Below are 72,089 nucleotides of genomic sequence, written 5' to 3'. Positions count from 1 at the left end.
ACTAAAAGGCAAGGCTATTTAGAGGCATCTTGTGTAAGAGTTAAAGAAAGAGGAAAGAAACATGCGAAGTGGCTCAACAGTCAAAGACAGGTTTATTTTTGAGAGGGGCTTCTGGCCACTTTCCGTCAGGAGCGCTCTCTCAGGAGAAGTTGATGGTGGGGTTGGAATGCCTGTGGCTGGAGGGGAGATTCTCTTGAGGCTGACATCTCTCGGGTAGGGGAGGGGTTTATCTTATGGTTGGAATGTTTCTGGTCGGAAATGTCATTTGTGGTTTATGGCCATGCTGACCTTAGCCATTAGGCTGATGCCCTTTGGATTTAGGCAGTTTTTGATCAAGGTGAACTTTAAAATGATGGTGCTTGTCCAAGTTGGCAATGCTCCTGCTGTCATGCTGGAGGCTGGCTAACTCCGTCCTCCTGTATAGAAACTGGAACTGCTCTGATAGCTGTGAGATGAGCAGGATGCTGCCCCCTGGGGACTTGTGGAAATAATGTTGGGAGTGGAAGGGGCTGGTGGAGAACAGCCTAAGATTTTGCAGTTCTGCAGGAGCCATCCAAGAAGTCATGGTGGCTTGGACATTAGTGTTAATGTGATGTCATTTGTGCCCCAAAGCTGGAGAGGCCTGGGACAGTCTATTTCCTTGATTTACAAGTCGGCCTCCTCTGAAGACCATGAGGTCCTCAGACAAATAACTCATGTTGTTTATCTTCAAATTCCTACTACAGAGCACGTGGTCTGGAACGTGGAATGTGATTCCCAAATGTTTGTTAAGTGAATAAAATGAGTGAGTTAATGGATTCCTCTGTAGGCAAATTTTACAATAACTCTTATTAGAGGCCTCTTAGAAAGATGGAGGTGGAACTGGGGCGGGAGATGAAGGAACACAACCCCAGATCACACAGACTCAGGAGTGGTGCTGCCTGGAGCAAGGATGGGAACCCCCTGGGCCTGCCTGCGGAGGCTGTCCCCCACCAGCCATCTGGGGAAGCAAGTGATCCCTCATGGCCACCTCTGGAGGCCTTCACATTTGCTCAGGACTTTGCCATACTGGGACGTGAAGAGACAGGTAAGAGACGGCACCTGGGTAACCTCTGGGGGCCATCACGCCTAAGCCTTGACAGCTGAGGTGCGCCTCGCCCTGCTCCTGTGGCTGCCGTCCTTATCCAGCCACCTGCAAGGGAACTGCAGCCATGTGGAAATCACCTACAGCTGGAGAGGAGCCTGTCCGGGGGGCTTCTGGGATAAGCAGCAGCAGGAAGGGAGATAAGCCATCAAAACAGAACTGTGTACCTCCAACTGAGGATGAAAAAGCTTAACTTTAAAAAAAAATTACCTAATAGCAGAAGAAAGCATGAAGAAGCCTGTGCGCAATGAGTACAGGAGGGTTAGAAGAGCAGTCATCCAGCTTTAGTGCTTGGCAAGCTGTCCATTTTCCAGACCCCTGAATGACCTGAGCAGCTCTGTGGGCCCCACATGTGCAGCCAGTAACAGGATCTCACTCACCCCAACCCAAGGACCCTGAGCACCTGTCTGCAATCCCCACATCCCTGCTGTAGAGAGGCAGACAGAACACATATGCTGTCCATTTGCGGAGCCTATTGATTTATAGGAGGGACTAGTTCTGAGGCAGGCACTGGCTGTGCTACAAATTAATTCACTAACCAATTCCTCTCACATCCTCGGTCTGCGGGATATTTCTGTGGGATGGATTCCTTCAGCCCCACTGAGCCACGGCTTTGGTTTTTATAAGATGGTGGCGCCCTAGCGCAATAAAGAACAGTGCTGGTCAAGAGTGTCTTGAATGTCTGGAAACAAATCCAGGTGTGCTGGGACCTTACTGCCCCTGCTGTGGCTGGGGAGTCTATGAGAGGAAATCTCAGTGAGTCACCTGGCTTGGGTGAGGACAGGGCAAGCAGGGACAGAGAGCAAAGTGCAATGCCATCCTGACCCTGACATGTTCCCCTCCATCCTCAGGCCTAGCTTCCCAGGGAACTGGCACAGAGTGCTGTGCACCCCCAGACTGGGCACGGGAGGCTCCCCTGTGCACCCCCAGGCTGGGCACGGGAGGCTCCCCCAGTGGGACTCTCATTCTCTGGGATGCAGAGAATTCTACCAGCCCCATGTGTGTCCCATGGTCAGTTTCAACAAAGAGCTCAGATCCAGTTCTCCAAAACAATTAGTCTTGACCTGATGAAACTGAATTCCTAAGCTCAGGGGTGAGATTGGCTGTGGTCCTGCCTGTGCTGGGAGCACCTGGTACCAACCCAGCAGGGTCACTGTGGCCCTTGTCCACTTTTGCAGCCACATGCTGGCTTTTCTTTACCTAGCGAATGGACAGGAACAGAATGGTCCCCAAGGGGCCGGAGATCCATTCTCGTCCTGGGAGTCGTGGGTGTGCACAGGATGCAGTTGCCTACTGGAGCTGCCTGTGGGGTCTCCACCCTGGCAGAGGTGGCCGCATTGTGCTCCCAGAAGCAGCTTCCTGGCCCCATGTCTTTGGCCTGATTCCCCATTTGTGGTTATTTAAAGCTTACTACAGACAGACGACAGATACACCCAAATTTCTTAAAAGTATGTCCCTTTAGGAAGGCTATCCCCTCCCCCTGCTTCTGAGCCTCACCCCCAGCCACCAAAACAGCCAGCCAAGTCCATACTTGCCTCCACTCCCAGAGGGGGCTGCAGAGTGTCTGGAGAAGAGAGCCTTTGGGTGGTTGTGGGCAAGTCCATGCACAGCTCTGCCCTGGTCCACGCTTCCAGGACCTGGGCTCAAGCCTCCTCATCAAGGCACTGGACTGCCTGCTCAGGGCCTCCATGGCCTGAGATTCTAGGAACTCTGAATTCCTATGTTTATATCCATTGATCTTCCTGGCCCTCTCTTTAGGCTGGACAGCTGCCTAGTCCTGAGGGTTAGGGGAGATCCAAATTCTGTAGGACCTGAAGCTTATATAATTTGAAAGAGTCTTTAAGAAAAATATAAAAATAAGAATACAAAATTAACGGCCGGGCACGGTGGCTCACACCTGTAATCCCAGCACTTTGGGAGGCTGAGGTGGGTGGATCACGAGGTCAAGAGATCGGAGACCATCCTGGCCAACATGGTGAAACCCCGTCTCTACTAAAAATAATTAGCTGGGCATGGTGGCATGTGCCTGTAGTCTCAGCTACTCGGGAGGCTGAGGCAGGAGAATCACTTGAACCAGCGAGGCAGAGATTGCGCCACTGTACTCCAGCCTGGCGACAGAGCGAGACTCTGTCTCAAAAAAAAAAAAAAAAAAAAATTAGGTATAAAGTGCATCTTTATGTGGCAGGAGAAAAAAAATCACAGCACTCAAAAATTTTAAAAAGTTAACAAGTACCATAAATTTCACAACATCTAGAAAAAAATTTAGTTTACTCCCTGTTATAATTTTATTTTTATATTTCTTGAGACAGTGTCTCTGTCACTCAGGCCAGAGTGCAGTAGTGCAATTATGGCTCACTGCAGCCTTGAACCCCTGTGCTCAAGCAGTCCTCCTGCTCCACATTCCTGCATGGCAGTGACAACAGGCACATGCTACCATGCCCAGCTAACTTTTTAATTTCTTTGTAGAGATGGGGTCTTGTTATGTTGCCCAGGCTGGTCTTGAATTGCTTGCTGGGCTCAAGCAATCTGCCTGCCTCAGCTTCCCAAAGTGCTGGGGTTACAGGTGTGAGCCACTGTGCCCAGTCTGTAACTTTGTAACAATTTCCCTTATATTCTAGGGTTTCATACTCTTTGATCTTCTTTTTATATGACAATGATTTTATACTATTTTTCTATAAAGAGAATAGATCGTCAAGTCTTCTGTAGCATGATCGGTCAAAATTTTTCTATTATTGACAATTTAGAAAAGCTCCTTTTGACCTGATAGCTTATTATGGGTAATGCTATGTCAAATTTTGTCAAATTTGGGGAAACTTCTATCATGTTTATTTTGTACATAAAATGTAAGATTTCAGGACATTTCAAGTTTTCTTACGTAGTGGCTAACAACAAACATATTTTAAATTATCAATGTTTATTAACCAGTTTGTCACTGATGTTCTCATTGTAATGGCATATTACAAATTTTGTTATTATCAATGATATCAGTGTTTTAATAAATCAGCCAGAAATCTAAATCAATCTCTTCTGGCTTGCAGGGCTTCAGTTGAGAGGTCTGCTGTTAGTCTGAGACAATGAATCAACCTGAATGCCCATCAATGATAGACTGGATAAATAAAATGTGGTACATACACCATGGAATACTATGCAGCCATAAAAAAATGAGATCATGTCCTTTGCAGGGACATGGATGGAGCTGGAAGACATTACCCTTGGCAAACTAACGCAAGAACAGAAAACCAAATACCACGTTCTCACTTATAAGCAGGAGCTAAATAATGAGAACACATGGACATAGAAAGGGGAACAACACACAGTGGGGCATACTGGAGGGTGAAGGGTGGGAGGAGGGAGAGGATCAGGAAAAATAACGAATAATAGGCTTAATACCTGGTGATGAAATAATCTGTACAACAAACTCCCAGGACGCCAGTTTCCCTGTGTAACAAACCTGCACATGTACCCCTAAATTTAAAATAAAAATTAAAAAAAGAACCTCAATCATCATCTATCATGTTGGTGTGCTTCACCCCCCTTAATTCACAGCTGCCTCTCAGTTAGCTCCTGGCCTGCTTCCAGCGCACCCTCCCCTAAGCCTCCTATGCACAGATCTCCATCTCCAAGTCAGTTTCCAGACAACTGACCTGTGCTGGGTTGAACAGTGTCCCTCCCAACTTCATGTACATCTGGAACCTCAGAATGTGGCCTCATTTGGAAATAGTATCCTTGTGGCTATGACTGGTTAAAGTGAAGTCATACTGAATTAGGGTGGGGCCTAAACCTAATGACCTGGAATCCTTATAAGAAGAGGAGAGAGAGCACAGAGACAAGAGGGAAGGAGCCAAGTGAAGACAGAGGTGGAGACTGGAGCCATGAAGCTGCAAGCCCAGGAGCTCCAAGGACTGCCAGCCACCACCAGAAGCCAGAAGAGGCCGGCCCGAGAGGGTCCTCCCCGAGAGGTCTCCCCCGAAAGGCTTCCTAAGGAGCATAGCCCTTCTCACGCTTGGCCACCAGCTTCCTATGGCATTGTCACAGCTGCCCTAATACATGACTCCAGACACTCCCCTCAGCTGGACACCAACATTCTGCCTCAGGCCATATACTTCACACAAGGGGATCTGAGATGGGAAGAGAGGTTGGCTTACAGTAGAACATTTTACACAACCATATATGAACACGCTGTTGGGGCTTCTTCTCAGTCCTAGAAGTTGCCAACGCACGGCTGCTTGAGGGGACAGGCTGGGGTCCGCCTCCACAGAACCAAGCGTCCGTCGCTGAAGACATCCGGGTGAGCTGCAGAGCACAGCCCAGGCATTTGTGTTGCCAGAACTCACAGGACCATTTTTGAAATGTGATCCTCCACAAACAGATGCTCAGAATGAATGAATGGATGGATGGATGGATGGACAGATGGATGGATGAAAAGCAAGCTTGATGTAAAATGTAGTCCTTATCCCTAAATCTTAATAACTGACAGTGCAGAAGAGATGCTGGCTGTATCATACAGCACAGCAGAATGAGACAGATGCCATTGAGTGCCCATTAGCGCAGGCTCTGGGAGCTGAGAGGGGAGCCTGGGCAGCAGCTGCTGGAGCCTCCCAAGACTGGGCGGCAGAAGACCAAAATCCTAAAGGATAGGAATGTTCTTCTTCTTCTTTTTTAAATTAATTTTTTTTAAGACAGTCTTACTCTGTCACCCAAGCTGGAGTGCAGTGGTACAATCTCGGCTCACTGCAACCTCTGCCTCCCAGGTTCAAGCGATTCTCCTGCCTCAGCCTCCTGAGTAGCTGGGACTACAGGCACCTGCCACCACACCCAGCTAATTTTTGTATGTTTTCGTAGAGACGGGGTTTTGCCATGCTGCCCAGGCTGGCCTTGAACTTCTGGTCTCAGGCAATCTACCCGCCTCAGCCTCCTAAAGTGCTGGGATTACAGGCATAGCCACCACACCCAGCCAAGGAAAGGAAAGTTCTAACAAGCAAGAGGCACTGTCCCTCCCGCGAGGCTGAGAGTAGAGTGTGCTCTGATGCCCCAGGGGAGCTGAGTCCTCACTCAGATGACTTGTCTCTACAGGAGAAGGCTGTGTTCCCTTTTTGCACAATGGATTTTATTATTTATTTATTTAATCTATTTATTTATTTATTTTTGAGATGGAGTCTTGCTCTGTCGCCCAGGCTGGAGTGCAATGGCATTATCTTGGCTCATTGCAACCTCTGCCTCCCGGGTTCATGCAATTATCCTGCCTCAGCCTCCCAAGCAGCTGGGACTACAGGCACCTGCCACCACGCCTGGCTATTTTTTGTATTTTTAATAGAGACTGGGTTTCGCCATGTTGGCAGGGCTGGTCTCGAACTTCTGACCCCAGGTGATCTGCCCCACCTTGGCCTCCCAAAGTGCTGGGATTACAGGTGTAAGCCACCGCATCTGGCCTAGTGCAATGGATTTTAGAGCAGACTTGATGTAGCCATCAACGTTGTGAAGCCTCGCTTCAGGCCTAATGCCAATTTCCATTTTCCCATAGCAAGGTTTATAGGTACAGGAAATGTGTATGAGTCCTAAGATAATGAATTTTTATACCTGTGAAAGGGGAGAAAATACAAGTTTAAAACAACCTGCAGGCAAAGAGGTAATTAAGTAATTTTTCATAAATACTGAGTCTTCCATTCTTTAGAGACCTTGAAGTGCACCTGGTCCCAGCCCCCTCATCACAGAAAAGTGAAATGCAGAGGGGTTGAAAACCCTGCTCATGTCATAGCAGGGCCCAGTGGGTCCTCATGCCTGACCCCCAGGCCATCACTTTCCTGTCATGCCAGGAGAAGTCCCTGCATGCCAAGTAATTGCTTTCAGAGATTAACCAGAGGAGAAGGTGTAAACCTAGGATCTACTTTACCCTTATATGAAACAGCTTTAGGGATGACATGTAAGCCAGAGCTCCACAGTTAAGCAGCATGGCAGCTGAATCCTCACAAGGACCTTTTTGGAAAAAAAAAAAAAAAAAAAAAAAAAAAAGGTAGAGGCCAGGCACAGTGGTTTATGCTTTTAATCCCAGCACTTTGGGAGGCCGAGGCAGGAAGACTGGTTGAGGCCAGTTCACGACCAGCCTAGGTAACATAGTGACACTTCATCTCTACAAACATTTTTTTTTTTTTTAATTAGCCACACATGGGGGTGCTCACCTGTAGTCCCAGTTACTCGGGAGGCTGAGGCAGGAGGATTGTTTTGAGCCCAGGAGGTGGAGGCTGCAGTGAGCCATGATCAGTGATCAGGCCACTGCGTTCCAGTCTGGGGAACAGAGCAAGATGCTGTCTCAAAAAAAAAAAGAAAGAAAAAGAAAGAAAAGAAACCCCTCAGCCCAGGCAAACAAACCAAGATGCAAGATGGCTGGTCACTCTAACTCTTCAGAGAATTTCCACAGTATTTGTGGTTTTTCCCTCACTTTCTTTTCCTTTGTCTGGTGGATTGGTAAACTCTTTCTCAATGATATATTAGATTAAATATGTAAATCCAATGAAACCTATGAGAACAGTTGTAAATTACCCAATCTCCTGGATCAAAGTACAATTGGCTAAGTAATGGAAATTGTAATGGTAATAAGCCTTAAATCTTTACCCAGGAAAGTCAATGAAGTTGTGTTTATGCCCTGTCTGAAGGCAGTCCTGCTCTTCCATGACTTAGACATGAAAAGTGTTCCTTATGTTTTGGGAGTCAGAATATGGATCGAGGTGAGTCAAAGGTAACCAATGAATGAGTAATGAACTGCTTAACAGGTTATTGTGCCTTAGTTTCCTCATTTACCAATCAAATGTAGTAATAGTATGTACTTCGTAAGATCCTTACAAAGGTTAAATGAGTTAATACCTGCAAAAGCACTTTGGGGAGTGCCTAGCACACAGGAAGGACTCTAGACATGTTCATAAAAGAAAGAAATAAAAACTGCGTGGGACAACTTTTGTTTTTGTTGTCTTTCTGATGCAGCTAGGAGCCATGTATACCTGTGCTTATACACAGTCACACACAAACTCATGTGAAGAACATGCTCACAGCAGTGAATATGAGAAGATTTGAAAATATATTTGAACCTCACTTTAATGTAAGGCCAAGATTTAAACCAAAGACAAATGAAGTTGACTCTTCTCTTCATGAATAATTTCTTTAAAGAGTGAAACTCCCTCATTTACAGAACTTTTGGCTCACATAGCTGTGTTCACACCACTTTCAGCCAGCTATCCAGACCGTGGGAAGTGGGATGCGTGGGCAGCCTTGCTTCTGAGCTTCCACCTGCACTGCTTGCCTGAGAACATCAGGGAATCTGCCTACTTCCCTTTGTTCAGCCAATAGCAGATGTCTGAGCTCACTTTATTAGAAGGGGTTTGCTGGGTCAAAAGGGGTTAGAACTTAGGAGGGGAGTTAATACAAGCACCTGAAACAAGCACAGTCCAGACAAAAGTGACAGGCAGATGGGTCCCTGTTTCTGGGGGTCACGGTGGTTAAAATGACAGAGATGGGTCTCTGTTTCCAGGGGTCATGGTGGTTAAAGTGACAGACAGATGGGTCCCTGTTTCCAGGGGTCGCAGTGGGCTTGGCACCCAGTGAGCAGGGTGGAATGAACTGGAGATGACATGGCAGGAGGGGCTGGAGGGGGCACTCAAACCTGACCTTCCAGTGGGAGGGCTGGGGTGTGTGGACATGAGGGGCGGGGCAGACGGAGCCAGGCAGATGCACAGCTAGGGTGCTGTGGGGCCAAGGGGAGGGAGTGGTTTGAGAAAAGCACACGGAGTAATGTAAAGAGATGCAAGACAGCAGGCACTGGCATGAGAGCCCAGACTCAGGGCCTCCTCACCGACAGCCACATCCTTCTGGCCACGAGGCTGGATTTCAGCAGGGTGTCTTGTTCCAAAAAAAAAAGTGTATTGATGTGCTCAATTCATATCAGTCAAGCCTATGGTAACCAAGATAAAAATGATATTTTCACAATGACAGAGATGGTAAGAACAATCAAGATTTGATCATTGGAACAAGCAAGGATCGGAAGAACCAGACATAACGTGAAGGGAATTAAGTAGGAGGTAGAGGAATGGGAGGAGGGAGTTGGGTTCATGGAGCTTCACGTCAATGAGATAATAGACAACTGGGTGGGGCTGAAATTTTAGAAGAGTCATGGCTGAAGATAGGGATTGAAAAAGCACTGACCCAGAGTTGAAAAATTAAAGCCATGAAAAACTGGTGCTAAAAGCAGGTGTAGGGAGAACCAGAGCCTGGGAGCTAGGGTCCCTTGAAAGACAGGTGGGTCAGGGCCCCTGGAATTGAGGTCCAGGTCTCTGATGACCATCAAGTCAATGCCAGTCCCTCCAGCCCCCAGACTGTAGCCCCTGATGGTGAACTATGAACATCTCGTATCCCACTTCCCACCCCCTGGGGTGCACCCTGGGGGTCGATGACAGTGTCAGGCAGCCCTGTGCTTGCCATGGGCCAGCACCCCTGGGTGGGTGGAGATGGGCTGAGAGCCAGGCTGCTGTGGAGAAAACACCTGAAAGAAGGTGTCTCCCCATCCCCCTTCAGTGCTGCCCCCAAGACCTGAGCCGTCTGTGTTGTGGTCACCCCCAAAGTGGGTGAAGGGAGGATAGAGTTTCCCAGGTAAGATGGAGCCTGCGAGAGCCCAGGGACCCTGTACCCTGGCCTGGCGTGACTTGGGAGGTGGATCTGATGCAGAGGCTGAAATTCAAGAATCATCAGAAAAATTACCCACAGGAAGCACTGTGTCCACAAAGAGAGAAAAGAAAGAGAAAGGGGGAGCCCCAACCCCGATTTAAAAAGTCTGGAAGAGGAGAAGGGGCCCCCCAAAAAAGGGATGAGGTGAGCCAGGCTGGGACCGATACCTTTGGGAGGGTGAGCAGACACCCCCTGCTCTGCTCTGCTCTGCTCTGTGAGCCCTGCCCTGATAGATCCTGTGTCTACGCTAAGCACAGGCCAGCTGGGCCTCACAGGAGAGCACAGGTCTTCCTTCCTGGCGGTGGAAATGCAATCACGGCCTGAGGCCCAGAGCCAGGGCCCAGGGCAGGGCACACCACACAGAGGCTTGGACCAAGCATAGAAAAGGGGTGGATTTCACCTTCAGGGATGCTGAGCTGAGCCCAGCAAGCACATGGCAGTTTCTGGGCTGAGGACAGGTCTGCTGAGTCAGAGGCAGTGCAGTCGGACTTCAGATTTGCATTCTTGCCACCGTCACCTGGGATAAATGCCAGCCATTTCACCTTCATTGGTTCCTTTGAGAGACCAGATGTTTTCCTTTGGAAATTCGGAATTTGAAACATAAAACTGAAAGAGCAGTGCCAGCCTGTCCATAAACTGGGTCCCTGCCGTCCAGAAGCTGCCAAGCCACCACCCAGCCTCAGCCTGGCGAATGGACTTGACCACGTCAGGGTTGTTGGGTTCACCTTCTACATCCTTCCGAGAAAGGCCCTTCTAAAGTGCCTTCCCAAACGTGTGCCAGGCATCATTCTAAGTGGCTTGCATATGTTTCCTCATTCAATTCTCCAACAACTCAGCTGTGAGGACTCCAAAGAACCCCATGTACAGGTGGAGAAACAGAGGCCCAGAGACGGAAAGTCACTTGCCCAAGGTCATGTGGCCCGGGACGCTGGCACTGACCCCCGCAGGGTGGCTCCAGAGTCCTCTCCAGTAACCACTGGACTACGCTGCCTGTCAAGGGTGGATCAGCTCATTTGGAGTCCTCAAGCTCCTTGAAGCATAAATCGTGTTCCATTCTCTTCCATCTTGGCACATCCTGACAACCATGCTAAGCAGGAATGATCACCGAAGAGGAAGCTAAGTGTAGAGGGGTTTATAAGTTTTCCGATATCACACCTAGAATTGGAATCCTTGTCTATTAATTCCAAGTCCTGGGCCTTAACAACAGCAACAGAAGTAGACTTTTACCCTAGGTCTAGGGAGAACTACAGCATGTGGCTGGAAGAAGCCCCTGGCAGCAAACGCGACCCTGGATCACAGCTTGGTAGAGAAAAGCACCAGGGACTTAGAAGCAAAAGATTTCATTGTGAATTTCTACTCCACCAACTCAATGATTTAGGGTAAATTAGTTAAATTTGTGGAAACGATCCTATCCTGATAATGGTCTTCCTATTGCCCAGGGTTGTTCGGCATTGAAAACTAACGATGCCCTCTGTACAGTGCTGTGTGGCTGCCGGTGAGGTTGTGGTTGCCAATGATAATAAGATACCTTTTCTCACTAGGGCTGTGAGGGTTATGAAATGGCTATTTCTCAGCATGGTAAAAATTCCTTCTCTCAGGCAGGCAAGAGCTCAGTGCTGCTGTGCAGCAGAAGTTTGAGCTCAGAAATCCTTCACATCACTGCCTTTGAGGTGTGGGGTGGACAACCTGCAGGTAGTACATCATGGTTGTGTATTCCTGGGATTTCGTCCACAGAGTGTGAGTGGATGTTTTCTGAGAGGTCACTATAGTCCAGTGTTACAGACGTGCTGAGTCACACAATATTCAAGGGCTTTCTTGTCTATAGCACTTCTCAAAACCTTTAATAGGCTGTGGCATGTAGTTCCAGAAAATATTACATAGAGTTTCTTAAACATTTTCAGCTGGGTTTTTTTTCTTTGGAATTTTTTTCAAGCAGCATCTCTTTAGAATAATGATCTGTGACTCACTCTGAGAAATGCCGCATGCTGGAAAGTTAAGAAACAAACAGTTGAGATGAAAAAAGTACTGGGTGGGCCCTCGATTCTTCAGGAGGCTCGTATCTTCACCCGTGGAGCTTCTAGTGCAAATCCATCTCCCCCTCTCTCTCTTTCTCTGCCCACTAATCGCTTACATATCATTGTTACTGGGAGCAGCAAAGCCTGTCTGGGCTGGGTGGTGGATATCCTGAAGCCAACTCCCACGGTGTTTTACTGATGAATGTTCATGCCCCCCTGCTTCCAAGCACTTACTGCCTAATGATCTCTGTGTAACTCAGCCCGTCTTCTCTGGCAGGGTAGGGGGTATTTCTTTTTCTTTTTGAGACGGAGTCTGGCTCTGTCATCCAGGCTAGAGTGCAGTGGCGTGATCTCAGCTCACTGCAAGTTCCGCCTCCTGGGTTCACGCCATTCTCCTGCCTCAGCCTCCTGAGTAGCTGGGACTACAGGCGCCCGCCACCATGCCTGGCTAATTTTTTTGTATTTTTAGTAGAGACAGGGTTTCACTGTGTTAGCCAGGATGGTCTCGATCCGCTGACCTCGTGATCTGCCCACTTCAGCCTTCCAAAGTGCTGGGATTACAGGTGTGAGCCACCGCGCCCGGCCAGTAGCGGGTATTTCTATCAAACTTTTGAATGTCTCTGGGATGCTAAACTAGGAAAACCTTCCTCTACTCCAATAATCTAGTTGGAAAGGGAAGAAAGAGCCAAGGACTTTGTCTTTCGGTGACCTTGTGAACTTTCAAGGAGAGAATAAATCCAGTGAGTCAGACAAAAAAGATGACAGGTTGCTTGGGGGCCCAGACAATATGCACCCTGATGTAGGCCTGTGTAGGATTCCAGGACTCAGATAGAGGCAGGCAAATGAGGGGTGACCGGTAAGAGCTGCTTCCAGAGCTTCAGAGCAGACCTCCATCCTGCATGACCTGTGGGGGGAAGGGGGGTCCTCTAGCTGCTGCAGCTGCTAAATTGCCAGGGTTGGTTTGTCAGACACTCCTGCACTGGATCCTCTAATGCAGGGTTCTGTGGCTTGGGGCTAAAACAGTGCTTAGATGTGCCTCAAAAGAATATTCCAGACCAGGACTATCCAATAGAACTTTCTGCAGTGATAGAGATGCCTTCTGTGTGTGCACTGTCCAAAATGATAGCCAGTAGCCACATGGGGCTATTGAGCATTTGAAATGTGGCTAGTGTGACCAAAGAAGGGAACTGTATTTTATTTTTCATTTTAATTAATTGAAATCCTAACAGCTGCCTATCCCATAGGACAGCACAGATCCATGATGGTGTTTGCAGACATTTCCTAAGTGTTTAGGGCAGATGGGTGAAAAAGAGGGATCTTGTATTTTCAAATCTGTCTGTGCTTCCCAGGAGGGGACAATACCCCAACCCAGGGTGCAGCCCCTGCACACGTGTGAGGACATTTTTGGCTTATCATGGTTCTTGGGGGATGCCATGAGTATTTCCTGGGCAGGGCCAGGGATGCTCAATGACGGCAGTGAAAGAACAGACCACACAGAGAACCACCCTAGAGAAAGCACTGCCCAGGACAGAGCCTCAGCCACACTCAGAACAGCTGTTATCCACCATGTCATTTTGTCATGGCTCAGGGCCAGGAAAGGGACAAGGAGTGAACAGAATAAGCATTTGCACGCCAAGTGTCTGTGTGCATGCAAGTGTACTTCAGAGAAGAACACACCCTGGCTGCAAGTTTTCATCTGATCGGTAAGCGCAAATCCTACGCACCAATTCGATAATTTATCCTCACTCTCTGTCGGTAGGGTAGTAAGCTTGGGATTGGTCCGTGTAAAGTCTTGGTCGCAGTGGGCCCTGGTGCTTTAGTCAGGATCAGCTTTCTCCCTGCTCTGGAATCTGTAAGCTTGCTCTGCAGCGCCACCTGGTGGTTAGAAAAATTCTGACCCTAGACTCTCCTTGATAAACCTGAATTTTCTTACGCCAAAAACAGAGGGAAGGCAGGGAATAAACTGCAAATAAACATGCTCGTTCCATTCCAAAAACGTTTGCTAGTGGAAGTCAGCAGGAGGTGGTTATGAGCTCCGACGCTAGGGAAGCGCTCTGGAGAAGACCCTGACAACCTGAGAGCTCACCAGGCACAAGCACCTCCCAGGGGACACCCTGGCTCAGCTCCCTGCCAGGAAGGCCCCCTCAGGGCTTCGGGACAGACCTAACTTCGTCCCACCATCTTCCCTCCCTCCCTGCCTGTTTCCCACGTGGGCTGCTCGCTTCCCTCCATCTCACCTTCCCTCACTCTCTGCTTCCCTTCTGTTCTCTGATCTACTCATGTCGCACCCCTTGTGGCTCCTCCAGACTTGCAATGTGCCCTCTCTGCCCTGTTTCCTTCATTCCATCTGTAAGAGCGGGGCTCATGGCTGCTGCTGGGCACACAGCCTAGGCTGGGGCGGGGCAGGGTTAGGGGGCATTTCAAGAGGGCAACCTGGACAGCCTGTGGCATCGTCACCAAGCCAAACATGCCCTGTATTTTAGAGAGCAAGGGCTGAACAACAAAGCCTGTGGACACAGGCACGCCAGGTCACAGCTGCTCAGAGGTGAGTGAGGGATGTATGGATGAACTCGGGCTCTAACTTCAGCAGTCTTTCCTGTGCACTCTTATGGGGTCTCAGGGTTTGCTACTGCAGCCTGAGAACATCCTGGGCTTCCTTAAGCCTCCCCATGCTCCCCAGGATGGTGTCCTCCCCTCACTCCCAGGGGGTATTTCTGAGCTTAATAATTCAAGCACGCTCGACTGTGACAAGGGACCCGTGTCAGCATGGGAAATGTTATCTGCCTCTGTTGACTCCTCAGTAAAGAACCTCAAAGGCCTCAGCAAATGACTGCATGGCCTGTGAGAACCCTTGCCACCCTCCCAGGGTGGACCTTGGATCTAAGATCCTCACAGCCCATGGCAAACTCCTAAGGGATGGAATAAAACCTAGGGTCAGGGGTGAAAGGGGCTCCCAGGTGCACATCCAGACATGGAAGCTGCACGCCAGAGGGGGCCATTCATGCCTCACCTGAAGCCCCTGCCACCCGGCTTCCACATGCTGAAGTTTGGCTCAGACAACTTGTGCTGGAGTCCCAGCAGCTCCACAGGCAGGTGGCCAGTGCAAATGTACAAGGCCCACACTCTGAAGGCCCTGCACGTGGGAATGTCTTGAAGTTCTCAACAACTATCTTAGAATTTACGTTTTGTAAGCTAAGTTTGATGGGACAGTGGAGGCTGCATCCTCCTGCAGGGTCCACCCAACAATGGGCCATTGGCAGCCCATTCCCCGACCCTGCCCAGAAAGTGCAGCTGCCCTCCCTATCAGAGATGGGCACAGGGAGGGTTGGGCTGGATGCACACCTTGTGCCACGTCACAAGGCACGGGTCCACGCACCCATGCGGGTCTGTTGCTGAAGCAAGACATGGAATAGCAAACGAAAAACACCATGGCAGGTCAACAGTGACTGCAGAGGGAGGTCTCTGCATTTCCTGCATTTTCATTTTGCACTGGGCCCTGCAAATCATGTAGCCAGCCTGGCTGGAGAGCACCCCTTAACTCCAGGGTCACTGTTGGCTGGTGTCACCCGGACCAGGATGGATTACCAGCAGCTTCTGGAAACTTTTGGTACCCCTATCATTCCGGCTCATTTGGGGAACATGTACATGCATTTCCTGGACCAGGTGGCTGTGCAGCTCAGAGATGCCAGGGAACTCCCTCCAGATGCCTGGACCACTCTGACTTCCACTTGTCAAGTAACTTTTGTCATCCTGTCCCTATTCTCACTAGAATTTCTGGTGACCATCAGAGCAATCTGTGCCTGTGAATTTTCTGTCTCTCCTGTAGCTGTCTACAAGGCACATGGAGGAGGTAAGGAGCTGAGAGGATGGGGACAGAGCCAGGGCCTGGTGGACAGTGAGTCCCTGTGGGCCAGAGGTCACAGCTCGCCACTCTGTCCATATGGTGACTCTCAGCCCATGCTCGCCGCAAGAACAAGGACTGAGGTGTGAGGAGCCTCATGTATCTCGGTGGGACTATGCTAACACCTTTGCTCCACTCACTTCCTCTTCTTGTACTGTCCACTCTCTTCTCTGATAACAGGGATACATTAACTCACTCTTTTTGTCAAGAGAATCAATCAGTTAGGATCATAGCATTACATTATTTAAGATGATGCTCAGCTCTGAAAATAGGAATCGTGGTGTGGGCGCACTCAGTCCTTCAGTACTAACAAGTGCTCTTTCATCATAAACCAAAACTTTGTTGGTGTCACTTCTAATTTCATCCTCTCATTTAGGTCAATGATAGAAACATACAAGCACTCAGAAAAAAAGGCCAGATGCTTGGAGAATTCTGGTCTTTCTCCTGTACAGATCCTGGAGGAGAGGCATTCGGGCTGGCTGGGGGATTTGCTTCCCATTCTGGAGAATGAAGCCTCCAGAGACATGAACAAGAGAATGAGATGTTCCAAATAGGTTTGTTCTCAATTAATCTATGACCAAAAGCATCCCAAAGACTGACAGGGTCACGACACTAGGGCACAAGACCGTCCTTCACTTATGGGCCTGAATCATAGGCACAATGGTGGTTTTGTGCTTCTTCAGCTAAGGACACTTGGCTTTGTTATTGCAGAACTAAGCATATATCATTGTTTTATTTAGGACTGAACCTAAATCACACTTAAAAAATGAAACACGAGTTCAATTTTTAACACAACCCTTTCAAAGATAGGATTCAACAAGTGTTCTATGCGATAAACCATTGAAGTGTTGACTGTCCCCATCAAGGTCTTCAGTGCAAATCATGTAAGCTGTAGATTGTTCCACTTCTTGAACTGTGAAGCCCAACCTCTAGAAAGGGCTATAGAAGTACTTTCAGTAAAGAGGAGAAGCAAGATTTCTGTGTACAGGCTCAAATATTTGAACAGGGCAGTTCAGACCAATTTTGTTTCTAATTTCTTCTTTCCCAATCACTGCCCACCTCACGTATCATTCCTGTGAAATCACTGCCAAATCTCATCTTAGCTTCAGGCAATAAAAGCTTTTGGTTTGGCTCTGAGATTTGGAAAAGTTGGCACCCAAGAATCATGGAAGAGATCCATGCTGGGCCCTGAGAGGCAGGTAGCTGAAAGCATTTCCATGTGCTTACGTATTTCTCAAAGCACATGTTGAAATCTTGAATGTGCCTTGGCCTACTATCTAGTATGGTGCGTTCAGTCTCTAAATTAGGCATGGAGGGCTGGGGAAAACAAAGAATCCCGTAAGTTAAATAAAATTCTTCATGAACTGAGTAGCATGGAATCTATTTGTTTTTAAAAGTGTTGGGTAAGTATTGGTGAGTAGAAATGAGTGGGAACCACATTACTAAAGGCCTGCCAATTTCAATCAAAACAGAATAGCATTTGCTGAGTGCTTTTGTTCATGTAGTTATTAACAGTTATTGAGAGTCCAATATGTGCCAAGCACTGTTCTAGGAAGAGTGAGGAAAGGTACCATGGCTCTCGTGGAGCACATTTTAATGGGGGAGACACACAACGAACACATCAACACATAGCACAACTTCCAGAGCTGGGGAGTGCTATAAAGTCAAATCAAACAAGAGCCAGAGCAATTTGGGGTGGAGGGAGGCGATTACAGGTAGAGTAGCTGAGGACAGTGTTAATGTTTATTGTCTACTTTTTTTTTTTTTTTTTTTTTTTTTTGGTGAGACATAGTCTTGCACTGTCGCCTGGGCTGGAGTGCAATGGCACGGTCTTGGTTCACTGCAACCTCCACCTCCCGGTTCAAGTGATTCTCCTGTCTCAGCCTCCCGAGTAGCTGGGATTACAGGCACCTGCCACCACGCCCAGCTAATTTTTTGTATTTTTAGCAGAGATGGGGTTTCACTATGTTGGCCAGGCTGGTCTTGAACTCCTGACCTTGTGATCCGCCCACCTCAGCCTCCGAAAGTGCTGGGATTACAGGTGTGAGCTACCACACCTGGCCATTGTCTACTGTTTTTCAATCGCTCTTTACAAGAGCTTTGCACCTGTGAACTCTAACCCCACAACTGCCCTGTCAGCAGGTACTGTTGTCCCCAGGTTATCCGGTGAGGAAGCCAGCCTGCCTGGACCCCACAGCCCACTGCGCAGTCGCAGTCAGGAATCCAAGGCAGGCAGACTTGTTCAGAGCCACACTCACCAGCACCACACAACACCACTGCCACTGGCTTCAAAGAATCCCAACAGGAAAGCCAAACGTGCTTTTTAAGAGTTATTAGAATACTTTATAACAAAAGGTGCCTTAACCCAGGTTCATATTCTTAAACATGGGGAAAAGGAAGAATTTTCTTTAGTAAGAGTCAAGTGATGTCCAAATCCTGGGCTGTTCTTTACATGCTCAGGCCCTGAACCTTCACTTACCGATGCTGCTTCTGCAAGGATGCTCCCCAGCCAGCCAGGCACTGCATCTGATGTTCTCCACAATATGGTCTACTACTTGGATCAGGATTAAGAGAAATGTTGAGATCTGATGGACAAATTTTAAGTATGAGACATGAAAAAGCAAAGAGAGAAAGAAATCTCTATGACAGAGACCCTGATTTCAATCTTCCTGGATGTTCCAACTCCTTACTGCAGGAAAATCTGAGACCTGAGATTACCACAGGATGAAAGCCATAGCATCGGAGCTAGGAAACCAGTCAGTCTGAACCACGCTGCTTAGTTTTTAACAACCAACTGCTCACATTCCTATTTAAAAATCAAATTAAAAGCTCAAACTCCAAGTTGGCCTACTGTAGTTTTTCATTTCACATAATTGACAGAAAACCAAGAAGCCAGTTCAAACAGTATCTCCTACTGGGAATATTAACATCAGAAACATTCAGAGTAAATTAATTCCTCTGAGTTTGTTTACTCACCTGAAAAATGGGGATAAGAGAATGACTGTCAGGGCTACATGTAATAATGTAAAGCCACCCTGAATGTGTGTAACAGCGTAACAGCAACTGCTGTAGGATTGACTATATTGTTTTCTACTAAAATCCTATAATGAGAATTAGGAAAAGTTAATCAAAAATAACTTCTGATTGGCTTCAAATGCTTTAAGACATAAGTAGATTGTATCATCCCTAGCATAGCTGGTTCTCCTCTCCCTCTGCCCCACAGGCGCCCAAAGGCTCTGGCCCCTTTATGATTTGGTGAATGAATGTAGGTCAGGTGTCTCACTTCTGGGATGAGCAGCACATTGCTGGTATAAGACCATCTTGAGTTCCTTTCTCCTATCACTGGGATCTGTGGTCCCTTGTTCTGCCCTGAGAGCAGCAGACATGGGGCAGAGCTGACCTGTGGTGGACATGTGGCACAAACGGAAATGAGCCTTTGTCATGTTAAACCAGAGATCTGAGGGTTATTACTGCAGCATAACACAGTCCTTCCTGATCAATCAACTTTTTATGAAGTCATACCTTCCCTGTAATGAGACCATCTTATCTATAGTGGTGGTTGTTCCATTACATTTGTCAATATAAAGCCTACTGAATTATGAATTTATCAATATGACTACTAAATCGTGGCCTAAAATCCATGAAACATGAAAAGACAAGGGAACCAACTGAACAGTAATAAAGATACTTCAATCCAAATCAAGTAGGGGAAGATAGTACCATCAACCTGATTGTAGGTGCAGAATTCCTTCTACCCAAATCCCACTACAGAATGTTAAAATAGGTTACAAAAATCCATAATAATAAACCCAAGGATGAAGACTTTAAAATGCCATGGTCCACTGCTTTGTGAAACTGAACTCCAAGCTGAAAGGCACAGTCCTGGTGTCCCCCACTGACATGGTACAAAAACTAAAGTAAAAAAGAAGGCCGACCATGCTCACCTGAGTATGCACAGAATCTCCTGCAAGAATTTAGACTCATGGCATACATCTCAGTCTTCGCGCTCCAACTGTGCCGTGGTCTCAACAGCATTTTGGCCCTCCCAAGAAGGTAAATTTGTTCTTCTTATTTGGCTAAATTAAGTGACTTACCCCTGGGTTAAGTAGAGAAATAAGTATTTCATATTGATAAAGTCAACTTTAGTGATAATACTTTCTAGTTGTGTTTAGGAATAAATTTTATGATCATTATGATAATCTGTGCAATTTTATATTTAAGGTTCTTAAAACATTTAACAAAATCTTACACATTAATCTTTTGATTTTCAATGTTTAATTGTGATTGAGAATTTTTCACAAACAGTATTTGAAAATCTGAAAGCCCAAATTACTATATGTGTATGTTGGATTTACTAGCTTTACAAGAGTTACTTAAGTAGTTAGAAAAATTTTTTAAAGTTTTAAGGCTGTTTAAATTAGGTCCCTTGAAAAATTTAAGAGAGTCAGATATTAAAAAGCTATAAAGGTAATGTAACTCCATGGGAGCTAATTAGCCAAGTTTGTGAAGTGGAGATAATTATCTAACGGCATTTTATTCAGTGTCCTTGAGTATTAATTAAAAGCCACGTAAGTTGTTTCTATGCACAAAACCTTGTTGGAATAAAAACAATTCAGTGGAAAGTTTGCTTTCCTTTTTCAAAATTGGTGTTTGCCTCAGTCCTTTTTACCTTCAAGATGTTTTTAATGTCCTTAAATTTAACTCATCACATTAAAGTCATTATTGAGGCTTTCTTGATGAATCGAATGAAAGCAATGCGGGGGGTGACAGCAGCAGGTGGACTTTGCTTATCCTTCCTGGCTATCTCCTCTTGCTGCTACAAACACAATAGTGACCACAAACCACATTCAAGACACTCCAAGGTGTCCTGAAAGAAATACAAAATCACACGATGTCCAACAGCCACTCCTTCCGCATTCTTTCTTACTTCAACTTCTCCTGAATCCAGGTATCAAATTATATTATTAATTTCCATTCCATGAAAGACAGGGATAATATTACATAGTTAGCATCCAATAAATGTCTGATTGTAAGTAAATCTGCTAGTATTTAAGGTGCTAATTATGTGAACAATTTCACATCAGTTCTCTTAGCCTCCTAATCACATATGGTTTTATCTCACTTAACCCAATCAAAGAATTACTCTCTTGGAAGATGTATTAGTCTTCCATCTCACCAAACAGCAGTATATTGTAGTATTACAATAACTGAATGACTGGTATTTTAAGAAGCTCAAACAGTTTAAATTCCCAAAGGTACCTTGCTCCCAAAGAGCAGAAAAGACAACTGCAGATAACAAAATACTGTCCTTGTAAAATAATGCTGAAGTCATATAATTAAGAGAATGTGTCCCTGGAAAAAAGAAAATTAACAAGCTAAACAAAATAAATAATACAAAGAATAATCATATTTATATAGCTTCAGGTTTTATTTTCATAATTATCTTCCTATAGAAGCAATAATCTATATTTCCATAACAACACATTTAATATTCTACTCATCAGAGTTGGAAAAAATAGGAATAAAGCAGATTCCATACAGAAATACCATACTCTGCATATGTACAAATAAATTCAATATATTAAATCTATTTTGTAGCTGGACTTCACTTACAATGTAACAGAACATTGAATATTAGATTCTGAGCATATTCATGCAGACTTCCACTTTGGTGAAAGTGATGACAGTGGAGTTCTGGAAGACAATTTTTCTTGTAAACACCAAGTTTTACACTTTGGACTATGCTCTCAAGATAGAAACTTATGAGTGGAAAAAGAAAATGTATAAATGTGAAACAAATATTCTTTACCGCACAGAATAACCCTGACAACAAAGAATATCCCCACCTCCTGGTTATTCAGTCCTCACCGTGGGCAGGAAGGGTGAAGGAGGCTGCACTTGGACACAGCCTTTTGTGTGGTTTAAAGCCCAGCTGCGCTGCTGCTACAGAACGCACTTCATCATCACCTTTTTTTAAAAAAGTTTTCAGTACATAAGAAGGGTAAAACCAAAAAATTTTTTCCCCAAGACTTTAATGGGTAATATGATCTATAAATAGTCTACAATATCTTTTAAGTATTGCCAAATCGGTTTAAACAGATTACTAATTAGCTCAAATGAGCATTAATGTAGACTCCAGAAGTTTCTGATTGGATCTAAAGGATACAAGCTGCAATGATGGGATCTTTGAAACACTGCAATGTCCTTAAATGCAAATGTCTACATATAGCTTGTTCATAGTTAATCCCAATATCATTAATAAAAATGAGATGCTACCTGAAGAACTATGCCAATAAATTAAGGAAGAAAAACATTAAATTTATTAGCATTTTGTATCCGACTTACAATAAAGACTGTATATCAACATCCACGCACCCAAGACCACCTCCCAAAGGAGGATGCTATTCTGTCTAAGCTCTCCCACAGAACTGTGACTAAAATCACTTCTGATACTCCAACTTAGTATTTTCAGAAAATCTAGCAAAATTAAGCAACCTATACTCAAATAAGGTATGACTCTAAAAGAGACAGAGACCGGGCATGAAGAAGCAGGAAATTACTTTGGCAGCGTGTACCTGCAGAACGTACACTGCTGGTGTTTGTAGCCTCTTTCCAATTAACAGATTATGAGATGGGTCTAAGCCACACAGGGTGAAAAAGGAATGTTTCGAAAACAGCATTTTAGGAAATAACTATAAAGGATCAATATATTGGCAGTGTGGTGTTTTAAATATTGTCTTTCTAAAACAATTCTTCCCTTTCAGCTAAGTTTTCATAGTATATAGCATTTTCCATGTCAAGTTACGACGGAGTTACAATCACAATAAACCAAATTATTTTGGAGGGAAGAAATATATCTGTATTAGATTGATGGAAACGTTACCTCATTCTTACAATGTTAGAAAGATATTCGTAGGCTGGGTGAGGTGGCTTATGTCTACAATCCCAGCACTTTGGGAGGCCAAGGCAGGCAGATGGCTTGAGCTTAGGAGTTTGAGAACAGCCTGTGCAACATGGAGCAACCCCATCTCTACAAAAAAATATCAAAAAATAAAAAATTAAAAATTAAAAATAAAAACATTAGCCTGGCGTGGTGGTGCACGCCTGTAGTCCCAGCTACTCGGGACTGAGGTGGCAGAATCACCTGAGTCCAGGAGAGGCTGCAGGGAGCTGTGATCGTGCCACTGCACTCCAGCCTGGGCAACAGAGTGAGACCCTTAAAAAACCAAAAAACAAACAAACAAACAAACAAAAAGGTATTCATTACCCATTAGCTCCTATTTGGTCAAGAACCAAGTAGATTTGAAGACAGTCACTGTATGTATTTTTTAGATAGAAGAAATATCCACACTTCAGAGAGGACTGAAGATATTTATAGATCACTTTAATATGCTACCTTCAAAATTTTTCAAACTCATAATATATAAGAGCTTCAATGCATCTTTTATTGGGCTAAATAATATTGTAAGGCTCAAAATAACTTCCTGTCCCCATCTCATCTATGAAAAGACTTAATAATTTAAATGTATCTAACATCATGGGGGATAAATTTCCTTTTCAAAACAAAACAAATTTTAAAATAATTTTTTATCAGTAAACATCACTTTTAGCAGCAATTATTAAATGAAACGTAAAAAACAATTCAATAACAGTAACTTACAAGCGTCCAAGAGAGAAGAATAACTATGCTTATTACCCCTTTTGTTTAGAACATAATTTATGTATAATTTGGCTTGCAAATTTTTTAATCAACTGTATTAAAACATGACAGTACATTTTCTGTTAATTCCTGCTGGTGTCTTAGAAAAGGTCTTATGAAAAGAAAAAGATATGCTTCACAGGTAATGGATACAATGAGTGATTTGGGAAGATGGTAACTAAAAACTAGTCTTTATTAGGATCCAAAATCATGACTATAATGAAGTACAGATATCCCTAATCTATTCCCAAGTCCTTGAAATAGCATGTCAGGATTTTACCTTTGTTTCCCTTTTCTTTTCAGCAAGCAAAATACTAGCATAGTCCTCCTGAGTATTCGTCTTCCTCTTCATCAGCAGCTGTGGCAGTGACACCATCAGGCTTGGCCTGTGGTGTTGCAGGTGATTTCTTCTTGATTCCCCCTCCTGGAACCACCAAACTCAGGCCCAGCTTAGCATACTGTCAACAACAGAACATGTTCTTAAAAGCTGGATAACTAGAATCCTGACACGTTTTACTCAGCTCTAAAAAGACATAGCCTGGCTCTCCACCCTCATGAACACCAATTCTACCATTCAGATGGAAAAACAAAACCCAACAATGCTGTTCCCCAGATGCCTCATGACCATGGTGGGACAGGTACACAACTAGTAAAAGTTTCAATTATAAATTTTTTTAATTAAAAATTTAAAAAAATATATATTTTCAAAACCTATGTAAGACGTTATTTAGAAAAAAATTTTTCTACATATATCATTATAATAAACAACTGAAGGCCTTAAGTTGATCTGATACTATGATGATACTCTAAAGGCCTAAGGCCAAACAGGTACTTACAAATCTACTGAAAAAGACAAATGAGGAAAAAATAGAAACTTATAGTCACGGTTCACTTTATGTGCAAGACATCATGTGAGGATATTTCTCACACACTGAGTAATGTATTCTTCACAACACTCCAGCAAGACAGGTACTAGTGGCTTCATTTTTACAAATGAATTAACTGAGGCTTAGAGATAATTAATGACCTGCAACACATAGCTAGTCCTCACAGATTTCCACAGGTCTACTGAATTACAAAGGCCACTACAGAATGGGCTTCTTTCAGAGAGTCCGTCTAAAAGAAACGAATAAAAGCAACCTACAGAGGACAACAGATAGAGGAAAAGCTGAGAAATGAGCCTCAATTTTAAAATATGTATATGGTCAACAGAGTTAGATGGGTGAGTAAATGGCTATAAACCACACAACTAACATCTATTTTATCTAAATCTACGGTGAAATTCAATGCAAGTGGTCAGTTTCCTTATGAGTAGTAGTTTGAGAAGAAAAAAAGAGGTAGGAAAAAATCTCTTAAGTACATGGGTAAAAAATAATCTCACTAGAAACCTCTTTCTTTCAAGAGAAAAGATGAAAGCTATGCAAACAGGTCCACTTACATCATTGTCCATATACTTGAAAAGCGGTGAGTTGCAGACATCTGACACTTGATCTTGGTCTTGCTGGTCATAACCTTCAAGAAGCTGTTCCAGGGCAGCACAGTCTTCACTGCCATTGAACCCAGGGATGCTGCAGTAAGCACAAATCACACGTCTTCACCTTCTCCTTAAAAGAACACATCTCAGGCAGGGATGATTCTGCCCCTGGCATGTGACAATGTCTGGAGACATTTTGGTACTTAAAAGTGTGGGAATGCTAGTGGCATCTAGAGGGCAGAGACCAGGGATCCCGCTAACCAGCCTACAGCACACGGGACAGGCGCGACCACAAAGAATTATCCAGCCCAAATGTTAACAGTGTTGAGATTAAGACTGCTCATGTTAAACACCAAGAAGATTCCTCATTTTGATTTCTGTAACATAAATCTGAGAATTTTTTCCCCCTTTTTCTTGTTCTTTTTTTCTTAGAAAGGAATTAACGTGACTAAAATGACTAAAGTCATTCACTTCCATGGAGGTCCCCAAGAGAAAAATACAGGAAAGGAAAAAAAAAAAAAGTGTAAAATGCCCACTGTAAAAGATGAAATGGTAGATGAGCACTCCTAAGATTTAGAAATGACAGTTTCATGGCCAGGAACATTTGTCCTAGCAGCAATCTTAGTTGTAGAAACAGAGGTGTTGACACTGCAAGTCAAGAGGGCCCAGACAACATCGTACCTATAGCTCTCCCGGACACATCTTTCTGCAGCTACATAGTCATTTCTGTGTAGATGAACTAAGACTTGAGCAATTGTTTTCTAAAACAAAAGAGAGGATCATGGTCAAATTTACATCTGTTTAATAAAGTCAATATCCTGGCAGTATTAAAAACACCCAGAGTTTAACTTTCAGAGTCTTTGTTTGTATAAATAGAGATTTATAAATGCTATAGTAACTTCCACGGGACACCTGAGGGGAAATATCCTAGAACAGTACTTTTCTAACTCTCATGTCCTGGGATTTGGCTGCTTGGGGCAAGCCTGGGATTCACCCATTTCTAACAAATTCCAGGGGGCACTCTTGCTGCTGGTCTGGGAACCGCACTTTGACACAAGCCTTAGATCACAACCACGTTTTAAAGAGAATCTCTTTCAAATATCTACACAGATTCGAGCTTGAAAAGTGAAGAAAAAAGAAGGTGGGGGGGGACCCATAACACCACAATGATACTTAGAATCCTTAAAAAGAAACTAGGAAAAAGATGTATGAATGAAAACTTCACATAAAAGAAACAATGATAGTATCGATAAGGCAACAATAAAAGCAATAATAAGATCAAGGATATGACTGATAAATTACTGGCAAAATAGGTCTTCATGAAGTATTTTTCCATCTTTTGGTCTCTATTGTTTAGGTAACTTTTACTGAGCTATCTTTAAGTTCACAGTCTTCCTTCTGTCATCTCTGAGATTAAGCTTATCCAATATTTTATTTCAATAATGTATTTGTCAGTCCTAAAATTTCCATTTAGTTCATTTTTATAGTTTCTATAAAAATAATTTTTCCTATGAAAAACAACAGGTCCTCTTTTCTATTCATTTCAATTGTGTTTATCTTTACCTCACGGAGCAACTTACAGTTGCTTCAGTCTTTATGTGATAATGCCAATAACCCTGGTCACTGCCGGGTTGCCATCAGTTGTCTTTTCTCCTGAAAACTGGTCATATTTCCAGGTTCTTGCATGTTGAGTAATTCTGGATTGTACTGTGAATGTGATGCTGCACAGCCTCTGCTTAATTCTCAGGAGAGTACGGATGTTTTCGGCAGGTAATCACCCCAGTTAGGTTCAGACTACATGTGGTGCCTTGCTTTTGGTGGATGGAAGTTCTACACTTAATTCAAATCCTTTGCTATGTGGCTTTGGGTCTGTTCCATGCATAAGCCCTTCAGAGGGCAGTGCAACACTTTGACAGTGATGAAATCTTAGCTCTCCAAGCTTTCCGCTGCACTGCTACTTTGGGGCCTGTCTCAGCACAGCTGAAGAGTAAACCCAAGACTTGTGTGGGCCACATCCACACTCAGGGGACTCTGTTTCCAGCTCTCTCCTTTCTGGAATGGAATTTTCTCCTTGCTCTCTAGCTCATTTTCCTAGCTCCTCTGGCAAAAGAGACTGGGGTCCTTGTGGAGTTTTATCAACCTGAGCCATTATCACAGTGTAGCTCCACGCCTGGGACAAGCTTGGAGCAAAGCCAAAGAAAAGGAAAACAATGGGACCTCTTCTCCCAGTGCTGGTTAGAAAGGCAGGATTTCTTTTGGAGTTTTCATTGTTGCAGCCTTTGCTGCCCAGCTCCACAACTGTGGGCTTCTCTCAGGGGAGGGCAATGCTGCAAGAGGAAATGGAAAAAAACCCGAGAAACTCACTCCCATGGTGGGTGTTTGCTCCTCTCCTTAGTCTGTCTGTTTTTATTTACTTTTCAGAGTTCAAGGGTGGTTGCTTTTGTATTTTATCCAGTAGTTTAGTTGTAATCAGCAGAGAAACAAGCTGTAGTGGGCTTACTCTATCTTGGTCAAAAATAGAGGCCCATGAAGTATTATTTTACAAAAACATAGAAATACCCAAAGAATCCTTTCTTAGGTACTTATTCATACCAGTATAAAAAAATCATCTAATGTAATACCAAAAACAAACACTTTCAAAGAATACCTTATAACAAGTTGGATAATTCTCAATTTCCTTATAAATATTTTTTTCTTTTTGAATAGAGAGTGCCGCCTCATCAAACCTAAAACGAAACACAGAAATGTAAAACAAGCAGGTCTAAATGATCTATAGCAGAGGTCCCCTGTGAAATGTACTTGACATCATAGATTGTAAGGACACCAGGAGGACAGGTATTGCTAGCAGCTGCCCCAGGACCCAGGTTTCCACACGCTCTGCTCATCTGGCTTGCCTTTCAAATGTCTGACTCCCCACTTTCAGGCTGCACGCTGACAGAAAAAGCAAAAGAACTCAAGGATGGCTTAGGTCAAACGGGGAGTTTTAAGCTTAGTAAGGACTGTCCAATAATGAGTGTCACAACTTCTTCGTGATATGTATTTGAGACGATCTTCGATTAAATCACCCAAGATTTCTTTCCTCTCGACTGAAAGAACATCCAGACACCCAAGGCACTTGGTGCCTTCCCCCAACTGTGTCCCTCCATCACACACTCCGCTGCTGCCCCAGTGGCCCTAGCAAGCTCTGAGGTGCCTAAAAGGGCAGCACTGAGGGGAGGCAAGTTAGAGACCTACACAAAAGCCTTCCTGCATCTTCAGTCTTCAACATTCATCTTTTCCATTGACCCTCATACATTCTCCTTTTCTTCCATTTTGCCCAATGGCAGAATGAAGATGAAACCAAGGAAAGGGGCCGCCAAAACTTTTCCCCCAAACCCTCCAGGCCCTTACCCCTTTCTCATTCCCCCAGCTCTAATTCCATCAAACCCTAATCGAATCCTCCTCTCCCTGCAAAGCTGTAGTATACTCCAAATGCCAGGACTCCCTGAGTAGTACAACTTGAGACTGAGTGAAATGTACAGTCTTTAGCCACTGCTCTCATCCCAATAAGAGTCCAAGGTTATGGGAGCAACTACCAGGGTCTGGGCATTGGGACTACACACAATCAACAGTCAAAAGGGGCAAGAGTCTGTACTATCGGGATTCAAAGGGAGGTAAGTGGTATTGTAAACCAAAGTAAAAATACAAAAATGTTATGCTTGTTATGCTATATGCTCTATTTTTCTGTCTTTTTTTTTTGAGACGGAGTCTCACTCTGTTGCCCAGGCTGGAGTGCAGTGGCGAGATCTCGGCTCACCGCAACCTCTGCCTTCTGGGTTCAAGTGATTCTCCTGCCTCAGCCTCCCGAGTAGCTGGGATTACAGGTGCCCCCCACCACGCCCAGTTAATTTTTGTATTTTTTTTTTTTGAGACGGAGTCTCGCTCTTTCACCCAGGCTGGAGTGCAGTGGCGCGATCTCGGCTCACTGCAGGCTCCGCCCCCCGGGGTTCACGCCATTCTCCTGCCTTAGCCTCCCGCGTAGCTGGGACTACAGGCACCCGCCACCTCGCCCGGCTAATTTTTTGTATTTTTTAGTAGAGACGGGGTTTCACCGTGTTAGCCAGGATGGTCTCGATCTCCTGACCTCGTGATCCGCCCGCCTCGGCCTCCCAAAGTGCTGGGATTACAGGCGTGAGCCACCGTGCCCGGCCTAATTTTTGTATTTTTAATAGAGATGGGGTTTCGCTATGTTGGCCAGGCTGGTCTCAAACTCCTGACCTCAGGTGATCCACCTGCCTCGGCCTTGCAAAGTGCTGGGATTACAGGTGTGAGCCACCGCGCCCGGCCTGTATGTTATCTTTTTAAAAATAGTTGCATGTATAGACAGACACAGACACACACCACACACACAGTGGCTTGGCTTATGCTATTATGGCTACTTATATCATGAGTTGAACTGAATCTTTATGGGATGCACGCTGGCAACTTAGTGCCTTATAAAATGACACTCATAGAAGAAATGCATTCTGAATTTCCACAGGTCAACTTGATAAATTTTTGGAACAAAGTCAATTTATAAGCTGGGTTTGGTAGCAGAATTCTAAGAGTGTTCCCAATTCTTGCCCCTTGTAAACATTTCCTCTATAATCCCCCTTTAAGTGTAGGTGTGACCCTTGGAATATGATGGGCCATCCTGTGATTAGGACACAAATCAGCTGACTTCGAGTGAATCACTGTCTGTGTGGGCCTGACTTAATCAGGTGGGCCCTTCCTTAAGTTAGAGGCCAGAGTGCTCCTGATGTCTCGAATTAGCAGCAAACTGCCATGCGGTGAACCACCCAGGGGGGCACATGGCCAGGAACTGAAGGCGAACTCAAAGCTGAGAGCAGTTCCTGGCCAACAGGCAACAAGAAAACAGGAATCTCTTTCACACAGCTGCAAGGAAATCAATTCTGCTAACAATCAATGAGCTTGGAAAAGGACCCAAGCCTCCGGTGAGATCAGCCCCCTCCGACACCTTGATTTCGGCCTGGTCAGACCCTAGCTCTGCTACCTAGCTACACTGTATCCAGACTTCTGGCCTCGTGAAACTGTGAGCTAATCAGTGAGTATTGTTTTAAGCTGCTAAGTTTGTAGCACTCTGCTATGCAGAAATAAAAAATTAATGCAAGGCGGACTACAGCTACATTTATCTATATCATAATTGTGATCCTGAGCTTATAACAGATCCTGTTTTATAAAATAAATTACGGTCAGAATATTCTGTGCCCATCGTGTCTAGATTACATCATTCTATTAGCAATCTCAGTATTTTAAACTTTTCGTATATTTAACTATAAAGGGTGCATTATTTACACATAAACTGTTTATTTCCTTGACATAATAATAGCATTTCTATGTACTAATATATATTTACCTAACAAAAGAGCCAAGCACTTATATGAGTTTGTAGATGAAAAAGTTGACCGACTTTGCTAAAAGACCATGAAATCAGCATACAAAGCCATCTATTTTTAAATGTATCCAGAAAAGTATTAGTTACTTATTATAATGAAACACAGATGCTTTCAACTTTTCCATCAGGTAATACTTAATATTCCTAACAAAATGACAAGAATCTGGTTTTGCTGAAAAAAGAATAAATTGTTTATATCTTCCCCAGATGAAACAAAATTGAAACCCCACAGAAGTTATGTGCAAATGGCAGAAAACTATCAAAAAACCTCATTCATCCCCAAGTTTTCAACAGACACCTTCCTTACCACAACTCAAACTGCTCCTCTGGCCCCAACTATTTCCTGAACTCCAAAACCTATTTTTAACTACCTACAGAAATGTTTAGTTTATGTGTCATATTCCCAACTAAGTTTATTACCATCACCGATAAGTTTGTTTCTATATTCCTTATCTCAGTTATTAATGGCAACATGGACAGAACCGTTATGCAAGACAGAAACCCAGTGATTCTCCTTAATAGCACACACCCCACCCCTGAACATATACACACCCAACCCTCCTTGTGTTTAGGATCTAGTGACTGTCTCAGACAACCGGTGAGAAGCAGCTCTTTTCTTTGCTAAGTGAATCTTCTAGGAGGGATTTGGGTTCACTGAGACCACACACCTTGTCTCAGAGGCACAGACCTTCTCTCAGAGGCACAAGGTCATGATCAACTTGCTGGAAAGGCCTTTTCTTTTTTTCTTTTTCTTTTTTTTTGAGATGGGAGTCTCACTGCAACCTGCGCCTCCTGGGTTCAAGCGATTCTCCAGCCTCCCGAGCAGCTGGGATTATAGGTGTGCGTCATCATGCCCGGCTAATTTTTGTATTTTTAGTAGAGGAGTTTCACCACTTGGCCAGGCTAATCTTGAACTTCTGACCTCAGCTGATCCACCTGCCTCGGCCTCCCAAAGTGTCGTGATTACAGGCATGAGCCACTGCACCCAGCCTGGAAAGGCCTTTTCTAAAAAGGAACAAGGGCACTGGCCTTGGACTGACTTTAAGACCATTCCAGATATAATCTAAATGAAACTCTGAATCACTTCTGAATTTTGACTCTCCAGAACTGAAGGAGAAGCAAGAGATTAATATATTAAATAGATTAACTTTGCTATACTAACATAAAAAGTATTAAATTAGGACATCTTACGGACTCATGTTAATGTAAAAACATTAAGTGCACTAACTAAATATAACAAACATAAAACTTTAGACTCCATGCCACACAGTCTATTAGTAGATGTTGCTTGTGTGAAGTATAAAATTACCACCTGTTTAGTTCTTTTAGGCAACTGATGCAATCAAATAATAATCTAAGCACATAGTTAATATTTTCAATTATCACATAAATCATCTCAGTAATCTCTCCATCACTATAAAAGCTGCATGTTTTTTCTTACCCTGCACTATTTAAGTTCCCAATAGAAGCACCATGACAGTAGACTTAATTTTTTCATACCAAGGTACCCAGCAACACTTTTCAAAAGATCAAATTCCTTCATGTTCCTGCACAAATTTAATTTTTATATTGTTAATACACTTCAAAAATGTATTTCCATAACATTTTTGTTTAGCACAGCAGAAAGTATCATTTTAAAATACATTTTTCCTAAAAAGAAAAAAAAACCCAATAAAACAAAGTCATGAATAAAAGCCCTAGATTTATAAATGTGCCCTTTGAGCACATCTATGCAGCATTCTCACTTCTGCTGCTCATTCAACTAGCATTCTGCCCTCTGCTGAGGCTTTGAAGAATTTAACTCAGTAACTGCTTTAAAACAATGGCTTTCATCGGATGTGTCCAAACCGACTGGCAACACTGGTAATGTTTTGAGGATGATGGTAGCCCCCATCCCTAGTGGAGCTTTCTAAAGGAATATGCACAGGCAGCTGGAAAACGTTCCTCATCTGACCTCCCCTGAAAACATCCTGGCCTCTCTCCCTTCCTGTGCCACTCCCTCTACAACACAGCTTTAGATAATCTATACCTTGAGAAACAAAAGGAAAGAAGATGTGGAAAGCAGAAATACTTCAGGGGAGCTGATGCAGTCTGGACTCTCACACAAGGCTGTCCTTAACTTCTGCCCCTTCCTGCAACTTCACTTCCTCCACCTTCCATGGAGTCTTATAGTAAGGGGCTTAGCACTCTAGAAAGGCACTAGGAGTCTTGTCAGGGAGCATCAGGAGGTGAGAACAGATGAGAAAGGAGGTAAACTATGCTAAAACTTGCCTCTTGACTGCCCTGAAAAGAATGAAGGACACTGTTTCTAAGACATGGGGCCCCTGCTCACAAGTCAGAACCTTGGTATCACCTCACAGTTCAGCTATTCTGCCACAGCCATAGCACCATCACCAAGAACAGCTCTGCTGCTGTAACAAACACTTTCAGAAACTAAACTGAACCATTTTTAAGTTGGGAATTGTCAGAGTTAGCATTTCAGTCACTGACTTCTGGGAAGCAACGAGTAAGTAACAAGATGAATAAAGATAATGACCCCGGACTGACATTTAAATTAAACTTTGCTTCATGATTAAAGTCCTAATTTAAAAACAAAATGAAATTTCTATTCCATTTAGACAAAAAAATACTACTCAGTGAAGGAAGGTCCTATAAACAAATTAGTTTATCTAAATGAGATTGTTTAATAGTTCATTCTAGATTAATTTATTCTCATGTTACTCTAGACAGGTTTAAATTGTATTTCAGAATCTGCAGTCTTCATGAAGAAAAAATTTAATTCAGTCTCGGATAGGATAGATTCATCAGTCATTTCTATTTTGATTCCTTGACATATTAAATGGATCTTGGGTGTTTTCTGTTACTGGGAAGCTTTGGGCAAATTTCAATTAAGATAGCTGCAGACTTACAATCTCCTAGAGATGTTTATCTTAAATATTATTGAGACAGAATTTTATTAATGAAAAAAATTGTTTACTAAAAGTAAACTGAGATAAAGTAAAAAAAAAGAAAAGGAAATCCCAATAGGATTTTAGCTTTCTGAGGTTCAACTATTTGTGCTTCAGGTCATATGTTGAAAGGGTAACAAGGTAAATATTCTAGTAATGACACTATTTGTCAAGAACCTGTCAATTTTCATGGGTGAGTGTTTACGCATCTTTGTCATTTATCCTAATATTCTTATTTTTCCTTGAGAGAGATATTATAATCCAACCAAATAACAGATGAACAGAACTGTTCCCTTTCATGCTGCTGAGCCAGGGTTCAACCAATAAAAGCACAGTGCATGATAAATTTGGGCATTACACTTTCAAAAAACAGCAGATCTTTTAATATCTAATTCAATGTGCCTACTGTCTAGTAAATGTTAATATTCTTTTGTGTGGCCTGGTGTGTCTACAGCTTATACCAAAAAATTAACAAGCTATCCCTCAAATTACTTTCCAGTTCCAAATGTGGATTCACAGTATAGTTAAACACACAGCAATAGTTTTTAAAGACATACCTACGTCCTCGTACTAGTAGTCTGGAGGCTTTTCCTAGTAATTCAACTGCCTGTCGTAAGCGTTCTTCATTCTGAAGGAATCAAAGAAAAACAACTGTTGGCTGCTTTAATGTTGAAATGTTTTTATCCCATAATATTTATTTTGTAAAGAAGTAACGGCACTGGATCAAGGGGGGAATACGAAAGCTGCTAGTTCATTTCACTCTAACAGAAAAGAAATAGTGTGCAACTGTGAGCAGGGAAAAGTTTTAAAAGTAGCCACTGCGCTTCTCTATTTTCCTATATATTATTAATCTAAACATTCTAAGTAATTAAAGAAAAAAATAAGATTCAAACTTACTTCAAACACATTAGCTGTCTGTTGATATAACTGTACAGCTTTCTCTGGATCAACATTTTCTATAAGCCTGAATTAGACAAGAAAATGTGTCTTACATGAGAAATGGAAAACTTGTTTTTCAGGGACTTCTTTAAAACAAAAAGACAAGACTTCTATGCAGAGACTTGTCCATCTCACACTCACTTTCCAGCTCGCTCCAAAGCCATGGCTGCTGTGTCTGGGGTGCCATTTTCTAGATACATCATGCTGGCTTTCTCAATTAGCTGAACAGCCTCTGGTAGTTTCTGCATCTCCTTTGGGCAAAGGATACAGCAGACAGGTCAGCAAATGCACCAATTAAAGAAAAACAGAGTTAACCATCTGAAATGCAATTATTTTTTATTTTAAGTTCTGGGACACATGTGCAGAATGTGCAGGTTTGTTACGTAGGTATACATGTGCCATAGTGGTTTGCTATGCCTATCAACCCATCATCTAGGTTTTAAGCCCCACATGCATTAGGTATTTGTCCTAGTGCTCTCCCTCCCCTTAATCCCCAGCCCCCAACAGGCCCAGGAGTATGATGTTCCCCTCCCTGTGTCCATGTGTCCTTGTGGTTCAATTCCCACTTATGAGTGAGAACACGTGGTGTTTGGTTTTCTGTTCCTGTGTTAGTTTGCCGAGAATGATGGCTTCCAGCTTCATCCATGTCCCTGCAAAGGACATGATCTCATTCTTTTTTTACAGCTGCATAGTATTCCATGGTGTATATGTACCACATTTTCTTTATCCAGTCTATCACTGATGGGCATTTGGGTTGGTTCCATGCCTTTGCTATTGTAAATGGTGCTACAATAAACATACGTGTTTATTGTATAAACATACATCTTTATAAAATGATTTATGTTCCTTTGGGTATATGCCCAGTAATGGGATTGCTGGGTCAAATGGTATTTCTGGTTCTAGATCCTTGAGGAATCCCCACACTGTCTTCCACAATGGTTGAACTAATTTACACTCCCATCAACAGTATAAAAACTTTCCTATTTCTCCACAGCCTGGCCAGCATCTATTGTTTCCTGACTTCTTAATCATCGCCATTCTGACTGGCGTGAGATCTCACTGTGGTTTTGATTTGCATTTCTCTAATGATCAGTGATGATGAGCTGTTTTTCATGTTTGTTGGCCGTATGTCTTCTTTTTATACAAGGAACTTAAATTTACAAGAAAAAAACAACCCCATCAAAAAGTGGGCAAAAGATATGAAATGCAATTATTTTATCCCTAATTCATGAAAGTAAATGACTCAAAAACATTGTATAGCAATAAATATATTTAAAATGAAATGCTTCACATGATTACTCTCCCAATCAAGCTTCATTAAACCCAACCAAAAAGGTATCAGGTAATTTCTACACAGAGTTCATCATCACTTCACAGACCTTTGGGAAATCTATGAAAATAGAAAAAACCAAAAACCTTGCTCTTTACTGTTTTCTAAGCATTTCTTATTCTTTAAACATTTACCAAGTCCCTACTACATACAAGACCTATGCCAAGGATCACAAACTGGCAGCCCAACGACTCTATCTCACTTCCAAGTGTGTTTTGCTTGATCCACGCAGTATTTTTAAATTAGATACTTTCGGCCGGGCGCGGTGGCTCACGCTTGTAATCCCAGCACTTTGGGAGGCCGAGGCGGGCGGATCACGAGGTCAGGAGATCGAGACCACGGTGAAACCCCGTCTCTACTAAAAATACAAAAAAATTAGCCGGGCGTAGTGGCGGGCGCCTGTAGTCCCAGCTACTCGGAGAGGCTGAGGCAGGAGAATGGCGTGAACCCGGGAGGCAGAGCTTGCAGTGAGCCGAGAGGGCGCCACTGCACTCCAGCCTGGGCGACAGAGCAAGACTCCGTCTCAAAAAAAAAAAAAAAAAAATAAATTAGATACTTTCACAAAAATTGTTTTATGGCTTTCTTAAAAAAAATATCAAAAGCTGTGGCATCAGCAGGCTTGCATCCCTGTATGGCAACAAGCTGGGGCTGGGCAGCACTGTCCCGCCACATGAGCATGCACCTCCTGGCGCTTCTCCCCACTCTTCACTTCCAAATGCCCTCCACATCCCGGCTGCTCATTCATTTCAGTTATTCCTCTATATCCCGAGTTCATCTGAGTTTGCAACCATCTTCCAAGACTGATAAATTCTGCATCTTGCTACCAATCTATACATCTCAGGATCATGCAGTCCTAATGTCTAATATCTCCAAATCAAACATTTTAAAAATAAACTTAAAAAAACACCGTTTAAAAGCTAGTTATAAAGTTTACACAAGCAACTTATTTAGTGTTGACTTGCTGTATCTTAAGGTAGGCCCCACACTGACATCTCATGGGTGGTTTTCAAATCTGCCTATTCAGTCCCTTGCTAAGTTGACAAATTCATTAGGATACCCTTAACAAAACTGGTCTCATTTTCGCCAACCCCAAAACATAACTTTATTATTTAGCTATGGAAACTAACAATAACACAGACTGAAAGACACTGTATGAAATAAGACTGCTATCATTCACTCAAGCAGAATGAAATGCTAATACATTTCCAAACCTCAGTGAAAAAATAAAAACAATACTTTTTTTGTTATAAAACCAAGTCAATGAAAGATTCCGAGTCTACAATATCTGCTGAAAAATATCTGAATGAACAGCGGAGGTAAATCTAACAAAATCTCTCTCAGACACGTTAGTCCTGAGGGTCATTTTGGCTTTTAAAGAATACAACTGAACCTTGAACAGCAGAGATTTAAACTGTGCTGGTCCAATTATATGCAGACTGTTGCTCCTCTGCCACCCGAGACAGCAAAACCAACCCCTCCTCTTCGTCCTCCCCCTCCTCCTCTTCCTCCTCCTCAGCCCACTCAAACGTGAAGACTATGATGAAGATGAAGAGCCCTATGATGCTCTACTTCCACTTAAAGAACACTAAATATATTTTCTCTTCCTTATGATTTTCTTAATATTTGCTTTTCTCTAGCTTACTTTATTGTAAGAATACAGTATAAAACATATTCCATACAACATACAACATATGTACTGACTGTTTATATTATTGATAAGACTTCCAGTCAGTAGTAGGGTAGTGGCTCATGCCTATAATCCCAGCACTTTGGGAGGCTGAGGCAGAAGTATCACTTGAGCCCAGGAGTTTGAGCCCTGCTTGGGCAACACAGCGAGAACCAGTCTCTACCAAAAAAATTAAAAAATCAGCAGGGCATGGTGGCATGCACCTATAGTCCCAGCTACTCAGGAGGCTGAGGTGGGAGGATCGCTTGAGTCCAGGAGGTTGAGGCTGCAGTAAGCCACGATTGTGCCACTGCAATCCAGCCTGGGCAACAGAGCAAGATCCTGTCTCAAAAAAACAAAAACAGGCTATTAGTAAAGTTTTTGGGGAGTAAAAAGTTATATGTAGATTTTCAACTGCACAAGGGGTTGGCATCCCAACCCCTGGGTAGTTCAAGGGTCAACTGTATTTCTTCCCCAAATTTACCTACCCACTAATTACATATATAATGTGAATCTACAACATAAAAGCATTTGGGAGGATAAAAAAAAACACAGGAACTATTCGTCATGAGTTTTACCCAGTAGACAGAGCAAAAAATACATTAGAAGGCAGTATAAATGGCATCCGAGTCCTATTTGTTGTTTAAAAATAAGCAACTACATCTTCCTGTTTTTGCATAAAATCAAGTGAGGCTGTGAATAAGAGGTCCAACCACAATATTGATACTTCTCCATAAAAAATGATGAGCTGCCTACTTGAAAGTTACACTCTCCACCATAAATATGCCTATTTTCAATGGCTGTGTGCCAGTGGAGCAAATAGGATATGAAATCACAGCAGTCATCAAGTGACAGAACCAAAGGTTGATCCAACAAGTTTCTGTGGCTTCCCTTGTGCATCTGTCTACAAAATGGCACTCCCCAAGCCTTTCTGGTGAATCAATGTGAAGGTCTGCATGACAAATTGGTAGAAATTTTAGCCCACAGAATTGGGGACCACGTAGCTCAGGGGTCCTGTGCTCCCAAGACAGTCCAAAGGCATTTAATTTAAATATAAGATAATGCCAGAAAGCATTTTCCTTCATCTGTTTCCCTATCCACTAAGTTAATTTTCTTTCATTCAAAGTAGTGCCTTTCCAACCCTCAAATTAAATAGATACTTGAGCAATGGAAATGATGCCTGAATAATAACTTTTGATGAAGATTCAAGTCTTAGTACAGCTGTTGTAATATAAACTGAGGCTGTGAGAATTAGAGTGTTTGAGCATTTCTTAAACAGGCACGAAGTACACTAAGAATGTAACAGCCACCTGGGAGTTTTCTAGTTCTCAGAGGAAAATGAGACACAAGAAGACCAGAGCAGATCCCCAGCTTCTTTGGCCGTAAGAGAAACTCTAGTTTCAAAGGAACTGCGGTTAATAACCTAACTTGCAGCACCAAATACCAATTCAGTTGCATGTTTGGCCAGAAAAGCTTTATTTCAATGGATATATAACAGTTTATAATAAAGAAGCATCATAATTTATTTAAACACTTTCCTATTATTATTATTACTTTGAGACAGAGTCTCGCTCTGTTGCCCAGGCTGGAGTACAGTGGTGCGATCTCGGCTCACTGCAACCTCTGCCTCCCGAGTTCAAGCAATTCTCCTGCCTCAGCCTCCTGAGTAGCTGGGATTACAGGCGCCCACCACCATGCCCAGCTAATTTTTTTATTTTTAGAAGAGACAGGGTTTCACCATGTTGGCCAGGCTGGTCTCGAACTCCTGATCTCAGGTAATCCACCCACCTTGGCCTCCCAAAGTGCTGGGATTACAGGCGTGAGCCACTACACCCAACCGCACTTTCCTATTATTCAAAATTTAGATAATTGCCATTTCTTCAAAAAACAACCTGATGCATACATCTTTGGTCTCTCTCTCTTGATGACAGATTCACAGAATTGAAATTCCTGGGTCAAAGACTATAAAATCTTTTAAATTAAGCATGTTAACAGCTATTACTATCATTCTTTAACTTTTTGGTATTTTTTATTGTTCTACAATGAGCATGTATTCACTGAAAAAAATGAGTAAGTTCACATCATAAAAGTCATAGAAATTAAAACAAAAGCTTTACTAGGGTAAAAGTTCTTAAAAACAAAGCTTTATAATAAATACTTGAAAGCAGCTTTTACCATTTTAGAAAAAACATTTTTAAAAAAGAAAGACAAATACTTTATTTCAACTGCCAGCTGGCATACTTTGAGAGTGAGCATCATAAAGTAGTATGTTCTGTCTCACCACAGCAGGACATTAATTCCTAGCCTGATTTTGAGGAGCAGAAGTACAAACAGTGGCATAGGTACATTAGTTGGAATATTCCATGCAGAATGAATTAAAGTAGCAAAAGCTTAAATCTGTGGTTGTTTCTGCTGCCAACTGTTATTCGCACAAGTAAAAATCTCTTCTATAACCCATGTATGATAATTTTTTAATATTTATAAAATTTTACATTTAGATGTCCTTCTCAAAAGTAGAGAAACTGCCCATAGAGCTCTTTTTATAGCAATACACATCTATCCTGGTTATAGAGCTTAGAACATTACTGTTCCCAGTTCATTCCAGTACATTTTCTCTTAAATTTCACTTTTAACATTCCTTATCTTAAGACGTACAGAATCTATTCTATGGGTCCAATTAATGTTACCATGGACAGAAAATCCTAACTTAGCACCTCTTGCCTTACAGTAAGGTAGCTTTTCAACTTCAACATAAATTCTTGTTTAACATCTTGTAGTTAATTCATTTTACCTACACAACAATTGTGACATAACATTACTGACCTTCAACATCATTCCAGCTTGCTCATAAGCTCTGCAAAGAGAATATAATTTCTCTGATGAGATCTTAATGAAATAAGGGGTAGAAGAAACTTTCTGGTGAGGAACCACTGGTAAGGAAAGTGACTTCAATTAAGATGGGCTCATGTACAGCGTATCACTTCAGGCTTATATTACCACACAATATAATTTTTTATTCTTTTTTCATGGGGAATAATGGCTTAGAACATCAGACATTTGAGTTAAAGAGATTTTATTTTGCAGATGCAAAATTAAGTAAAGCTCAGTAAGGTTAAATTAATTTCCATCTGACAAACCTAAACCTAAGTTTTTTTCTTGTTTGTCTGTTTTTGGGATGGAGTCTTGCCGTGTCGCCCAGGCTGGAGAGCAGAGGCACGATCTCAGCTCACTGCAACCTCCATCTCCCAGGTTCAAGCAAGTCTCCTGCCTCAGCCTCCCCAGTAGCTCAGATTACAGACACGTGCCACCACATCCAGTTAATATTTGTATTTTTAGTAGAGACAGGGTTTTTCACCAAGTTGGCCAGGCTGGTCTTGAACTCCTGACATCAAGTGATCCACCCGCCTCAGTCAACAAATAACTACTCTCCACAAGGCAGGAGAGAGCTTCCTGCTTCATTTCCACAGGCACTATTAACTATCAAACAGAGGAAAAAAGACATCCTAACTTATTTTTTTTCCCATAGGCTACTGAACAAAATGCTCCTAATAAAATATTATGGCAAATTTAATTCAAACTCTTTACATCTTAGAGTTAGGAGTAAGTCTTAGTTTTTAAGGTTTAGGTAAAAACTGAAGCAAAGAGAAATGATTATTATTTAAATCAATACAAAATTTATAATTTGGGAAAAAATTACCAATCTACAGAAAAACAGCAACATTTAAAACACAATTTGCAAATATATGAAAACATGAAGAATACTTACTTGGCAGCATGAAAAAGACTGAATGGAAGTAACGAAGTCAAAGTTAAGGAAAAAAGAAAAAAAACAAATAGTTTCTACAGATCTACTATTTAAAGACAGTTAACTAAATCACTGACCCAGTTGGTTCCAAAAGACAAATCCTACAAACAGGTAAAAAAGAAATAATTCAATGCCTGTCAATATCGTTTAAAACTACCTAATTCCCAAAAACACTGACAAAACACTGCATAGATTTTAAACTATTTCTATTGTGCAATAATCTGAAGTTTTACTGAAGTGCAAAGTTATTATGACTACAGTTTGCAAGTAAGAGAAACATTTTTTACTGAAAAGTTTTCAAATACCTCAGGAAAATGTACTGTTTTAAACTACTTGTAATTTTTATTTCAAATACCTAAGGAAAACTGTATTTAAAAAAATTGATGCAGTAGTTCACACGTTTTCAATACCTGTGCTACTTCTTCATTCTTCAGCACATGTCTATAGATTTACTTTACTTCATCCCAGTTAAAACCATCATCAAGTAAAACCACAAACAATAGAAAATAAGTTCTCAAATGTAGCTCTGCGAACCAGTGTGGACCTTATGATCAAACTCCACTATAAATGCTCCTTCAGAGTTTAAAAATACAGAATTTTTCTAATCATTTTCTAATTTAAAAACATTTTACTACACAGGTAGTAAAGTAAATTTACAGCAAGAGAAAACAGCTTGTCAAAATCATCTGTTTAATTTCTTTTTAAAAGTTGAAAAAGATACGCCCTATTATTTTCATGGGCAACAGCTTCCCTCAGGCAGGCATCTTTTGCTTGCTCAAACTGTTTGGCATTTTTAAAAGCAACAGCTGAAATAGAAAAAAAAAAATGATTATTTCCATCATTAAAAACCTCAAATGAATCATTACTAAAATCTGCATTTTATATGAAGTATTACAAACATACCTACTTCAAATACTTAGGAAGTATCCTAAAACTAGAAAATATTACTTTTTTCTAAAGCAATTTCCTTACAACTTCTCCAATTATCAGCAACTTAGGAGTATTTTTAAAACTTTTTCTTTTTTAATTGTTGACTACTGACAACAAATCAGTGTTACTTCCACTCAAAATCAAGAAGTCTTTCTAACACCAACACTCCCCAATACTCCCCAGTGACTGGCAGATTCTTTAGTTACAAAAGACAGCACCTTACTTCACCAGTTTTACCTTTGAATGGTATTTTGGGTATAGGTCATTCGATTAGGTAGAAACTGAAGGCCAATAAGCACATTTAACCGTTTTTATAATAAACCTTCCTTTTGGCATAATCTTTAAATGTCTAACAATGCATTTAAAAAAAAAAAAAATCTTTTATACTGTTTACTATCTATGAAAAAGATGTCTCACTGTTCAAACAGCTAAAGTATACTGCAAGCTGTTTTAAAAGTGTAATCATCAAAGCAAAACAGGAGTGCTTATAACATATGATCTTACAAATTTTGGAAAACTTATGAAGGGTTGCTTACAAAGAAGCAAAAAGCATAATGCTTTAAGAATAGTGTTATTTGTTAAAAACACTCTTAAAATTCTCTTTAATGTAAAAACCAAATACTGAAACTATTCGCCTCCCTGCTTTTCCATATGTTGCTTTTTAAAAAATTTATTCTGATTAAATAGATTTTCCATAAGCCCTTAAAGAAAATAAACAAAGGATGCTTCAGTGGGAAAATTTCATCTAAAACATTTATTTTTGAATGTAGTTCATGATCTCAGAGGGGCAGAAAACAAATGTGTTAAATTTCCCTCACAGAGGAAACTTGCAAAATGTTATTCCCTTCTGCTACAGAAGCCTCCTTGCACGAGTAGTCCATAAAATTCATACAAAGTTTGAACTTTTAATAATTTTAAAGTATAAGATAAAGTACTTGCATGATGCAAAAAAACAGAATTTACTCAGATTTAAATAAAAGTACCGAAGACTCATTTGCTGTTTAACCAAAAGCACTTGCCCTAGATGATCTCTATGCTAGGCTAACAAATGTGATCAGGGCTATTGCTGAAATACAACGGAAAATGTGTTCAAGGTACTTCAAAATTTTGTTATATTTATACTCCAAATTATCACAGATATGCTTAAAGCTATCATTCTGTAATTCAGAATGCTAAATTTTTAGTAAATTCCCTTTCTGTTGCATATTTTAGATTGTTTATATCTTAAAGATAAATTGATTAAAATATGTATATAGCTTAACACTTCATGAACACTGAACAGATACACTCAAAGTGAGGTTCATAAAAGACATAAAATACCAAGCAAACATATGATTTGCATATCTGCTTAAGATGAGGCTAAGTTAACAAAAAATTTAACAAACTCCTAATTCAATAGAAAGTACAATAGAGAAATATGGCAAAACTCATGGATATAGTATTCAAATAACTGGAGTTAAAGAATATATAAGCAACGCTAAAAACCCACTACTGTGTATCACCAACCCTGCCCCATCCTTGCTGTCATAGACAGCAGGTACCAGGAACTCTGACTCAGCTCTCAACACATCTGAAAATAAGTGGAAAAAAACTCAAGGGCTTGCACAATTGTTTTGTTTGTTTTTTAACTATTAAAGCCTTGTAGAAAGCATACAAGTAAGTATTATGGTGAAATGAAGTTATCAGACTATTTTAAGATTACATATTGGAGCAACCGGACTATAGTCAAAAATACCTGCTTTTCCGTATTCAGAAGCGGCACTGTCATAATCTGGCTTCCATTTTAAAAAACCAGTTTTCAGGCTAGAATGAAAAAAAGACACAGTTAACAGAAGTTACCAACCACATTTATAAGTCAGATCTCTGCTTGTAATGACCTTCTAGGTCTTAAAAAGAAAAAAAAAAAAGAGAAGCCATCAGGCGCAAACTCTGTGTCACCCGCCTCCATCCAAACTTAGGCCTAACAAACACAACCTCACCTCTTTCACTCCCACTGTCACAGGTATGTGGTTTTCCTCTTAGAGGTTCTCAATTCATGGTCACTGGACCAGCACCATCAGCACTGCCTGGGAACTTACTAAAATCGTAAATTGTTGATCCCATCCCAAGCCTACAGCACCTCTGAGGTTTAACGAGCCCAAAGATGGTTTAAAGCTTTAGAACCACTGAAGCACAGTATTGACAGCAGAGGGATTCATGAAACTGACGCATAGACAAGAGGCTAGAGACATAAATGGAGGCATCATAAGCATATGTCAAGAGCATAGATGAGATCAGATCCCCTAGTGAGACTGCAGAGACAGAACAGAAAGACTAAGGAATACAATCATTCAGTGAAACAACAGAGGAAGTAGGCAAAAAAAAAAAAAAAAAAAAAAGGTGAAAACTCGCCACCAATAAACAAGGTAATCAGAAAGGGAAGGATATTATAAAAGCCAAGAGAAACTGCTTTCCAGGATCACTACAGGTTTCTTGGATACCAAACCAACGGACAATCAATTTTGAATCATTATCTTATTTGCCTTTTCCTCAATATTTTTTTCTTATTTTAAAATAATTTCAGACTTAGTTTAAACTAATTCAGTAACTGTCAAATTTGGGTGTGCATAAAAATTGCCCAAACCATCTTAAATTCCAAATTTCATTCAATTAGTGAAGGCCTGCTTGCATAGAACACTGCTTGCTTCAAATGACTCAGGGGAGTATCTTAACTGAAAGATGAGGAATCCATATGAGCCCTCAGAAGTACAGCCTTCATTGTGTGACAGCCATGGGAACTGCCACAAAGTCATAGCTTTTTTTTTTTTTTTTTTTCTCTTGAGATAGGGTCTCGCTCTGTCACCCAGGCTGGAGTGCAGTGGTATTATCTCGGCTCACTGCAACTTCTGCCTCCCAGGTTCAAGTGACTCTTGTGCCTCAGCCTCCTCTGTAGCTGGGATTACAGGCTTGAACCACCACACTCAGCTAATTTTTGAATTTTTAGTAGAGAAGAGGTTTCGCCATGTTGGCCAGGTGGTTTCGAACTCCTGGCCTCAAGTGATCCGCCCACCTCGGCCTCCCAAAGAGCTAGAATCACCAGCATGAGCCACTGTGCTCAGCCAGCTACAGTAACATTTTTTGCCAATTAAATTTATTTAACATATTTAGCATCTAAAACTTGTTTGTGTATATAGTGTTACAAGATTCAAATTAATATAAGCAATTTTTCAAGCTTACCAAGAATTTCACTGTTCAGAAAAATAATATCCTTAAATTGTGGTGTGTCTACTCGAATCCACAAAATTGAGGAAATATGCAATACGCAAAATGCTAACCCTCTGTTCCTATCCCAAAACAAACATTACATTCTGTATACTAACATAATTTTTTTAATCCCACTAAAAACAAGATACAATCATTCAGTTGCCTAATGTGCTATACACGGAAAGACCTAGAGAGTTTAAAACTGGGCAAACCATCCCAAGTCACATGAACACCACTAATAAGGAAGAAAGATATACGGCTAATTTAGGTTTAGCAGCTATACCTGTTAGTCCTTTTGACCTTTTTCTCCAAAGAATCAATATGGAAATTGACGAATTTCCACAGAAAAAAAGAAAACAGCAAAATTACCATCTGTGTGGGGGGGATCAATTTACAAAATTACTCAGCAATATTGAACTATATCATCATTAGAAAATGGAGAAAAATCAAATATCTCCTAAGAGCCTGGCCCATTTTTCCTAACACCCGCTGAGTAACTCTGTCTAGCAGCATTTCGAACTAACACTTCAAGCCTAAACTCCACACCTCCCCGCCCCACCTCCCTGCCCCAGACCTACCCACCAATCACATCCATTAACCTATATCCCTTATCTTGGCTGAAGGCCTCTCCCACTCGTCTCCCAAGTTAGAAACCTAGGAGTTAACCCTTCATCTCTATATGCAGACACCTCATTAAAGCATGTCAACCCTATTGACAAATGTCACCCAATCCTACCCCCGTACTGTTACTTGAATTCAGGCCATCACCACCTCTCCCCTGAAGACAACAACCCACTAACATGTCTGGCAGTACCTTCATGGGAGAGTCACCTTTCCTCCTCTTCCATTCCCCGCACCCTGAGCATATTACTTTTCCTTGCTTCCTATCTCTACCATACCACACTGAGTAACTTCTATTCTAGCACTGAACATCCTATTTTTAGTCCTCTGTTAACTTGTCTGCTCACCTGTGAATTCTAAGCTCTTGAAGAAGGGACCACTTTTGGTTACTCCAGTATCCTCAGTGGCTGGTACAGGTACACAGACACACCTTTGTAAATGTTTGTTTACTGAATATGTCAAAGTCCATTCTCCACACCGCTGCCACATTTCTTTTTCTTTTCCTTTTTATTTTTTATTTTTTTTAGACAGAGTCTTGCTCTGTCTCCCAGGCTGGAATGCAGTGGCGCGATCTCCGCTCACTGCAACCTCCGCCTCTGGGGCTCAAGCGGTTCTCCAGCCTCAGCCTCCTGAGCAATTGGGATTACAGGTACATGCCACCACACCCGGCTAGTTTTTGTATTTTTAGTAGAGACAGGGTTTCACCATGTTGGCCAGGCTGCTCTCGAACTCCTGACCTCAAGTGATCCACCCACCTCAGCCTCCCAAAGTGCTGGGATTATAGGCGTGAGCCACTGGGCCCAGCCTGCTGCCACATTTCTTTCACCAAAAGCAAATCTAACCGAGTCCACTGGTTAGATGCCTACAATAGCTATCTGAGAAGCTGTCCCTTCACAGTCTGGCCCCAACTCTTTTTCACTCCAGCTCGTCCCCTGGCACTGTGACTACACTTCATTCACTGTTCCCAGAGCACATTTTCAGGCCCATGTATAATACATACTACAGGTTGTGCACAGAATCTCTTTCACAAGATTTTCCCTCTGTCTAAAACATTCTGTATTTCTCAAGCCCTGCTCACAAATCATCTCTTCCTCAAATTTCCTCAGGCAGAATAAACTTCTCCCTCTGGGTTACCTATGCACAGTTAATACAGCTTTTTTGTGGTCCCTATTCCACACACTATTCTTATTACAATTTTTGCGTTTGCTCCCACTAGAAAGTCAGAATGTTGTGGGAACCTCCTGCACCAGGAGAGCCCCAGTACCTTATACACTGACCGCCTCGAGTCATGTGATAGAGCTTGAGTTTTTCCACTGTTTGAACACTGGCTCTGCCATCTTTCACCTGTGCAGTCTGGGGCAAGTCGTTATGCGGCTTCCCTGAGTCTCATTTCCTCTTACGAAAAATTAGAATCTCTATTTGGAAAGCTATTGTGAAGATCTCAGCTTATGAAATTATGTATGTGAAGCACCCACCACAGAGCACAATGCTGACTTTTTTTTTTTTTTGAGACTGAGTGTCGCTCTGTCGCCCAAGCTGGAGTGCAGTGGCGCATCTCGGCTCACTGCAAGCTCCGCCTCCCGGGTTCAGGCCATTCTCCTGCCTCAGGCTCCCGAGTAGCTTGGGACTACAGGTGCCCGCCACCACGCCCGGCTAATTTTTTGTATTTTTAATAGAGACGGGTTTCACTGTGTTACCCAGGATGGTCTGGATCTTCTGACCTTGTGATCCGCCCGCCTCGGCCTCCCAAAGTGCTGGGATTACAGGCGTGAGCCACCGCACCCGGCCCACAATGCTGACTATTAACTGTAACTGCCAGATAAAAATGCGCTGGAGTAATGAAGGAGGGGGGAAGAGGCTGCCAAACGGATGAATTAAGGAGAATCAGTTCAGTCCCACAAACATTTGCTGGGTGCCCACTACGTACTGTACTAGAGATGGCAGGACATACACATCAAAGGACGAACGAAGCACAGTCCCTGCCCACAGGCAATAAAATGACAAATGACAAAGGTTCACTGAGGAGTTTTTGGGGTAAACCTGTGGTCCCCTTCAACAAGGGGCTCTTCTAGGGCTGCGGTTCTCAACAGGGCGATGTTGTTCCCCAGAGGACATTTTGGGTTGCCACAAATGGGGAAGAGGTACGACCGGCACCCAGCAAGTAGAGGCCAGGGATGCTAACGAGCCTCCGATGCACAGACAGCCGCCACCACAAGGAGTCTTCAGGAGCAGAGCGCCCAAGTAGAGAAGCCCTTTTTAGCGACCAGCCCCGCAGCACTGCGCCGGGTCCTCGCCCACACCGGCTCTGGGGAGCGGACTTCCGGCGGGGTGGACCCACGGCGCTGTCCGAGGAGCAGCGGAGCTGACCCCGACCCCGACCCCGGGAGCGCGACCCCGGGAGTGTGACCCAGGAGACACCGAGCCCCGGCAGCCCCGCGGGCACCAGTGCGCCGGGCCCCCTCAGCCCTGAGCCCTCCCTCCCGCCCCGCCGGGTGGTAAGGCCGCGCCAGTGAGAGACGGACCCGGCGTCCACACACAGGCCCACGGAAGGTTCTCACTCACTATTTCTCTGCTTTGGCGAGGTGTTCCAGCCCCTCGTTTATCTTCTGAGCCGCCATCTCCACAGTCAGGTCTCTGACGTGGAGAGAGTGTGACCCTGCCTCTTCGTCCAGGGCCAAGAGTCCGCCCAAATAGGCGTGCGAACCCCAAGGAGGAAGCTGGTGCAGCGCGACAGTCGAGCGGCTACGGAGGGCCGGAGGGCCCAAGCCGCTGCGGCGAAGCCGGGCTGAGAGCCTGCCGGGGCGCCCCGCAAAGCGACAACGCGCAGGCGCAGCGCATCAAGGCTGCCCCACCCAGGGCATCTAGCGCAGGCGCGGTCGGATACTGTTGGGGCGTATTCTTTCATTCAATATTTGCAAAGCACCTAATATGTGTCAGGCACTATTCTAGACGCGGGAAGATCAGCAGAGAAAAACTCCCGCCCTCTTGAAGTCTTGCTTTTTAATTGATGTGAACTGCTGTGGATCCTGTTTGTAGGGTTAATTGGCCTTATAATTTATTACATCTGAAGTTTCTCTGTATCACAGATAGAATAGTATTCTTCTATCTATCCATTCTGCCTTTTGGGTATTAATCGTATGTCTGTCAAGAAACAAACAGACTTGTAAGCCCTGATTACTGTCAAGTAATCCGCGCCCGACGCAAATAATCGCTCTAATATTTCAAGACGTGGTAAGTGCTCTAAATGGGAAGTTGAGGGATCTAAAGTTGCGTACAGTGGTCTGGTAAAACTAGTAACCAGTAATATATTTGGCTCCATTCACAATTCATGGTGATTTCAATATCCACATGGATGATTCCTGTAATGACTATACAGCCTCTCAGCTTCCAACCTCCTGTGATCTTCCCCACATCAGCGCAGCCACACATTCCTGGGATAACACAGTTGACCTTGCTCATAACTGTGTGCCCTACGTAGTGTCAGTTTCAAGCAGCTCACTTTACTTCTCCTTTCCATTCCAGCTCATACCTCCTAGTACCAGTAATTACTTAACCTTCACCAGATTCCACACCTTTCCCTATCCCTCTGCTCTTACACGTCCCTCTTTTCCAAGCATAAATTCATGTCCCATCATTTTAGTGCATATACTCTCAACGGCCTTGGCTCCCTCTCCCTCCTTTCTCCAAGCCAGGAAAAACCCCAACTCTCCACCTACTCTGGAACTGCTCTTGAGCAAGTGAATTTGACTGGAAAAAAACAAAGGAGAATGCTAACATTACTCATTTTAATGATCATAAACATTAAGCCGACCCTTGGTGCTGCTGAGCAACTCTCCTACGTTTCCATGGTCAAATCACTCACCCACTCACTTGGAGGGCTGTTCACACCTTCCTTCTCAAAACTCCTACACAATCTCTGCTTGCCTGCCAACTCTCACTTATTGTTGAATAGAAAATAACAGTAATTCCCTTTGGCCTCACCACAAAATCTATCGATCTTCCTGCATCTATTTGCCAATCAATATTTTGCCTTTTCTCTGGTGACAACGGGTGAACTGGCCTTGGATTTTTTTCTCTGTCCTCACTTTCTTATTTAGTACCCACACACAAGACCTCTCTTCATTTGGTTGTCTAGCCTGGGCTTCCTTATAGGAAGGCAGCAGAATTTCAAGACAGTGTAAGTGGAAACTTCAGGCTTCGTAAGGCCTGGACTCCCACTGCACATTACTTCCGCCACATTTTATTGATGAAAACAAGTCATAAGGCAAGTTCAGATTCAAGAGGTAGGAAAATAGAGGAGTGTAAAATACTGTGGCCATGACTTCCAATTCACCACAACTCTGGGATGACTGATTAAATATAAAAGGACTGTTACCAGTGGAAAGCCTTATGTTTTCAAGTGAATGTAGATTTATTAACCATCCAATACCATCACCCTCTAAAACCATTGAAAGAAAACTTTCTAAGGGATCTACACAAAAGCCTATAGCCTCCTCCACATTCTCCCTTATTGATTCATTCATTAGTGAATTATTGTTTACTGAATGCCCACTCTGCACAAGACATTAAGCCTACACACCTAGGACCCAATTGTTGAGCAAGATATATAATGCCTGCCCTCATTGCATTTGTGATCTATGAGAGGATACAATATTTAACTTAATTTTACTTTGGCATCAACGAAGAAAGAATGGAAAAAAAAAACCCACGATAGTGATATAGCAGTTATTAAGAAATACTTTTTAGGCAGATAGTAAGGGTAAAAGTTCTCAGTGGAAATTTTCCTGTTTTAAGAAACAACCCCTGAACCATCTCTTTTCTAACAGAAAAAGCAGCTTCAAGGGCCAGGCCCGCAAGCTTTGATATGCAAATGTCAGTCATTAGAAACTGGGTTCACTCAACATGGCGATTCTGCCATCTCTTCCTTGTCATCAGGTGTACCAAGTGTCATGGCCACCTCCAGATAACACCATGTGTTCAGAACATCATGGTGATCCGTATTTGCCTATTAAAGGGCTAAGGTGGGAGGGCCAGGTTTTTCGAGAGCTACGTAAATGACATACCTGGTCAAACCAATCCCCTGGGCCCTATGCAAACCAGACACCGCCTCTTCCAGGATCCCAATATAAGCAACCACTTTTCCACTGCACACTGGGTTTTCTCTTTGTTCAAATCCTCCCTACCTCTGTCTCTGTATGGGGGAGGTGTTTTCTTCTTCCTTCCTTCTTTCTTGCCTATTAAACTTTTCACTCCTTAAAACCACTCCACGTGTCCGTGTTGTTAATCCTATCTGCATGAGACCAACAACCCTGGTGTTCCTCCAGTCATTGGAGCTGTATCAATAGCCATTGGCATTCGAGGGTTCTATGTTTCAAAGGACCCTTAACCAGGGAAGCCGTGGTAAGTATGTGCTAACCTGCATTCACAGTAAAGGGGAGAAGAGGGAGAATGGGCACAGTAAAGGTGTAACACAAATGCCCCCACTTTCTTCCCCTCCCCTTCTCTTCCTGCAATAAAATTGAGGTGGGAGTTGAGCAAAGGGAATTTAAACTGAGAAGCCAGCTTAGAAGAGCTGAGAATGGAAAGCATGGACCAAATGATGATAGACTAAGACATGTAGTTTTCCAAGCTAGATTCGATAGTGTAACTCAAGCCTTGGTGACCCATAAACGCAATTCTTGTTATCACAGCAGCTACCCCCAGAACCTCAGCCAAAAGTTGTCTTTGTGACTTCAACTTACCTCTTGCCTCTTCTCCTAAGGCTCTTTAGACACTAATGTCCTCCCTCACCCACCCCCTCAAAATACAGACTGGCTGGCTACTGGCCCAAGTGACTCCATCTGAGCCAATCCTCTCCTCTAGTTCTAGAAACTCTTTTTCTTTATCCTGCCTCAATAAAAATGTGCATTCCTGAGTGATCTACTTGTTTTGGATGTGACTAAAATGATTCACATCAAAGTGTGAATGAGGCTTAAAATAGAGCTTGCAAACCCCATTCCTTCTTTCATGGTGGGCTTAAGTCTCTGAGAGTTCTTTAAGCCTGCATCCCCAGGTTCCTTGTCTACACAAACCTGCTTCCTTCCCCTAGCCTAGTCTGCTGCCAGGAAGCAAAATCCTTGGATATACCTCCCACAGATTAATGTTCCAGTCAAGTAAAAGGTCTGTGTCATTTCTTGGAGAGAGGGTTTGATTGGTCAAATGAGCTCTATTTCAAATCAGGAATCATAAATAGGGAAGCATAAGAGCTCCTATATCACTAAGTTTTGTTTGTTTGTTTAATTGCTAGTACCTTGACAGTGTTATTTTACCCTTTTCCCCCACAAATATACTGTTATGTTATGCAAGAGATACACTTCTGAGACCTAGCCCAAGAGGTTAGCCATGAATCATAAAATTATTTCTCTGGGAAAATATATTCTGAGTTACAAATAACAAATTTACAAAAAGCCTTTAGAACAAATTCTGCTATCATTTGACAGTTCCTTTCATCAGAATAGGATTTTAGAAGATTGTTCTTGGCTTTTGTTCTGATAAAACTAATAGAAGCCATTATGATCTGTATTTTTTTTCTGGTTAAGTGTTAATGAATACATTGACTTTTAAAAATCACCACTGAATCTCTATGAGATTAATATGGAGAATTCATTCTCTAGATTCCTGTGTCCAATGCCTGCTTAGCAGCTCCACGTAGACATCTAAAATGTCACACATAACCTGTTCAAATCTGAGCTCTTGATGCTCCCAACCTGCTTTCCCTTCAGGCTCAACCATGTGGGTTCATGGCAGCTTCACCCTCTCCTTGCCCAAACACTTGGAGTCATGCTCCTCTGCTCTTTCTGCCACACACCACATGCAATCTGTAGGAAATTCTGTTGACTTTGCCTCCAAAAAGTGCCCAGAGGCAACCGCGTGTCCTTGTCTCCCTGTCCACAGCCACCGCGTGGTCTGTGAGTTGCCATCGTCTGTGACTGCACTTGCCATCTGTGTTCAGAACCTAGCACAGTGCCAATTCCAGGGCAGAACCCAGTGAATTTCAGCTGAAAGTACTGTGTCATTACGGAAGAAGAGGAAGAAGCATTTGGACACTCGGAAGGTGTTTTCTCTCAAGTCTGGCCGTGGTCCTTCTTTAAGGTAATTTCTTTTTTTTCTTTTTTTTTAAATTTTATTATTTCTTTCTCTTTTTAGAGACAGGATCTTACTCTGTCACCCAGGCTGAAGTGCAGTGGCATAATCATGGCTCACTGCAGCCTCAAACTCCTAGCCTCAAGCAATCCTCCTGCCTCAACCTCCCAAGTAGCTGGGACTGTGGGTATGTGCCACCACACCTGGCTATTCTTTATTATTATTTTTAGTAGCGACAAGGCCTCACTATGTTGCCCAGGCTGATCTCAAACTTCTGGGCTCAAGCAACCCTCTTGCCTCAGCCTCCCAGAGTGCTGGGATCACCAGTGCACCCCCCTGCACCCAGCCCTTTCCGGTGATTTCTTTGGCTTGTATTTGCTTTTTTTGCTGGGCTTTCTCTACATTCCTCTCAACCTCTCCTGCTCTAACCTTTCACAGAACCATCATTATTACTTTTTTTATTTTCAATTGAATTTCAAAATCAAAGCAAGAGAATGAATGTTTGAAAAGGAGAAAGAGAATGGGGCCACACCCACAGGTGCCAGCATTGAAGACCAGGTGGACTGGCATCCCCTAACCATAGCATAGCTTCCAGTGCAGCAGGGCCAGGTGGGGGCAGTGGGGAGATGGGTGCCAAAGGTGCCTGGAGTGGGAGTGGGATTAGCAGCCTGGAGCTTGCCTGAGCTCCCAGGCACCTGATGGATGCTGGCAGCTAAAACCTCCACTAAACCCTAGGGCTCCTGGTCACCATTTGCCAGAAACTCTACAAAGTGCTTTAGAAACGCTGTTGTTATCCCATCTCACGTATGAGGACTGAAGGTCAGAGAAGCTAAGTAACTTTCCTAAGGTCACATAGCAAGTAAATGGGAAGATGGGGACTTGAACCCAGACCCATCTGACTCCAAATCTATACTTGGCCCACTATAATGGACCAGAAAATGGTCCTTATTTTGTAATAGTTTAATAACCACTCACGCAACACCGCTGCTTAGTTGTATGGACCAATTATTGATTTTCAAATGTTTTTATGGGGGAAAAATAGTTTACTACGTACCTGGTACTTTACACATACCTGCTTTGAAATTTTAATAATAATTGGAAAACGAGAGTTGGAAGTTTATTAGGTTCGACTGAAGTAAGTTGTCAAATGGCTGAGAAAGGGCCACCCCTAACAGATGCGCCAAGCATATTATACCGAGAAGTCCCACTTACGTACACGTTGGCTGGGGAGAGTCCTGGCGTTCATTCCTTCTCCCGCGTAGCCTTATGGGTCTCTTCAGTAAACACACGGTGGCGCTACCTGCACGTGCCTTTACAAGCTGCAAGCCGTCCAAACAAAAGTGGTTAGTTTCTGCCTCTTGGGATTACAGTCAGATTCTGGCAACATTTCGCATTCATAACTGAACTTTCCACATAAAAGCGATCTCTCTCACTGTTTTGTACACGAAGTGAGGCAGCACTGTCTGAGTACAATAACGTTGGAAAGAGATGAAGCATTGTAAATGTTTAACAACAGATCTCTGTTAAATCCACTCTAACGAACACAACCGTGTTTGTTAAATAAAATAAAATGAATATTATTTTTAAAGAGAGAGAAAAATACAGATCTTCCTTTGCAAGCTATCTTTGAATAAAAGATAAAACCAACATACTGAATTGGCTTAGTGGAAACCCATCATTTATTTAATTAGACCACTTGCAGATAGCCTAGTGCCAATCTATAAATGTTCTCTCTTGAAAACCACATCCCATAGATATACAGCAATCATTTTCTTTCAAGGAGGATATATTCACGCAGTTACACTTTGTACAAATATAAAGTAGGCAAAATTGAAAGAATACAACATAAAACATGACTCATTAATGAAGTTTGTGAATTACTCATTCACAAACTGCATTAATGAATTTTTTTAAATAACATATCTTCCAAATTAAAAATTCCTCAAGAAGTGCACATTTGGAAGCTGCCAGGAATAAAGAGCTCTGGACTGGGTTTATGCTATTCATTCTTTAGGCACTCATTCAACAAGTATGTGTGGAATGGTTTCTCCATGCAGGCACTGTTCCAGGCTCTGGGAGACAGCCCTGAACACAGCAGGGATTCACAGAGCTGACATTCTAGCAGTGGGCATATGGGTGGGGTTGTGGAGTCCAGCAGGAAACTGGCTAAGGCGGTGTAGACGCAGTGCTAGAGGGGGTCAACACTCAGGAAAACAAAGCAGGATGTGGGAATGGGAGGGCACCTCTGAGTGTGGGGTGGGTTTTCTCACCAGGTAGGTGACAATGAAATAAAGCTCTGAAGGAGTGGTGGCCTGAGAACTGGGATATCTGGGCAAAGATAGTTGCTGATAAAGAAGGAATAGCAAATTTGTGAGGCAGAGTGTGCGGGTGCCTGGCCCCACATTCCAGGGGAGAGTGGGGAGGCGATGAGGTTGCAGGGGCCAAAGGTGACTTGGCTAGAAAAGCAACACATGACTCCGTTTGTGAAGATTGGATTAAAATTATGCAACAGTTGCATTAAGTCTGAAAATCTTCAGGGACACATTTCTTGCAACTTCCCTCTACTCGTGTAATTAGAAATGAATAAATGTTAATAAGGAAGCTGAAAATGCTCTAATTGTTTAGGACATTATATAAAACTTACTGGAACATGAAGTTCTCAAAGTGTACTAGGATTGCAAAAGCAGCCACAGGACCCTTATTTTCCAGATTCCTGTGGAGCTGAGGAGGAGGAATCACAGCCTAATGGCAGGACACATGGCAAAGGAGCATGGAGCTGTGTGCTGGCAGGTGCACAGCAGGGTCATGGCCACTGTTATTCAGTGGGGCCACCAGATCACAGATGAACACTGCAGTCATCTCACATGTGACTGCCCTCCTCCTTCATTTCCTATCCCCCACTGCGTGGAGCTCTTGGGTCACAGTTATGGCTGGAGGAGGCTGTGGATTCAGAAACGCAGTTGTGGATAAGGAAAGGTTTAGCACTGCCCACAAATGAAAAGAGACGTTCCAGATTTAGAGAAAAGGAAAAAAGCAAACAAAACAAAATAAAAACCCTCTTTTCTCCAGCCCCCAACATAATCGGAGATGAAAGAAGACAGTTTTAGCCTGGTAAATAAGAAAATAAACAAGAACTTGAAATGGATAAGTTTTTTCTTTTAAATTTGTTTTTGCAAAGGGTTTTTCTTCCCTGAAAAACAAAATACTAAAATAGCAAGTTGTGTTTTCATTTATAAATCCTTCTCAAGAGGAAATCTAATAATAACAAGGGGTTTCCATTGGATTCCAGCTTATTTCATAATGTAAATATATTTCTATCCTCTGGGGAAAAAAGCTTCTCCGAGCCAGGTATTTCTCGTTTAAATTTGTGATTTTATTCACTTCCATTTTTCCCTCTTCTTTTACCTTGAACAGCCTCTCAAACTGAAGAGGAGTGTTCAGTTCTACAGCTTATTAGATAGGGCCTCTTCATTCAGCGATGCAAAGTTTAGAAAGAACGTGGACGATGACTTACTATGTTTTGTTCTACATCCAGTCGGAAGAGTAGCTTTTGGCTCAAAAAGTCTTATCTTAGAAGATCAAGTGTCCACATTTTAAGAGAGTGGGGCTGTATACTAGAAAGAAAAATGGATTAGAGTCAGTCATACTTTCAAACCTCAACAGTATTTCTTATGTTATTTAAAGACGTATATTATCTGGTTTCTTTGAGCTTCAGTTTCTTCTCCTATAAAATAGGAAGAATAGTAATGTGGTGGATTAAAAATGGCAGCCAAATCTCTGACCCTCTTCCATTGAGAGGGGGACTCTGTCCCATCCTCTTGAATGCAGGTGGGTTTTGTGACTGCTTTGACCAAAAGAACAAGGATGTGATACTGTGCCAGTCTCAGGGCCCAATCTTCAAGGCACAGGCAGCTCCCACTTCCCATCTCTCAAAACATGAAATAGCTCTTGGAACTCTGAACAGTGCAACTCCCTTGAGGCTGCCATGATGTGAGGAAGCTCAAGCCACCCCGGTAGAGGTCTATGAGCGGAGAAGCAATGGCCAGCTGCCCCACATCTCCCAGCTGCAGCCATTAGAGCCGTCCCAGCAGAGCTTCCAACCGTGAAGCTGAGTGGAGCTCCTCTGACTGTGCCCTGTCCAAATTTTCCATCCACATCATCAGAAGTTACAATAATACTGTTTTAATCCACTGAGCTTTGAGATGGCTTGTTAAGCAGCAATAGATAAACATACTAAGTGCTTATGTTGTGGAGCTACTGTCAGTTTTACAAATAATACCTCCAAGGCACCTACACAGAATGGACACATAGGGAACAGTCAGTATATAGGAGCCATCATTCATACCGTTGTTCTCATGATCTTCCCACAAGAGCGTTTATTAGAAATGTGATCAGAGAATCCTTTCTGAGCTCACAGAAGGCATTGAAATCCCTCACAGCTGACTTGCGTGGGAGTACACGGGCTTTGCGACGGCAAATCCTTCCTAGCCCAAGCCAGTCAGGTGCAGGAGAGCCACTAAAACCCTGCCAGTGCTGACACTGCCATTAAACATGTGTCCTCTTAGTAAACGAGACGTGCTGTCCCTGCATTCCAGAAACATTGCAGCTCCACCTTGTTCTTGTATTTTTTCCTCTCCTATAAATCTCCCTGGTTACCTAAACTCAGTAGGCAACTAAGCACAATTGGGTTTACAGAAGGCAAGGTGACCTAAGAGATCTTTGAATGCAGCTGTTGATGTCCAGACTGCACGGAGAGCTCGCCAGCCAGGTTGAGAGTCTCTCAAGCACTTATGGTCCCCCTACCCCCAAGTGACCTTCTCTTTGGGGCACAGGTATTTAGGAGACACTTCTAATGATGACTGTAGACATCTCGGGACCATTGAGACACTGGTAATTTTAGGAAATAAAGTACTTTCAATGGAGTGAACTTGAAGAACTCAGAATCCCAAGATTCCTTAACCTCTCCTGCTCAAGTCCACTGCTCCCCATCCTGGCTGCCATCAACATCTTCTCTTGCCCGGCCTGCTGGACAACCTGCTCTTCCTGATTAGTCATTCTGCCACCAACCTGGCCTCTATTCAATGCATCCTCTCCTCTGCAGCACGGTCTTCTTAGAGCACCAATGTCACAGTGCAGTCACGCACCTCTTTGTTTTAGTCCTTCTTTACTAATGGAAGAAAAATTTACCAACTGGAGAAGCCTAGGTTTCCAACCCCTGTGTGCCACCCCTCACTTCTCTGACTGATGGCTCAGGGGTTAACTCTTTGGGAGGAGTGAGGGACAAAAGCCAGGATGACATGGCCCACAGCTGGTGGAAGCAGCCAAGGCCAGCTTGGAAGGGAGGAGAGGACCTTCTGCTTAAGAATTTCTTCTATTTCTCACAGTCAGCCTCTGGATCTAAACTGGGACTCTTAAGATCAGTCCAAGTTACCAGGACCAGGACAAATAACTTGGAATAAGGTGCTTTTTTTCCATCAGTTCTTTCAAACTGTTGGAGTAAAAAAAAAGAGATGTAACTAAAAGCAAAAAGTTACAAAGCAAAACGAGGGAGGGAAGAGACTTCCAGTCAAGACTCACATGTTCCCCAGCCAGGCTGGGACCAGGCACTCAGCTCTTGCTTTAAGCTGATGCTTTAAGCTGTCTCTGTCCCCTAAGGAGAACAGCTTAGGAGCCGTCAGAACCTGCTCGAGTTCCATTTAGAAACCAAGTGCCCACTTTCCCACTGTGCCCCATGTTGTTTTCTTGTTACCAGTTTCTCCTGTCTCACTCCTGCAGCTCAGGGTTTCAGTGTCTCCTTTTCATCCTCATCTCCAGCATCCCCACAGGAACCTTCCTGGACAGGTTTCTGTTGCTCATCTGAAGTGCAGGCCCTAGCTTGCTGCTGCCTTCCCTCCAGCCTTGTTGCCTTTGGAAGGGCATTCTCTGCATGGCTTCTTGTTGCCCTGGGTTGGAATTCTGCCACCCATCCCACATCATTCTCAGAACAGAACCACGAGCAAGCTGACAACTTCTATCCAGTGAGTTATGTAAAAGCCACACCAGTAGCCACACAGACACATGGGACCATGTTGAGGATGTAGCATTTGCAGACAATTCCAGGAAGAGTTTCTACCTTAACAATGATTTGCTTTAATTTCCTCTGTTCCGGAGCTTCAGTGCTGATCCTACACTGAAGACAGAAAGGTCCTCCTCTCATGGTGCAGGCTGAGGACAAAACAGCAATACATCCGAACATGTCTGTCTCCAAGCCATCCCCAAGCTTCTGTTTCAGTCATTCTTTGAGCTGTGGCCTTTAACACTGTAGAAATTGAATTTTATGGTGTTGACCTTTAAATCCAAAATGGAACCTATAATTTAGATAAGCGCTGACCAGCAGATAACTTCCAGTTTAGACTACTGCATATGTCTTTGATATTCAAAACAGGCTTCCAAATCAATGCTCTTACTGAATTATAACTTTCTACATCTAGTTTATTAAAAGTATGAATTTATGAAAACAGCAGAACTTAGCAACTTTAACCTGTCCTTTATCCACGTTTCAAGACTCTTGGGTTGTATGAGAAGGTGTTACCGTGAACGTGCCCCTCCACCCCACACCTTGCACTGGCTTCCCTATCAGGTGGGCCAAGTTCAGCTCCCAGAGACCAGTTTGAGGCCCTAGCCAGCCTAAGTGAGGTTCCAGGAGTTGGTGGGAGGGTCTGTCTGTCTTTCGATTCTCACAGTAGCAAGAGCATGGACTACCTTACTGTTGAGACATTGAATAGGAAACACATAAATCTTCCCACTTGTTGCTGGGACTATCTGTGTGTAATTTTCCCAGAGAGATTCTTTTTTTCTGCATCCTGAGTAAAGAATTCTCTTTCTGATTCTTAGGTAAGCATTAGAGTTTTTTACACAGAATATCATTCACAATGAACTTTGCTCCTGAAAATAGTTTTAGATAGGGAATTAGTGTAACATTTATAGTAGGACAAAAGTCTATATGTTTTATATAGAATATTTTTAGGTGATTCACAAGAATTTTTGAAGCTGAAGTTCTGCTCTTTTTACTCCCAGAGCTATGATGAAATCTGTTTACTCTCTGTTCACATTTTGTAATATTCCGAAACTTTGAATTCTGTGTAGAGCAGTTTTTAACGAAGCGAGGCTGTAAGGCTGGTAGGGGACACAGATGGCACATGCAGTGTTTGCTTGCTCATCAGAACATGTTTTGCCAAAAGCGTTCCATGTGCAAGGCACTGAGATCTGCCAAGGGCACCAGCAGGGACAAGTCGGGAACAGTCCCTTCCCTTGAGGAGCTCACTTTCACAGCAAAAGAGGCAGATAGTAAATCACAATTTTAGAAATTACAAATACGGGAAGTGTTGCCAAGGAGACTAAACCTCCCCCCTCCAAGGGGGTGAGGCGTGGGGTGCATTAGGGAGGGCTGGACATGAGCTGCATCCCAACAGCACAGGGAAAGCTGGGGGATAATAGTCTTTCTCTTTCACTTTCTTTCTTTCTTTCTTTCTTTCTTTCTTTCTTTCTTTCTTTCTTTCTTTCTTCCTTTCTTTTCTTTCTTTCTTTCTTTCTTTCTTTCTTTCTTTCTTTCTTTCTTTCTTTCTTCTTTCTTCCTTCCTTCCTTCCTTCCTTCCTTCCTTCCTTCCTTTCTTTCCTTCCTTCCTTTCTTTCTCTTTCTTTCTTTTCTTTCTTTCTCTCTCTCTTTCTTTCTTTTTCTTTTTCTTTTCTTTCTTTCTTTCTCTCTTTCTTTCTGTTTCCCCTTCCTTCCTTCCTTCCTCTTTTCCTTCCTTCTTTTCTTTTTCCTTTCCTTTTTGTTTGAGACAGAGTTTTGCTCTGTCACCCAGGCTGGAGTGCAGTGGCATAATCACAGCTCACTGCAGCCTCTACCTCCTGGGCTCAAGTGATCCTCCCACCTCAGCCTCCTGAGTAGCTAAGACCACAGGAGTGTGCCACCATGCCTGGGTGATTTTTAATTTTTTAGGTAGAGTCAGGGTCTCACTATGTTGTCCAAGCTGGCCTCAAACTCCTGGGCTCAAGCAATCCTCCTGCCTCAGCTTCCCAATGTGCTGGGATTATAAGCGTGAGCCATGGCACATGGCCAGGGATGACAATCTGAGGAAAGACTCATCAGTGGAGAATAAGCTTCCAAGAGTCTGGGACCCAGGTGCCTGAGAGTGCTACTTGCAGTTAAGGTGTGAGGGTGTGGACGCCACTCTAGGAGCAACTAGCACAGCACTTTCTGCAAATGTGGCACTCACTGTAGTATCCATCAACTGAATAAGTGATGTTTCCTTGGCATGTTACAGGGTGCATCCCGAGCCTGAAGGTTGGGGGAACAGATTGAAGACTGATGATATGAGATTTGGGAGGAAAGATAAGTTTGACTAAGTCTGGTATTTTTCACATTTGGAGGTTCAAAATGTTAAAAATGAAGATTTGGGGTTGACTCTTGCATTGTGAGCAATTCCAGGGAAGGGTCAAATGCTTCTTAAAATGACAATTATTATAAAAGAAAAGAAAGAAGCAGTGCTCATCTGGCTGTGGCTTGATTGCCTCCAGTAAGGAAATCAGCCTCAGCCAGGCTGGCAGGGCGCTGAGGAGCAGTGGAGGACGCTCCTCCCATCCATTCATGGGGCTGCACGTCTCCTTCTGTGGCGAGCAGGCTGTGACCCGGCAAGGAGGAAGCCCCCACGAAGCCCGGATGCTAGTGTGTAGGGCAAAGAAGACCCAGAGAACATACCCGCCCCACCCACACACACCACACACAGAGAGACACACACCACACACACACACACACACACACACACACGGAGTCCCATGGGGACACACACAGAGACACTCATATACTACACAGACACACATCACACGGGCACACTTATACTCAAACATACATAGAGACACACAGACACTCACACACAAATACAGACACAGATTCTCACACACACATACACACACACCCATTTTAGGAAGAGCAGGGATTTATTTACCAGAGGAGAAGCTGCCCTGGATTGAGGACTTTAAGAAATCCCTCTGCCAGAGGATAAGAAGAAAGGAACAGGGAGAACTCAGGAGAGAGGGCAGCATCTGTGGGCTCGTATCTGGAAGGCCATCCCTTCCCGGGCAGCAAAAAGGGGATCCACAACTGAGGGAAATAAGAATCCTTAGCCTTGTGCTTCCAATGCTGAGATCCTCCAGCCTCCGTGCGAAGCCTTGCCATTGAGGTCTGCCGTCATTGGTCAGGAGTAGACTGGCCGGGCAGGAGGGACCCTGGAAAAAGTAACTCCTCACTCCCAGCCATTGTGAGAGAGCTGTCATGAAGATGAGAGACACAGCCACGATTAACTTCAGAGGAGAGAGAGACCTATGAGGCTGGGCACAAGGAGACCCCCTAAGGATGAAGATGGTCATGGTCACCCCTCCCCAAACAAAAGTCTATCCAAGAACATCCTTGGATACATTTTGTAAAGCAAGGAGCCTTCCACATGGAGGTGACACAATGAGTGGTATTGCTGTGAAGGAGAGTAATTTAGAGTTTTAAACTTGGATAGGTTTAACAAAAACCATCACATCAAATATTCAGCAGAACATACTCCACGTGCAGACTGCACTCTCTGGGCATTTATTGACGCCTAATAAGAGCACACCTTAATTACGTGAAAGCTCTGGGAACAGACAGTTAAGCCTCTTTGACGGGAATGAGACCTCGAGTTTATGACTTGCGTAACTAGGAGACTTACTCCATCAATCTGCCTTTCATTAGCACATAGTAACATCTCATTTTTATGGAAAGTTCCTTCAGTTAATTTTCTTAATTAGATTTAACTGAAGGATGAAAGTAAAATCTTGCTACACAAAGCCCTGGTAAGGAAGACCACTGTGTTTAATGCAGTAATTCAAACATAAAAGCCACATACATCAAAGGTACACACAAATAAGAGAATCATATTTTCTAAATATCCTTGGAGCAGTGAAGGCTAATTTCAGATGGACCCAGGGTTGTAAATTTAACCGAAAACGTCCATGCTTGGATGGAATGTGGGGCAGACCCAGGGTATGTAGCATTGGTATCCTTAATCCATATTCTAAAAGATACACCAGCGTCTATATTCTTAACTGGCATGAGTGTACCATGCTGAGCAATAAACAAGTGAATTCCTCTGTGTTTAATAAATTTCCCACAAATGAGAAATCTCTCCCTGCTGTCAGAAACAATTGTGCTTTTTCCTGAGCAATTAACTTGTTCAAGTCATATGAAATTTTAAGCCACATTACCACTTTAGCATCTAGAAAGGCTGACATTAAATATGGCTCACCTACAGCTAGAGTTTAAGATTTGACAGCACATCCTAAGTATTCCAAGGCCACATCTGGATTGTTATTGTTTTCACAGCCCTACATTCTGGTTGTCCAGATGCACCCAGCTATTTTTATATTTTATTTGGTCTTCTTGAATTGTAGGTATTTCCGTAAGCTGCCTTGAATCATTTTTGGAATAAAGTGGGATATAAATAAGTAAATAAAGAAATGCTGATTGCAAATTAAAGAACTCAAACAATTTAACCATACAATATAAATGAATGCAATAAGATCAAAGCCAAGAATATAAATCAACCATTCAAAAGCACAAACAATAAAGTACTAAGATAATCAAAATATAAGTTGACAGCCCACTTCTCTGCTCTAAATACAACCACTTGCTATCAGACCAAGGTGATGTTCCCCACTTTATCTTTCCCTGAAAAAATGTCCAGCTCTCGAAGCTTCTCGGTCTCTCATGGAAATAAAACTCAGCAGTCCTGGCTTCAACAGCTCTCTCGACATGCACTAATGTCTTGCCATGCAGACTAATCTGGTTCTTCCATTGCAATTAAGTATCTTCTATGAGCTTTGATAAGCACTGAATCTGTCAAAGGTAAAATATTTCAGCAAGTGTCTTCATGCAGTATCTGCTATTTTGTGAATTACATATGATGCATGCCTTAGATGCCAAAGACAGAGGTAAAGTTGACATTGCACTGGGATAGCTTCAAGATAGATGCAACAAGTACATATAAATTATTTATTTCTGAAAAACTTTCAATCTTTGCAGGTTCTTATACTAATGGTCTATTGAATCTTTGCATTTCTACATCATGTAACATAAAAGAGATAACTCTGGCTTCCAAATCTTTGAGAATATCAATTCTAAAATGAATGTAAATCTTATTTTAAAAACTATAATTTATCTATTTCACCAGAATTCGTCCAGGATAGGGGAAGTAGTGGCACTAATATTATTTTCATTGATTCATCTACATTTCTTTTATTCAGCATTTTCATAGAAATGCTAATTTGTCAAACTGGAGCTTGACCAAAGGAGCAAGAATGGAGCAGTGACTTAAGGCAGTGGTGTCCAAGTGGTATCAGGAAAGAAATTACAAGTCTTACAAAATGGAATGAGAAGCTTTGGAGATCTGAGTAATGTCTCTGGAAGTGTCCAAGCTGACATGGAAAATTCTCTATCAGTTACAGCATTGAGAGGATCACAGCATTGTGTGTGGAGTAGAACTAGATTGTTTCCAAGGTTTCTTTAAGTGTAAAAGTCCTGTTTGTTGCAACATATTTGCTGTTCTTAAATAGCGGATGGGCTTAGCCTCATTGATCAATTTACTTAGTGGCGGCCATGTAAAAATTAGTGAAAAACTACCAAAATATGTGTTTGAATTTAGAATAATTGACTTAAGTCATACCATCTAGGACTAGCTAACTTGCTATCTATCTTAGTCGGTTCAGTTTTTGCTATACAGCAATACCTGAGACTGGGTTATTTATTAAAAAAAGGTTTATTTGGCTCACCAGTCTGCTGGCTGGAAGATTGGGCATCTGGTGAGGGCCTCAGGCTGCTTCTACTTATGGTGGAATGTGAAGGGGAGCTGTGTAGAGATCATATAGTGAGAAAGGAAGCAAGAGAGAAGGGGGAGGTGCCAGGCTCTTTTTAACAACTAGCTCTCATGGGAACTAATAGAGTGAGGGATCCACTCCCATAGCCCAGACACCTCCTATTAGGCCCCACCTCCAACACTGGGCATCCAGTTTCCACATTAGATTTGGTAACATCCAAGCCATAGCACCTTCACATTCCATTGTGTCTTTGCATGACTCCCAGGAAAAAAGCAGTTAGGTCATGTAATTAGCATGAATAACAATGCTGGGACTTCATAGACCTTACAGGAATAAGTGGAATAACTATTTTTGTACTTGTTTGTTATAAGATGTTGTTATGTGCAGCAAAATTTTACATGAGAGTTGCTTTTACTATACCATAGTGCGTGGTGATAAGGTTGTAGAACTAAAGCTTGTGGGGCAAGGTTGTAAAGTCACAGATCCCCCACATGTGCCAAAATAACCTGGCAATTATAAAGAGCCAAGTTCCCATTCCTGAAAGTTGTTCTGGAGTCATTTCTGAGAGATGGAACACGGTAAAACAGTATTGGTATCCAGCTTTCTGTTTGTAAACAGTATTATTTGAAAGAAACAGATTATAAAACATGTTAGAAAAGAGAAAGACTTGAGTTTTTAAGACAGCATCAATAAATACAAAGATTTTATTTTGAGGTAATCAAAGATTTTAAAAAATATAGAGTAGGCCATACTTCAATGCCTATTATAAAAACATATTTTAAAATTTTGGTTTTAAGATTTGGCAAGGTCTTGTGCTTTCAGCATATAATAGATTTTGCATCAGAGATATTTTCTGGGATCAGCAAAGTTTGTGCTATTAATACAAAACAGCAATAACAATTCTAGACAAGTTTAGGTTAAAACATTATTATGTGATTGAAAATAGGATAGGGAACTCCAAAACTAACTCCTTTCACTAAAGCAATGATTATGCAAGCAAAAGTTGTTACAATTAGTTTTTTCATATCTCTGGAATTTAAATTTAAAAACTTACAACAACAAAGAGAATGATTAAAGAAGGAATTGCTGAAATTTGTGAAGAGATTGTGGTAGCATTTCAACACATCTGTCCATGATCCTTTGCTCCAGAGCATGGCAGTAGCCATGAACACAGGGCCTGTGTTCATGGTGCAGCTTGCTGGTGCTAGATAGAGCAGTGTGGGCTTGTTCTTGGAGAACTGTGTAGGTGGACACTGATCTGACTGGTGGCTCCCTGAGGGATTCGTCCATGGGGCTAAACTTTGTTTTGCCCACCATAGAGTTTTCTCAGAGATAAGTGGCTTTCCAGGCAGTGTTTGTCAAATGCATTTAATGGTAAATATACTAGAAGTAGCCCCTAAAGGGCAGGCAGCAGGCAAGCCAAAAAAATCTGGGAAGGAAGGAGTTGGGGAAAGAGATACACAGGGGAACAAAGGCTTTGAAAAGCTCCCATGCATACCAAGGAAACTAGAAGGTTATACTAATGCCCAGGACCAGAACTATGTTCATGAAAGACCAGAAAGGACCCTAAGGTTTTACCTCCGGCTGCTTCTATGCTCTGTGCAAGCAGGGAGTGAGGGCTAAGGCAGAGTCGTAAACAGCCTGGCTAAACATGAAATGAGTTCCCTCCACAGAAATCAATCTGAAAACCCAGGAGTATTGTTTTTTTCTTAGTGGGGGGTTGGTGTTTTTTTCCTCTAGGCACTTAGGGAAATCTCTAGCTAACAGCTAAGCTAACAGAACAGATACTTCAGTGACCACGTGCAACAAAGAATGCAGTCTTTACAAAAATAGTTTGGAAGCATGTCACTAAACAAACCACTCCAACCCATAACAGGCAGCAACAATAAACCCTGGGCAAGGGTAAAAATCTGATTTCCAGAATTATCACATAATATTTGATATATAAATATTTGAAATACCCAATTTGCGACAAAAATTATGAGGCATGCTAAGAAATAAGAAAATAGGGCCCATTCACAAGAAAAAAGGAAATTAATGAAAACTGCCCCCAAGGAAAGCCAGACATCAAACTTGCTAGACAAAGACTTTGAATCAATTGCCTTAAATATGCTCAAAGACATAAAGGAACTGAGGAGAATAATATCCCACCAAATAGAGACTATCAATAAAGAGATAGAAATAAGAAAAGAAACCAAGTAGAATTAGAAATCCTGGAGCTGAAAAATACAGTAAGTAAAATGGAAAATTCACTAGGTCAGTTCAACAGCATATTTGAGATGGCAGAATAAAAAAATCAGTGTTCTTTTTAAAATTTTTTTGTTTTTGTTTTTAAATAAACATAGAAATTAAGAGAAAAAATCAGTGTTCTTAAAGATCTTTCAGTTAGAATTATCCAATCTGAGGAGAAGAAGGAAAAAAGAATGAAGAAAAATAAACAGAACCTAAGAGACGTGTGAGACACATACCAACATACCAATGTATACATAATGAAAGTCCCAGAAGGGCCAGGCATGGTGGCTCATGCCTGTAATCCCAGCACTTTGGGAGGCCAAGGCCGGCAGGTCACCTGAGGTCAGGAGTTTGAGACCAGCCTGGCCAACATGGCAAAACCTCGTCTCTACTAAAAATACAAAAATTAGCCAGGCATGGTGTAATCCCAGCTACTCACGAGGCTGAGGCAGGAGAATCACTTGAACCTGGGAGACAGAGGTTGCAGTGAGCCAAGATCATGCCACTGCAGTCTAGCCTAGGTGACAAGAGCAAAACTCTGTCAAAAAAAAGGAAAAAAAGAAAAAAAGCCCCAGAAGGGGAGAAGAAGTAGGTAAAGTCAGAAAAAATATTTGAAGGGAGAATAATGAAAAGGAGCAGAAAGAATATTTGAACAATGGCCCCAAACTTCCCAAATATAATGAAAGATATGAATCTACATATCCAGCAAACTCAACGAACTCTAAGTAAAAGAAACTCGAAGAGATTCACACTGAGACACTATTACATGTTGAAAGCCAGAAACAAAGAGAAAATCTTGAAAGTAGCAAGATCAAAGTGACTAGTCACAAACAAGGGATCATTAATTAGATTATCAACTTATTCCTCATTAGATACTATGAAGGCCAGAAGGCAGTTGGATGGCATTTTTAAAGTGCCAAAAGAAAAAAAAATTGTCAACCAAAAATTATAAATTGGCAAAACTATCCTTCAAAATGAAGAAGAAATTAAGACATCCCTCGGTAAATAAGGCTAAGAGAGTTCAATACTAGTAGACCCACCTGCCCTACAAGAAATGCCAACACGAGGCCTTCAGGCTGAAATGAAAGAACACCAGATAGTAACTGTCAGCAACATGAAGAACTAAAGAACACCAGTAAAGTTAACTACCTAGGTAAATATTAAATCCAGTATTATTATTTTTAAAATTTGTAATGCCTCATTTTCCATATATAATTTTAAGAACAAATGCATAAAACAATAATTATAAATCTGTTTGCATAGGCACACAATATATAAAGATGTAATTTGTGACAATAACAACATGAGGGGGCAAATGGAGCAACATAGATTCAGAGGTTTTGCATACTATTGAAGCTAAATTGAATATTAATTCAAACTAGATTGTTACAAATTTAAAATTGTTAATTGTAAACCTCAGGATAACCACTAAGAAAACAAATACAGAAATAATAATATGAAGGAAATCCAAATAGCACACTATAAAAAAATCAATTAAACACAAAAGAAGGCAGTAATAGAAGAATTGAGGATTTTTTTAAAAAGACATATAGAAAACAAATTTTTAAATGGCAAAAGAAATTTCTTTCTTATTAGTAATCACTTTTAAAGTAAATGAATCACACTTTCTAATTAATAGTCCAAAATTCACATAATGGATAAAGAAATATGCTCCAACTGTATGCTATCTACAAGCTACTAACTTTAGCTATAAAGACAAAATTAAGTTTAAAGTAAAAGGGTAGAAAAAGATATTCCAAGAAAATACTAACCAAAAGAGAGCTGCAGTGTCTATTCTATTCTAATATAAGATAAAATAGACTTTAAATAAAAGTTGTTATAAGAGACAATGAAGAACATTATATAGTGATAAAACGTCAATCCATAAAGAAGATATTATAATCATAAGCATATAGGCACACAACAGAGCTCCTAAATGTCTGATGCCAACATTGACAGAATCGAAGGGAGAAATAGACAGTTCTAGGATAATAGTTGGAGATTTCAATACCCCACTTTCAATAATGGATAGAATAACTGGACAGAAGATCAGTAAAAAGATATGCAACTTCAACAACACTATAACCCAACTAGACCTAACAGACATACATAGAACTTTCCACCCAACAACAGCAGAATATACACTCTCAAGTACAAATGAAATATTCTTTGAGATAACAATACATTAGGCCACAAACAAATCTCAATAAATTTTAAATGACCTAAATCATACAAAGTACATTCTCTGACTACAATGGAATGAAAATAGAAATCAATAACAAAGGAAAACTGGAAATTTCACATATACGTGGAAATTAAACACAAACTTGAACAATCAATGAATCAAATAAAGAATTTCAAGAGAAAATAAGAAACTACTTTGAGACAAATGACAGCAAAAACACAACATACCAAAACTTACAGAAGGCAGCAAATCGGTGCTCATATGAAAATTTGTAGATGTTAATAGCTACATAAAAAAGAAAGAAAATCTTAAATCAATAAACTGTACACTTTCAGGAACTAGAAAAACAAATTAAATCCAAAGCTATTAGAAGGAAAGAAATAAAATGATAGAGTAGGAAGAGTGAATCAACAAAAGCAAAAGTTAGTTCTTTGAAAAGATCAAGAAAATTAACAAACTGAGGGTGGAGCCAAGATGGCCGAATAGGAACAGCTCCGGTCTCCAGCTCCCAGCCCCAGCGACACAGAAGACGGGTGATTTCTGCATTTCTGCTTGAGGTACCGGTTTCATCTCACTAGGGAGTGCCTAACAGTGGGTCCAGGACAGTCGGTGAAGGGCACTGTGCGCGAGCCGAAGCAGGGCGTGGCATTGCCTCACTCGGGAAGCGCAAGGGGTCAGGGAGTTCCCTTTCCTAGTCAAAGAAAGGGAAAACAGACGGCACCTGGAATATCGGGTCAGTCCCATCCTAATACTGCGCTTTTCCAATGGGCCTGGAAAACGGCACACTAGGAGATTGTGTCCCGCACCTGGCTCGGAGGGTCCTATGCCCACGGAGTCTCGCTGATTGCTAGCACAGCAGTCTGAGATCAAGCTGCAAGGTGGCAGAGAGGCTGGGGGAGGGGCGCCCGCCATTGCCCAGGCTTGCTTAGGTAAATAAAGCAGCCAGGAAGCTCGAACTGGGTGGAGCCCACCACAGCTCAAGGAGGCCTGCCTGCCTCTGTAGGCTCCACCTCTGGGGGCAGGGCACAGACAAACAAAAACTCAGCAAGAACCTCCACAGCCTTAAATGTCCCTGTCTGACTGACAGCTTTGAAGAGAGTAGTGGTTCTCCCAGCACACAGCTGGAGACCTGAGAACGGACAGTCTGCCTCCTAAAGTGGGTCCCTCACCCCTGAGCAGCCTAACTGGGAGGCACCCCCCCAGTAGGGACAGACTGACATCTCATTCAGCCGGGTACTCCTCTGAGACAAAACTTTCAGAGGAACTATCAGACAGCTGAATTTGTGGTCTCATGAAAATCCGCTGTTCTGCAGCCACTGCTGCTGACACCCAGCCAAACAGGGTCTGGAGTGGACCTCTAGTAAACTCCAACAGACCTGCAGCTGAGGGTCCTGTCTGGTAGAAGGAAAACTAACAAACAGAAAGGACACCCACACCAAAAACCCATCTGTACATCACCATCATCAAAGACAAAAAGTAGATAAAACCACAAAGATGGGGAAAAAACAGAGCAAAAAAACTGGAAACTCTAAAAAACAGAGCACCTCTCCTCCTCCAAAGGAACGCAGTTCCTCACCAGCAACGGAACAAAGCTGGATGGAGGATGACTTTGACGAGTTGAGAGAAGAAGGCTTCAGACGATCAAACTACTCTGAGCTACGAGATGAAATTCAAAACAGTAGCAAAGAAGTTAAAAACTTTGAAAAAAAATTAGAAGAATGGATAGCTAGAATAACCAATGGAGAGAAGGGCTTAAAGGAGCTGATGGAGCTGAAAGCCAAGTTTCGAGAACTACGCGAAGATTGCAGAAGCCTCAGTAGCAGATGCGATCAACTGGAAGAAAGGGTATCGCTGATAGAAGATGAAATGAATGAAATGAAGAGAGAAGGGAAGTTTAGAGAAAAAAGAATAAAAAGAAATGAACAAAGTCTCCAAGAAATTTGGGACTATGTGAAAAGACCAAACCTACGTCTGATTGGTGTACCTGAAAATGATGGGGAGAATGGAACCAAGTTGGAAAACACTCTGCAAGATATTATCCAGGAGAACTTCCCCAATCTAGCAAGGCAGGCCAGCATTCTGATTCAGGAAATACAGAGAACGCCACAAAGATACTCCTCGAGAAGGGCAACTCCAAGACACATAATTGTCAGATTCACCAAAGTTGAAATGAAGGAAAAAATGTTAAGGGCAGCCAGAGAGAAAGGTCGGGTTACCCACAAAGGGAAGCCCATCAGACTAACAGCTGATCTCTCAGCAGAAACTCTACAAGCCAGAAGAGAGTGGGGGCCGATATTCAACATTCTTAAAGATAAGAATTTTCAACCCAGAATTTCCTATCCCGCCAAACTAAGCTTCATAAGTGAAGGAGAAATAAAATACTTTACAGACAAGCAAACGCTGAGTGATTTTGTCACCACCAGGCCTGCCCTAAAAGAGCTCCTGAAGGAAGCACTAAACATGGAAAGGAACAACCGGTACCAGCCACTGCAAAAACACGCCAAATTGTAAAGACCATCGAGGCAAGGAAGAAACTATAGCAACTAACGAGCAAAATAACCAACTAACATCATAATGACAGGATCAGATTCACACATAACAATATTAACTTTAAATGTAAATGGGCTAAATGCTCCAATCAAAAGACACAGACTGGCAAACTGGATAAGGAGTCAGGACCCATCAGTGTGCTGTGTTTAGGAAACCCATCTCACGTGCAGAGACACACACAGACTCAAAATAAAGGGATGGAGGAAGATCTACAAAGCAAATGGAAAACAAAAAAAGGCAGGGGTTGCAATCCTAGTCTCTGATAAAATAGACTTTAAACGAA

General features: G+C 42.5%; 1 protein-coding gene across 2 annotated transcripts; it reads right to left on the bottom strand.

Moving 5' to 3' along the window:
• Positions 1-21,152: 21,152 nt before the first annotated feature.
• NAPG (NSF attachment protein gamma) lies at positions 21,153-48,627 on the bottom strand. 2 transcript variants are annotated; one of them, XM_055238536.2, is made up of 13 exons: positions 48,400-48,627; positions 43,709-43,776; positions 41,765-41,849; positions 41,005-41,022; positions 40,062-40,092; positions 34,384-34,493; positions 34,201-34,267; positions 33,861-33,931; positions 27,569-27,647; positions 25,603-25,682; positions 24,886-25,015; positions 23,728-23,905; positions 21,153-22,778 (listed from the first exon to the last, which is right to left on the bottom strand). In XM_055238536.2, exons 1-12 carry the CDS (start codon positions 48,453-48,455, stop codon positions 23,762-23,764), a joined length of 939 nt encoding a protein of 312 aa, XP_055094511.1. In that variant the 5' UTR covers positions 48,456-48,627; the 3' UTR covers positions 21,153-22,778; positions 23,728-23,761. The 2 variants fall into 2 exon arrangements, with proteins under 2 accessions (XP_055094511.1, XP_055094501.1); XM_055238526.2 differs by having other exon boundaries at positions 21,153-23,905.
• Positions 48,628-72,089: the final 23,462 nt, after the last annotated feature.

This window comes from Symphalangus syndactylus, chromosome 1 (assembly GCF_028878055.3).
Source record: "Symphalangus syndactylus isolate Jambi chromosome 1, NHGRI_mSymSyn1-v2.1_pri, whole genome shotgun sequence".
Taxonomy (NCBI): domain Eukaryota; kingdom Metazoa; phylum Chordata; class Mammalia; order Primates; family Hylobatidae; genus Symphalangus; species Symphalangus syndactylus.
Note: the sequence above shows the minus strand (reverse complement) of the source record. Positions and strands in the feature narration are given on the sequence as shown.

What these genes read in the sequence shown, in the direction of transcription:
- NAPG (XM_055238526.2), bottom strand. Translation starts at nt 48,455, where the DNA reads ATGGCGGCTCAGAAGATAAACGAGGGGCTGGAACACCTCGCCAAAGCA. An exon ending in TTCTGAATACGGAAAAGCAG is followed by an intron (nt 41,850 to 43,708) that starts GTATTTTTGACT and finishes TTTCTATTTCAG; the next exon opens with CTGTTGCTTTTAAAAATGCC. An exon ending in TGTGTCCGGGAGAGCTATAG is followed by an intron (nt 25,016 to 25,602) that starts GTACGATGTTGT and finishes TGCTTACTGCAG; the next exon opens with CATCCCTGGGTTCAATGGCA.